The 71710-nt window shown below is 48.1% G+C and overlaps 2 protein-coding genes across 3 annotated transcripts; both read right to left on the reverse strand.

The window, feature by feature from the left end:
- Positions 1-815: 815 nt before the first annotated feature.
- On the reverse strand, positions 816-23116 carry KAT14 (lysine acetyltransferase 14). 2 transcript variants are annotated; one of them, XM_074989310.1, is made up of 10 exons: positions 22855-23116; positions 21400-21518; positions 18558-18679; positions 15080-15261; positions 14094-14510; positions 12023-12594; positions 11328-11464; positions 10919-11094; positions 6106-6296; positions 816-2217 (listed from the first exon to the last, which is right to left on the reverse strand). In XM_074989310.1, exons 1-10 carry the CDS (start codon positions 23108-23110, stop codon positions 2044-2046), a joined length of 2346 nt encoding a protein of 781 aa, XP_074845411.1. In that variant the 5' UTR covers positions 23111-23116; the 3' UTR covers positions 816-2043. The 2 variants fall into 2 exon arrangements, with proteins under 2 accessions (XP_074845411.1, XP_074845410.1); XM_074989309.1 differs by having other exon boundaries at positions 14094-14513.
- A 283-nt stretch (positions 23117-23399) lies between these two features.
- Positions 23400-38387, reverse strand: PET117 (PET117 cytochrome c oxidase chaperone). The gene is given in 3 exon segments (XM_074989312.1): positions 23400-23564; positions 38231-38365; positions 38367-38387. Coding segments are annotated over 3 exon segments (306 nt in total). The 3' UTR covers positions 23400-23414.
- Between the last annotated feature and the right edge of the window lie 33323 nt (positions 38388-71710).

Consider the following 71710-nt stretch of genomic DNA (forward strand, 5'->3'; position numbering starts at 1 on the left):
TTCAGAAGTACTTCCAAAATAATGCATTTTGTGTATAGATGCGCCGCAGGATCTTTCGAAAGGGCCCCTCCTTTCTAAAAACGTTTCAAAAGAGCATGCTAGTGTAGAGACAGCCTACCCATTTGAGCTATGGGGATACCATTTTCCCAGTATTACAGATGGGGAACTAAAGCCCCCAGAGAGGTGACTTGCCCACAGTCACACTGGGAATCTGTGACAGAGCAGAAATTTGAAGCTGGATCTTCAAGTCTAAGGGTCATGCCCTAACCAGTGGACCATCTTTCCTCTGTAGTATGGAGTGCAGTTTTCCAAGTACAAAGTCAGGAGCCTCTTGAAAATCATAATGCATATTTTGTCTTAAAAATCCAAAGATCAGTTCCATATCCATGGATTATTTAAGATAGTAATTGATTTCATCATAATCCCTACCTCTATTGTTTTCTGAAGAGCCTGGAGAGGGCCTGTTAAGGCAAGATCCAGTATGGCCTTATGCAGGTGCACAATGGTGGAGTGTAAGAAGCTCTCTCCCCACGCTACACACACCCTACTTGGCTTGTTGCTCTGTTCCTGCTCTCCTGGGGATACATCATGTTCTCGAGGGAGTGAGGAGTGAGAGAGCCAAAGAATACCCCATGTACAGACAGCGAATAACATGCTGTTCTATGAATGAAAGGCTTTGGCAGGGTGTGTGTTTTCCCTGTACACAAGGCCATAATGAGCCATTCTGGAATAGCAGAAAACACTGCTGGGCATGTTTGATTTTGCATGATATCAAAGAAAGAACACAAGTGAATGGTGGAAAAATAAATGAACATGCGATCTGCCTGCAGATGGGCTTGTCCAAGAGGTCTTTAATGTCACTCAAAGACGGTCCTTTCCAGAAATAACCAACTTGTCACATCAAAGATTTTTACACACAGTTAAAAATACTTTGGAAATGAGCACAGCGAGCAGGGCAGATAATTCTTGAAGGGCTTCAAAAGTTTTTTTTTTTCCTAGTACCAGTACATGTATGTTCTGGGGCGGCTTACGCTGGTATACAGAAACAGATGTGGAGTCTCTTAAGGCAACAATGACCATAGTTAGGCACCTGAAATATATAAGGTGGATTTAGAAACACCTCTATTTCTGCAGCTAAGCGACCTTGACATTGAGACTATCTATGCCAAAGGTGTGGTTCATGTTCTAGATACACAGACTGCTGTATCTACAACCTGCTAAACTGTAAAATGATCTGTCAAGCTACTGTTCACCTGCAGTAACAGAGGAGAAGGAGCTGCTAAACTGTGTGGGGAAAGCACTAGTCCTCAGAGAGAGGCAAACTCGGCCTCTGGGTCTTTTGTTGCGTTAAAACTTTTCTTGGCATATCTGATAACATTTAGAGCCCTTCACCTGCACTCACAGACTGGGTTCTTCTAAGAAAAGTTACTGCCTTGTCTTTGCCCCCTGTTCCCGCTAATTTACAATAGGTAAATATGATAAAGCAAGGATCAAATTTCAAATCTCAACTGACTCTCTTTCCTGTGCTGGGATTCCTGGAGCCAACAAGGCTGGGCCTGGGACTGGAGGTAAGCCTGGAGGGTAGCTTTTATAGCTTCCACAACGGAGGGGTGGATTTAAAGATTTCAAAGAGCTGACAAAGCAGCTCTTGTATCTAACCTCACTTAGCTATAAGCACACCTGGCTGGCACACTGTTCCTGACACAGAACACTGCACACTGCAAGAACGCTGTGCTAAACACACAGCTACTGCAACACAGTGAGCAGCTGGGGAAATTTAATGTCCTCCAAGCCCTTTGAAGTCTCAGACTGTTCATCAAAATGGGTCTCCAAAAAGAGGGCAGGAAATTCCCCTTCCACTGTGGCCCAGTTCATACCCAGACCTCTTGCTCGACATCCCCATGGAGGTCATAAATCAATCATTTCAGGTTGCACATTACACATACAATACTTCACCGCTGCTGTTCACAATAAAGGCGTCACTGCACGTGAGCAGCCCACAGCCTGAGTTTTCCCACAGAGATCCATGTATTCCATGGCACATTATCGTCGCAATCTCAGAAAGAAGGCATGCTTGCATTCCTTGCTATCTAAGGGGTAATATTTGTCATAAAAATCCAAAATGTATTCTTCAGTTTTAAATCCAAACTTTTGGTACAGCAGCATAGCAGAGTTGCTTGCAGAGACGTGAAGAGTAACATCTTTGCCCATGCAGGTCTGCCAAAGGAAAAAAAAAAAAAGCCAGAAAATGAGAGTGCCTCCAGGGAAAAGGAGGTGGGGAAGAGACTCAAATTCTGGAATTTAACTAGCTAGAGAAACATGAGAAAAGCCGAGGCCTTCAAACAGAAATTAGAACACATAGCAACAGCTGAAATCTAATGGGAACCATTGTTTATCAAAAACCTTTGTGACTGAGTAATCAGCAATTTGAGGGCAGAGGCAGAAGCTAGATAGGAAAACTGACAAACTGCAATCTCCTTTTCAGTGTAGCTGCTAATTAAAAATAATGTTAAAACACTTAACAACAACCTAAAGAAATAACAACAGAAAACAGCAGCCAAAAAAAGGAGCATTTTGCTTCTGAGACTGGACATGTCCCAGCCAGCAAATAAACGTAGACTTGCTATAATCACACTGGCACCGAAAGACCATCTCTGGGTGTGTCACACTGGAATTCCAGTAGACCCCAGTCTGATCCACTCCCATCTTGCAGCCCCCAGGGCTAACAGGCTGAGAAGCTCAGCTGAATATCTAATGTTCAGATAGTAAATGGCAATTCTGACATTAACTGGTAGAGTCTTCATTATTTAGCAACCAGACTATTCATAAAAAATTCTCCAATAATGTTAATATAACATTTCTTCAGACTTTTAGAGCTACTTTCATGATGTGCTCTGAAAGCATTTTGCATCCATTACCTCCAAACTGCAAGTAGAAGGAACCAGCAGGGTACAGCCATTTAAGGGGACTGGACTAGATGACCTCCTAAGATCCCTTCCAGCCCTCAGATTCTATGATTCTAAGAAATTTAATGACAAAGCATTTTATCTTGGCTTGGAGGAAAACATAAATCTTGTTTTCAGAGGCTAGTAATAAGCTTCCCACCTGAATGAGGTCAGAATAAAGTAATCAACATTAGGGTCATTTTTAGAAAAGTTGGATGCATTAATGTGTAACTTGAAAATGCATTCACACGATTGCATTATATTACTGCCAGCAGTTCAGTCAGAACTTACTATAACCTGCCTTCCACCACAGACACAAATACACAGCACATCAATGGTAGTCAAACAGAAGTCTAATGTGAAATGGCAATCTTATCATCACTGGAATCAGTTTGTGGGATACCAGTGCAAACCCTCATTAGCACTATTAAACTTGTTTCACTGTAACTGCGTTAGTCTGCATCAGCAAAAACAAGTTTGATAAAGTGGATGTTTGCCCACAAAAGTTTATGCTCCAAAATGTTAGTTTATAAGGCGCCACAGGACTTCTTGCTGTTTTTGAAGATACAGACTAACTCAGCTACCGCTCTGATACTTGTCAGCAAAAACAAAGGTCCTGTGACACTTGGAAGACTAACAAATTTATCTGTGCATGAGCTTTTGTGAGCCGGAGCCCACATCATGCCTCCGATCAAATAGATTCCAGCCCACGAAAGCTTATGCCCAAATAAATGTACTAGTCCTTAAAGTGCCACAAGACTCCGTGTTTTGTTTTTGTTTTTCCATTAAACCTGATGGCATTAAATGACAATAGAATCAAATCATCTGTTTATTAATGATCCTGCAAACAGTCATGTCATTTTCCACAATGACCCACCCATGGGCCTAAGTTCTGCCTTAAAGGAGATCTAATTTGGTTTTCGATGCCCATTTGAATTTTGGCCCCTCTTCTGAGGATGTGTCCGCCCTAGAATTTTGTACCTGCAGTTCACGCATGCCAGTGAACTCAAAGCAGTTAACATGTTTGTAAAAAGTAGTGTGGTCACTCCTCACTCGTGTGAACCAGGCCTCAAACAATTTTTCTTTATCTAAACTGAGCTGGATTTGCACAAACAACCTATAGATAGAATCACAGAACACTAGAATTAGAAGGGCCCTCAAGGGGTCATCAAGTTCCATCCCTTGCTCTCACAGCAAGGCCAAGCACCATCTGTATCATCCCCATTAGACATCTGTCTAAACTGCTCTTACATATATCCAACGATGGACATTTTACAACCACCCTGGACAATTTATTCCAGTGCTTAACCACCCTGACAGTGAGGAAACTTCTCTGAATGTCCAACCTAAGACACGTCCACGTGAAAGTCTACTGCATTTAGCTCTGCTTGTGATCTAACAATTGGTGGACAGTGACTGGTGTAGCTAACAGGTAGAGGTACGGAAAGCTATAACTGGTACTAGCTGAATTTTCCTCTGCCTGCAACTGGCATTCGCTCAGCCAGTGCAGATCACACCTTCTTCTCTACACCTTAGTTATACAATGTTGCTGCAGCACAGTTACTGACTGTTGATGGATGAATCAGAGCCAAACCCAAATACAGATAAAGCCTATATGACTCTGCTGATCTCCCAGGCCAGTGGTGTCCAACCTTATTTCATTGGGGCCAGACAGCAATTTTTTACATGTTTTGGGGGCTGAACACAAAACAGCCCCAAAGCCCCCCAGACTTAGACCCTCTCCCAGCTCCAAACTGCCCCCCGAACATCACAGCAGGGGCACCTCCATGCCACGCTGAATGAATAGGACTCAATTTAATCGGTTTAATGGCTAGATCCATCCTGCTGGCCGTTAAACCAATTAAATGGAGTTCTACTCCCGTGTTTATCAACTTTTTTTTTAATAAAGCACCCCTTTTTCAAAAACAAAAACAAAAACAAAATTGTAAGTACCCCAGTACCCACAATTTTCAGACATACAAAATCCCCAATCCTCCACTCCCCTCTCCAGAGCCAGGCAACCCCAGCCCTACTCTTTAACCCAAACCCACCCTCCTATCCTATCCTCCAGAGCCAGGCACTTCCAGCTCCCTGCTTTAACCCAATCCTCCCATCTCCCAGAGCCAGACACCTCGAGCTCCCCACTTTAAACCAACTCCCCCTCCTATTCCCTTAAGCCAGACACCCTCAGCCCCTGTCTTTAAACCAACCAACCCCCGCCCCCACGAGCGAAGAGCCCCAGCCTCCTGCTTTAAACCAATCCCAAGGAAACAGGCACCTTTAGCTCCCCTCTTTAACTCAATCCCCCCTCCCCCAGAGCCAGGTACCCCCAAACCCCTGCTTTAAACCAATTCCCCCGAGCCAGGCACCCCCTGCTCCCCATTTTAAACAAATGTCCCCTCCCATTCCCCAGAGCCAGGCACCCCCAAACCCCCTGCTTTAACCCAATTCCTCCCTCCTTCAGAGCCAGGCACTGCCCCTTCCATCCCCCTCCACTATAATCCAATACCAGTGACTCGCTGGAGCCACCGCCACCACATTCTTCTCCCTCCAAGTGCTGGGGAGGGATGTGTGCGCAGAGCAGTCAACAGTGCTCCCACAGCTCCGAGCATTTTATTGCTCAAAGAGCCACTGGGCAGGGGTAGCACTTAGCACCCTGCAGTGCTGAAACAATAGGGCTTAATTTAATTGAACAGCTGTTAAACCAATTAAATCAAGTGTTACATTTTCAGCATGGCAGGCAGGAGGAATCAGGTGGCAGCAGTGAGAGCCACAAATGGCTTCTTAAAAAGCCACATGCGGCTCGGAGCCACCCAGCTGCCTTTTAAAAATGGCAGCACTGCCAGTGTCGCAGGCCAGATAAAAAGGCTCCATGGGCCAGATTCTGGCCCGCAGGCCAGGGGTTGGACACCCCAGTCCTAGGCCATTCAATCCCCCAAAGCCTACGTTATTTGAAAATGTCTTTTAAAATCCATTAAAAATGTTATTTCAGTGTAATGATTTTCACAATATAAATTCACACATGACAACAGATCAGCCATGGGATGGTGGGGGGAAGGAGAAAACTAGCACTATTGAACCAACGCTGTTACCATTTGTACAAAAAAAGATGAGGACAATGCTGGCTGTTTATCAAGGCAAAGGATCTTTTTCCAGCTACCTGGATAAGATGGTAGATCATAAAGGTTGCAATCCCTGCCCTTCTCCACTCAGGGTGAACAAACAGAAAAGAGATGTAAGCTTCATTGTATTTCACATCTGGCACCATGAAGCCAAAGGCAATGATGACTTTTTTGTAGAGGACGACCACACTGAAGTCTGGATACTGCAGGCATTCTGACAAATCAATTCCTAAGGGGTGCGAGAAGAGCACAGCTATAAAGCACTATAAACCAAAGGGAAACGTTAATTCCAAAACAATACAAGATCAGCTAGTCAGGGCATGATGGAATTTGAGGAAAATTAACAGCTAAAAGAGTGATAAAAAGCATGTGTATCAGGAGACCATGCTCAAGTACTTCTTTTAGTTATCATTTTCAGACTCCTATGCATAGACAGAAGCCATCAGGTCCAGTGTCGACAAAGCCAAAATAGGAATTTTACTGGTGGTGGTAATGGAAGCCACGTTTAGTCCATGGACAGGGAAAAAACCAAACCAAACAAACCCAAAAACAGACTCTGCAGCAGTCAGTGCTAAGAAATTAGCACCAATGATTCACACGCAAATGGTATGAAAAAAATCTGACTGAAAATGTGGTTCTGCTCTAAAAAGTAATGGTAAAACCGGCATCTTGTAACCCAATTTATCACCTTCCCGTGTGTATTCAGAGCCACATCTGCTCAATTTATAAAGGGCCTGATTCCAAGCACACATGAGTAAAATTGCATGTGCACATGACAGCTGGATTGGGTCCTAAATGTGTTTATTCTGCTCTTTACTTCTGGTAGTACTTTTACCCTGCAGAGCCATTAAAGCTATGGGACAGTGTAATAGATTCTGTTATGGCTTATTCATTAACAGGATTGTATTGCTGGCAATTAGTGACTCCAAAGACTGCTGCCAGCTCTCAGGTTGAAATTGCAGGGCTGCAGAATGAAAAAAAAACATATTTGTTTGAGCACTGGTGAGATGCAGTCTAGAGCCAGGAAGGTACAATCATTGGAGAACCCCAGGAAGCCGTGTATGAGGAAGACACCTCCTCTCTTCTGCTGCTGAAATCTCTTTCCAGGAAGACGGTGCAACAATGAGCTTTCTGCAGCTGTGATAAAGGGTTCATAGATTTTGAAAAAAAGAACAGAAATTAAAAAGATCCTGCCCAGATTTCAATCTGATTAACTGGGCTTAGAGTCACTAGAGATATTTTGCAATCAGTTACATTGAGGAAGTGAGTCTACATTGTTTATATCTCTTGGCAAATAAAAGTAGCGGTTTGAATTTATGGAAAGATAACTATGGCTTGTCAAGCTTTTTAAGGCTCTCCTGCAGATACAGCAAAAGCTGCTCATTGGGAGGGGTTTAATTATGCCAGTAGGATAGCTCATTCGCGCCAGCAGCTACACAGAAGACCGTACTGCTACAGCTGTGCCGCTGTCAGGTCCGAAGTATAAACTGAGACTAATTGAGTTAGTTCTCCTGATGCACAATCCTACTGGAAACAAGTCATTGTAGTTTTTAATCTTAACGTAGCCAGTCAAGATCAGCTCTACAATACCCACCTGGAGTTTACTTCAACTAGTTACCTCAAGGGAAAAACTAAATTGCTTTATCTTGTGTAGGATTTTATTATCTCAATATAAAAACCAGCAAACTAGTTTTTCTTTGCAGTGACTACATAGCCTAGTTTGGACACTCCTGACGTGTCTGTGGTGTACCCTGTACTGATCCCTCCTAGCCTTTAAAAAAAGTTGTACATGGAATCATAGAATACTACCACTGGAAGGGACCTCAAGAGGTCACCAAGTCCAGTCCCCTCAGGGCCAATCATCTATGTCATCGCTGTTAGACATTTATCTAACCTGTTCTTAAATATCTCCAGCGATGGAGATTCTACAACCTCCCTCAGCAAGTTATTCCAGTAATTAACCAACCTGATAGGAAATTTTTCCTAATGTCCAATCTAAATCTTCCTTGCTGCAACTTAAGCCCATTGCTTCTTGTCCCATCTTCAGAGGCCGAGGAGAATATTTTTTCTCCCTCCTCCTGCACATTTGAGCCTTTACAAAGGTCCTAACTACCTCGAGTTAAGTGGCAACAGACATATGCATTGAGCTACTTTTCAAAGTAGAACAGTGCACGTGATCTGTCTCTGTACAGTCTCTAGTGCAATGAGGTGCTGGTCCTTCCTGGTGATCCTGATCACTATGGTAATATAAATAATTAAGAATAAATGTAAGGGCTGGATTCTACACTACTCTGTGCAAAGTTAGTGCCCAGTACATGTGAGCTACCATTCTAATTTGGTAGTATTTTAAACTCATTTTTCACAGACAGCAGTCCCTAAGCATCATATACACAGGAAAGAATCAGACCTTTCATGTTCTGTCAAATGCTCATTAAAATCATATCAAAAATGCCAACAACAGATATATTTGCAAAGGTGGAGTAACAGAGTGAGAGCATATGATTTTTCCATTCCATTACTCCTGAGATTCAAAATATCATGGAACACTGGAGCGGAACAGTGGAATTAATCAGTGTCTTGCTTGAGAAAGAACTGGGTGGAGCACGCTTTGGACAGGAATCAATCGATACGGAGAAGTGTTAATTATCTCAGGGCTTAAGTCTACTGTGGAATGACTCAGAGCTTGTTTGTATACAAAGCCGTGTGGCTTTAAGATACTGTCAGTCTATAAGGTGCCACAGGACCCTTGGTTGCTGTTACAGATCCAGACTAATACGGCTACCGCTCCGATACTTGGTATAAAGCAGTACAACTCCAACTGGCTTGTAGGTTGGGTTTATACGAGTTATAATATGATCTACATGGGAAGTATTCCCCTTCTATAAGTATAATTATCCTGTTATGACTGCAGCACTGTAAGTTATATTGTACTGGTGTAACTCACCTGGACAGATACACTTACTCCAGAATGAATGGCGCTCTTAGGCTGTTTAAGCCACTTCCAAAGCACATAATCTAAACCCAAAAAAATCACTCTTATGCCGTACCTACAACTCTGTATGGGGCATCAGACTGTAATCATTAGAGCACTTTAAATTCACACCTTTCCTTATAGATATAATTTCCCCATGTAGAAAAGCCTCACTCTAAAAAGTGCTTGTATCAGGCATCTCGATACGAGTATAATTGCATTCCTATTAGATAGACGCTGTACTGTTGTATCTATTTCAACAGAAAAAAAGTCAGGCCTTTAACAGCCATAGGGTGTCTATGCTGTAATCGCAGGGCAGAATGGCAGTTCGACTACACATACACAAGTTATCTTTAATTTCATTAGTCCAGGTACTAGATAAGGAAGCCTGGGCAGCTGACCAAACCCTGAGTAAACTGACAGGGCTTGCCCACTCCATCACAGCTTCATTGCTCAGGTACCTGGGCGAGCTAGATTAATTTCCTTTACAGCCTGAATACCTTTGTGGATGTGGGCCTGTGCACTTACCACAGATTCCTGTCAGTGTCACAAGGATAAGCACTGAGTGCATGGGAAATTGAGGGATTTGGAGAGGTGGGGTGAGAGCTGTGATAAAGGTGCTCAGCTTTTGTTAGCGCAGCGGTTCCCAGCTTTTTCGAGACGGGAACCCATTTTAACAACTCAGGAACACTTTGTGACCCAAGGCAATTCAAAATGGTGGGGGGAGGTTCTCCCCTGGGAAAAAAGCACCTTCCCCATCCCCCAAACTTAAACCCCTCTTAGCCTCAAGCCACCCCACCCACCCACCTCTCTTGAGCTCCTCACACTGCTGCTGCTCCTTTCTCCAGGCCACTGCCACCTCCTCCACATGGTTCCCACCAGCCTTCCTACTCCCTTCCCCCACCTACAGTGCAGGCAATTCCTTACCCTGCTGCACTGAAATAGGACTCAACTTAATTGGTTTAACAGCCAGATCCCTCTTGCCAGCCATTAAACCAATTAAATTGAGTTCTATTTCAGCATGGTAGGGCAGGGGCTGGGAGCCAGAGGAGTGAGGGCAGCAGCGGCGGGAGCCACAAAGATCCTTAAAGAGCCACATGCAGCTCAGAGCTGCCCAACAGGCGACCGTTAGAAAATCTAATGGTGTCCATGTTTGGGTCCCAACCCACAGGCTGGGAATCCCTGTGTTAGAGGGTGTCTCATGCTTTCCAAAGGGGAATGTGTAAAGAAAGCCATGCCAGCTTATCTACTACTGACCTGGGGCTTGACAGTAACTAGCATAATGGATCTTCTGTGAGGGGCTTAAGGGTGCTACTGTAATAAAAATTATATCTAATAATAATCTGCCAACCAACGCGTAGTGCAAATATTTATCTTAAACTACAGGTGTGTACACCTTGTGTATTATTGCAAGTTTGGTTTGCAGCATTGAGAACCTGAACCACACAGCAGATAATTACTAATTCCGTGCTGCCTAGAAACCACACCCAAGACCAGGGCTGCATAGGTACATGCACAAAGTCACAGACAGCCCTTACCCCAAGGAGCGTGGTATAACAAAAAACACTGCAGACAAATCGATACTATGTCCTTATTTTCCCAAAGGGAAACTGGGGCCCAGAGATCTTAAGGACCTTGCCCATGGTCACAGAAGAAGCATATGGCAGAGACAGGAATCCTATGCATAGAATTCTGTCAGATGATCTGTTCTGGAAAGATATGTCAGCCTTTACATTTCTGAGCTCAAATAGTACTGGGCAACTGGGGCCTGACTCAGCAAAGCACTTTAGCAAGTACAGTGCTTTGAGCATGTGAGTCCAAAAGTAATTTCTGAAACAAAACTCTCTTTCCTAGTAAACCGGGTACTGAGGGACTCCTACCCGGCCAGAAGAATTCATGGCACATGGAGTTGATAGTGGGGATGTGGTTTGGGCGAACGTAGCAGTAATCAATGGGTGCTTCTGGCTCAGCCTTCCAGTCAGGATTGTTCTTGTGTGGACGAGCACAGATTTCTGCCAGTAGCTGGAGTTTAGGAGGCTTGGTTTCATGGTCACGCCTGCCAGTGTCACAAAAACAATCAACAATACAGAAAGACAAGTTAGTAACAATCATTACCATTGCTGCTAAATGTTTGCTGCAAAGGAAGTATTCCTCCGATACACTACAAGTGCTCCATTTGTTCACGTGGAAACTTGCAACCAACCAGGCAAAAATATAAGCTTTTGCAATCCCAAGCACTCTGGAACAGTCTGTCTCCTGGAATGGAATGCTCTATGTAGGGGTCTGTACCTGATGTAAGGTTTCAGGACACGGGACGTGTAGGGACTGACGATGCTTTGGTCTGTTAACAAGTCTTCCGAGCCTACCAGTCGGTACAGAAATTTTGTTGTCTGATGCCTATATCCCTTCATAGCAGGCAGCGCAGTCTACATGGAAAGACAAAAGAAACCGTAATGTCAAGGGAGTCACCCAACAGCCTAATGGTGGGAACTCCATACTACAGAGAGGAAAAGAGAGCTCAGAGTCAGGGCTTCCTCCTGGCCAACCACAGGGTCTGGCAATTACAGTCCAGTGCTCCTGCCCATAGTGACTCTACAGTTCCACCCCGTTTCAGAGCCTGATCCTGGAAAGTGCTGAGTGCACTCATCACCCACTGATACCTTGAGAGTGCCCAGCTTTCTCGATGGCAAGAAAGCAATGCAGCTTGTCAAGGTACTTACACAGGCTCCAACACCAGAGTGTTTGCATGTAGAACGAGCATGAGCAACTGGAACGTCACAATGGTGTTTACACATTACAAAATATTACCCAACTGCAGAATGGGGCAGGGGAGCGTGTTAGATGGATACAAGCCCTTTGAAAAATGAAGCTTTTTCAAGTAATCCTAACATTTGGAGTCAGCCTTCCTCAGTACATTTACTGCTTACCACAGAAACCCTGATCCAGCTGGCCCCAGGAGTTAGCTTGGAATTGAACACACTCACCTGATACCGGTCCAGGATCCTGAAGTCCTGGCTAGTTGTTCTGTACGTTGCATGTCCTGCTGGCAGCCGGGAAATGCCTCTTTCTTTGGCTCCATAGATCCCATCAACCAAGAGCAGTGCAGCATTCACAACTTGGTCCAAGTCAAAGACAGGCAGCCCCCTTTCCCTCTTGGCCTGCCGGACTATGAGCTTGCGCCTCAACCTCCGGGCTTCTGGAGTCATGCTCACAGCATTGGGACAGGCCTCCAGCCTCTTCAGAAGTAGCTTTTCCTCATAGATGCTAATAGATGTGTGCTTAGGAGCTTTGGGTTTACTGTCCTTCTCCACCTGTGGCTTTCTCTTGTCACGCCCCCTGGCCTGTGGGGGTCCATTTGAATCTTCGGGGTCTTCGCTGTCACCTTCCATCCTCTCTGCTTTCTCTTCTTCACTCTCCACCTCTTGCTTGATCTGCTCTGGGGTTTTCACTTTCTTTCGGCTCACTATCATGGGCCCAGCACCCCCTGGCCCACTAGGAGGGGGAATATACTCTATTCCTGGATCTATGACTCCATCTCCTTCCATCTCTTCATCATCTGCACAGAAAACCAAAATAACTCAGCAGAGATGCACAAATGCAAAACCAGCATAGCAAGAGCATGAGCCCATGGGGTTTGTGGCTTAAGTGGGAAGAAGATATCATCTGGCACTTACCTGTAATACCCAGCCTCTCATACACTCATGAGCCTACAATATCAAAAGTGATCACTGATTTTTGATACCCACCTTTGAGAAATCTTAAAGGAGAGTGATTATAGGAAGTGTTAGTTCAGTTTCTCTCAATTTAATTTAGCCCCTTCACATTAGGGCAACCAATATCAATAGTCCCTTGAAAATTGAGACTCATTCTTTGTGTTTTAAAGGAAAACTTTTTAAACTGTTCTTTACTTAATGGCCTCCATGAAAATTCATTAAAAGCATGAAAACAGGTGCAATGACACACCCGAGCAGAGCTGAACCCTTACAGATTACTAGCCAGATGTTCAGCTGGTGTAAACTGGACAACTTCCACTTAAGGGGGCAATACTGATGTGATGCCCTAACGTACAGTGAGTCAATCTTATTCCATGTGTTCCTCTCCATAGAGCTCACTGAACTAAGCACGGTGTAAAATACTGTTCAGCTTGGCTGGGTCTACACAGCGCTCTGCCCAGTGCTGCTGCCAGCAGAGCCATGCAAGATGAGCTTCTCAGGATTCCCAGCAGCATGCCATTTGCATACTCCCAAAGCTCATTACCATGGCCCCGCGAGAGTTCGGTGTCGGCAGAAGAGGGTGCCCACGCTGCAGAGGCCGTATGGACATGCCGCTGCCAGCTATGCCTCAAACGTTTGAGGGGGCTTAAGGGACTGGTGAGAGGGAGGCTTGGCTGGCAGAGGCACATCCATACGGCCTCTGCAGTTCTGGCACTCTCTTCCGCCGCTGCCGAGCTCTTGCGGGACTGTGGTAATGAGCATAGGGAGTTTGCAAATGGCACGCTATTTGCAATCCCAAGAAGCTCATTTTGCATAGCTCTGCTGGCAGTGACGCTGGGTGGAGTGCCGTGTACACATAGCCCTTGAGTAAGTGTCTCGCAAACTGACCCAGAATTCATTTCTTTCAACAGGGAATAATACATTCTTGCACTCAAATGCAAGCACTAGAAAACTAAAGCCTCAAAATTTTCCTGATTTCAAAGACTCTTTCTGAGAATTCTGATTTTGCCTTGACTGAATGCTACCTGACACTGCAAACCTCGTATCTGTCATATTGATTTATGCACAAATCACTGGGTGAAATTCTCTGCCCTGTGTTTTCAAAGATGTCACACTAGATAACCACAGTGTTTCTCCCTGCCTTAGAATTTACAACTATACCTGTCTGTGAAATCTAATTTAGATGACATGTAACTAAGAAGAAAACTGCACTTTGCCAGTTATTTCCCATCATGCCTTGAAGTAATGCAAACTTTATTCTTTTGTCAAGGTAACTATGTCAACTCTATTGTTAGAAACTGCTTGTCATTTCCTATGAAACAAAACACACGCTATCTCTTACCATGAAACAAGGCCTGGGGTGGCATTACATCTGGGATTAGATCTGCTTCGGAGAGCAGGCTGGGAGTAGCTGAATGGGAAGCTGGAGTCCCAGGAGCAGAGAAGTCCAGAGATGGGGAAGGAGACGGGCTTGTCAGAGGAGTTCGATCTGAAGAGCTCAAAGAGGAGAAGTCAATCACCTCTCCCTTCTCAAGGACCATGTCAGGACGACGACCTCGGCTGGAGAATTTGACAGGAGTGGAGGAGGTGCTTCGGTCCAGGAAGCCAGCTGCTTCCTTTTGGGCTCTCCTGATGTCCTTGGCCTCTTGCGTACGAGACCTCTTCTCCTTCAGCTCCATGGCTGACTCTACAGGATTGCGGCTCACCCGCTTCCTCAGCCCTTCAACTGTAATGATGGGATCCAGAGGAGGCTTTGAAGCTGCTAGAGAATAAACAGCTGGGTTATTCTAAAAGACACTGAGCTTTTGATGCATCTTTATTTGTCATTTATATCCACATAAGCAAATTTTGATGGTAGTCTTTTAAGAAGGGCCTTCACACCAGGGTGGAAATTCTCACCTATGCACCACCTATGTTAGGCACCCAGGAATACAATACTGGCCCTGCACAAGAGTGACTTTCACTCTGTGACTTGCCAAAAAAAGTTGCTTTAAAAAGAGAGTATGGAGGTAGCAGGGAGTAGAGAAACTGGGCTAATTATAGGGGACAGCAATGCGAAATACCAAAGCTCTTGGATCATTTCAATGACAACATGTACATGTGCATTACAATGAGGGTGTAAATACTACAGGCCTCTTCTCAAACTGGTATAAATCTGGAGAAGCTCCTTTGAAGTCAGTGGATTTACACCAGCATAAAAGTCGTGCAACTGAAAGCAGAATCAGATCCTGTAACCCCACAGCTGAGTCACTTAGCATAAGTGCCATCTCATACCTTTAACCACTGTCCATTCTGGTCTGACTAGCACCTTGCAGGTAGAAAAGTTACCTTTTGCTTTCAGTGCAGATGCAGAGAGCTTCTCTGCTTCAGGTTTCATCGTAGGAGGCTTATTGTGAACAAGTTTCCACCATCCTGGTTCTCCAAATTCCTGTGCTCCTGAGCGGAAAAACAAGGGGCTTCCCACAGACAGGCAGCCAGCAACTGTGCTCCACCAAGTTGATGTCTTCTTCCTAAATCAAAAGAGGGAAAAAATGAGGGACACCAAGAACCTTCAGTTGAATTTTGCTCTTCTTTATCAAAGAATTTAGGGAGAATGCTTGTGCCATTTACTCTGATGTAATAATTTGCTCAGCCTTCAGACTTGAAGCATTTAAGCATTGCAACTCTTTCTGACTTCCATTGGGCCACTTCAGGTTGTGACCTGGGGCACCATGTTCCAAGACCTAGCTATGAATTAACTGGATTCTGCTCTGGAAAGTGACTTCTTGGGGGCACACATTATCAAATATGTTGAGTTTTACAAGCAAAGGAATGGTTCTCCTAGCTGCTTGGTGCTTTGTTCAGGCTTTCACATTACCAACCATCAAGATTTTGCAGTTTGGTCAAAATAAACAGTTCTTCAGATGATATAAGAGCTAGAACAGAAGCCCTGCTCACTTCCAGTAGCTGTGCCAACTCAACAGTGCTAAAACAAATTAAAACTTATTCTGTTGTTAAAGTCAGTAGAGAGGACTCAGGTTAAATGGGAGGAGGGGGCCTGGAAGGCGGAGAGAGAGAAAAGATCTGAGCAAGAAGGTGTCATTTTACATCTTTCAACTAATTTACACTCTGATAAAACCACTCTGAGTGCTTTGATTTCAGTGTATGTAGCAGAAGTTTTCTATAGCCGCAGCACAGGTCACCTCATCTGTTTATGCACTTGGAAAAGACAGCAGGGAGCGTGGGCTTGTGGGCACAGTGAGGGACCATGGCTGGTTCTGGCTGGAGGAGGCATGTGGTACATGAGAGGTGACTGCATAATGATGCTGCCCACACCCCTCCCCGCCTCTGGTGAACGTACCACTGCAAGATGAAATGGCAGCCAACTCTGCAGTATTTTGAAGCAATGCTCCTCTGTGAGCCAGGGAAGGAGGAAGCAAGGAGATGTGGTGGAGACAGAACAAGGAGGAAGAGAAGCACAACTCTTCCTTCCTTTGCTTTTTCCATTGGGTATTAGTGCTACTGGGACAGTGGGTTTTTGTTTGTTTTCTTTTTGTTTTTAAACGGCTTTTGTTTCTTCACTTGTGAAGAGTGTGCCTGCGCAGCAGGCCTCTCTGCTTGCAGAGCGGGGCTTACCCATTCAGGCTTCTGGCACTGGCACTTCCTCGGTCTCCCCTTCTTCACCCTGTGAGCGTTTTCTCACTGACTCCCTTTTTGATAGGAAGGGGCATGATAAACACAAAGGTCACAACACCACCAAGCTTCTACCCAAGCTTCCCAGCTGGCTCTCACCTTTCATACAGGGTACTTAGCCCAGTGATTGCCACAGCACCTCTCCTCAGGCTCACAGTCTTTTACAGCCCTCCAAGCTGTGGCTCCTCCCCAGCAGACGCCTACTCCTGTGCACCCCGAGCTAAGATTTATTCCTCAGTAGGCTCTTGCTCCCCACAGGTCTCTCTCACTCAGGCATTCTGCATGGGAGCACTGAAGAGTTGTTAGCAACCTGCTCTCTTTCTAAAGACTCCTCGATTTCTCTCTGGCTGCCTTTGCATTTCCCAACAGGCCTGGTTTTGAGTCACGCATTCCCATCACGTGATCCAGTGGACTGAGGGGTCACCAAGTCATCTGTGAGGCTGAACCCAGGACTCCCTCTAAATAGCCACTTCCCTCTGTGACAGCAAGTCTGAAGAACATAAGAACGTAAGAATGGCCATACTGGGTCAGACCAAAGGTCCATCAAGCCCAGCATCCCATCTGCCGACGGTGGCCAATGCCAGGTGCCCCAGAGAAGGAGAACAGAAGACAATGATCAAGTGATTTATCTCCTGCCATCCATCTCCTGCCCTTGTTATGAAGTCAGAGGGTGCTGTGGATTTGCGCAGGCTGTCACAGGGCAGGGCAGCCATTTAAGGGACTTTAGAGTTCAGCTTCACCTGTGATTAGATTGAAATGAAGCAGCTACACCACCAAGCTCTGGGACAACATGCAGGGCAGAATGCATTTTGCAGGAGGCTGTTCTGGTTTCTCTCCTCCAAGCAAGTGGAACTACCCTCCATTTTCTCACAAGGGAACATGTAGGGAGGACAAGCAGCACTTCAGCTGGAAGGAGGGCATGGAACTTGGGCCAGAAGGAGTAGCACACACAGGAATGGATCTCCTCTATCATGACCCTGCTGTCTCCAAAGGAGTCTGTGCTAAAACCCTGAGAAGCAGAGGCTGGCGGGACAGCTGCCTCTGCTGAATCCTGTTTCACTGGTACCATCAAAGGTGGTGGTCAGGGTAGCATAGCAATCAGGTCCCTATGTTGTGAACAGAACCAACAAAGCAAAGAAACATGTTCCGATTGTTACTTATCCATGCTGTCAATGCAAACTAGCAACTGTTTTTTTTTTCCCTCTCTGTCCTATAGGCATGTGTGTGCCCCTTTCCATCAGTCAGAATGGATTCAGTGCAGTGCAGGGAACACTTACAAAATCACCTCCATGAGCTAAGTGCCTAACAGTGACAAACTACTGTTCCGACAGAGAAAAGGGTTATCGGCTTTGAACGGGACCTTTTATTTTAGCTCCTGACACCATTACATTAATTAGAATTAGAATGATTCCTGCTGCTGAAGGAAAATCTTATATTGAGTCTTTACTTATAACAGACCTCCGAAGGTCACGCATGGCATAAGCAACCTGTGGTGTCTATCCCTGTAATTTCTTAGGTCAGCCCAGAGCAGTGAAAAATGTAGTGAGTCACTTTTATTTAACTCCCTGAATTAACAGCTAAAATATACACTGTGAAAAACACCACAGCAGCAAAATGTTTTGTGGTGGATAGTAAATAAGAGATTTCATTAAGATCTAAAACAAGATGATATAGGAAAGATGTTGCTTTCTCTGTGAGTTCAGAGCTTACATCTATTTTGTGTCAGTTTATTTTTTTTCATGGCATTCTCCCTTATTTACATCTGCATAAACCAAATGAGAATCAGGCCATATGTGTTCAGAAACAATTAACTGAGATTTTACGATTATGGTTTTGGAGGCTTAATCTGAAAGGAAGCTGGGAAATTCCCTGAAAAGTACAATGCTCTGTGCCCAGTTCTCTAAAACACTAACTCTCCTTCACTGAATAACAATTTTTTTCCCTAAGAAATCCCTCCATATCTCCTCTTTCAGTGCGGAAGGTCAAACCCTCTACTTTCCTCCTCCTTGTCAACCCTGAGTTGAATAAAGAGAGAAATCTTTGAATAATCTGGGATGCCGATTTATCAAGATGAACAACACAGCCTCCTCCTCTCTGATCTGTATTTTGAGTTTTGGGGAAATATCAGTTTTACCTGTTCCCTAATAGGAAAGTCCAGTGTTTCTCAATAAAAGCACAAATATCTTCTTTCCATCTGAAGTATCCTTGACGGCCAGTTCCTTCCAGAGACAGGTTGTACATCGCCAGCATGACAACCTGGAACACAAAAGGGAACGCATTCAAATGGTCCATTACCATTTTGCCTGGTGGGAAAACATCCTTTTCGCTCTTTTACTTATTGATAGTTTCCAATCGATCTGCAACTGCACAGCCAATCTACATAACCCATTATCTTGTTATTTGCACTCATCCTTTCTCCCTTCCTATTGTTTGTCATGCTCACCTGCTTTACTCACCCAGGGACTACCTCATGCCAGGGGAATCCTCAGCTGTTTGGTGATGGCTGCCTTACGGCCCCTTTGCACAGCCTGAGTGGCAGAATGGGTCTATATCAGGGTTGAGGATCCAGACGTATGTATTTAGGGACAGGAAGTCTTTTCTCCCCAGAAATGATGGGTGACAAATGCTCCAGTTTGCTAATCTTGTAGAAATGTGTGCAAAAAGACAGCTCATTGGGTGTTTTTATTTGCTTGATACCTGCTTTCTACCTAGAAGCCAGTAAAAGCAGACAATCTGTAACAATATGTGGTATCCCATGAATCAGTCTCCTTTTGCTTTGTCTTTATGGAACAGTCCATTTAGAGCACATTTACGTACTTCACAAACAAACTCATTAAAATACTGTTTTAGAAATCAGTCTTGTCTGAGACTAAATCTAAGAGGACAAACTGTCAGTTACACTGACCCATTTAAATACCAACGATGCAGATGGGTTTGGAGCTCCAGCTGTCAAACTCTCAACTCCCTTGGAGGCTGCCTTCTATAGAGACTTATTTTCTTCTTTTGTAGGGTGCTCGACTCTACTTTGGCAAGAGATACACTCCTATCCAAGTACGATGGGATTCTATGCTCTGCTCCCAAGATTGTTAATGAGAGAACACATATGCACTTCAGGCTTTTGCTACTCTAGAAGTTTAACACATGGGCCGCATCTACACTAGCCCCTCCTTACAGAAGGGGCATGGTAATGAGTAGTTGGGAAGATGCTTATGAGGCGCTGCCATGAATATGCAGCACCTCATTAGCATAATGGTGGCCACACACGATTTGAAAGCATCACTTTCGAATCATGCACCACCGGGGTAGATGGGGGCCTTTCGAAAGGACCCCCCAGACTTTGAAAGCCCCTTCTTCCTAAAACCAAATAGGAAGAAGGGGCTTTCGAAGTCTGATGGGTCCTTTCAAAAGGTCCTGTCTACATGGGCAGCACACGATTCGAAAGTCGTGCTTTTGAATCACGCATGGCCATCATTATGCTAATGAGGCACTGAATATTCATGGCAGCACCTCATTAGCATCTTCCCAACTCGCTCATTACCATGCCCCTTCTGAAAGGAAGGGGCTAGTGTAGACATAGCTATGGAGCCCAGGGTCATTGCAGAAACAGCTAGGTGGGACAGTGTTCCATCAATGACAACAAACAGGTCCAAATCTTAAAAATACTGCTCTTTTCAACAGGTGAGATCAGATAGTCACAACAGTCCTGTCTCACCTTCAGATCGAGGAATCTGTGTCTCTGGGGCTTTTTTCATGAGGCAGATAAGGTGAATCTGCCACTACCCAGCCCCAGACTTTGCTGTCCAAGAGGCACTCCTTCTTGTCTCAAATGCCTCTAAGAAGGTGCATTTTGTCTTCTCTGGTCTGTCTTTCTTATCTCCTTATTCCTTCCCTCTGAATTCCTTTTTCTCCTAGAACTTTCTTCCCACAAGAAGAGAACTACATCTCTCAATTTGCTAAAGTCTGAGGGCGGGAGGGGAATTAATCCATTCCCCTTGTCTTACTTTCCTTAGAATCACCAATACTACCATTTTATGATCACTTTCACTCAAACTGTCTTTCAAAAGCAGATTTGAAATTAACTCCACCGTTAGTCAGAATCAAATTTAAAATGGTTTCTCCAGGCTACTTCCTTCACTACAGTAGACCCCCTGACTTATGCGAGAGTTGTGTTCTCACAACCCCTACACAAGTCAAATTTTGTGCGCAACTCAGGGGTGCCTGCAAACTGATGAGGGCAGCAGCCCTGGTCAGTTTCTTGGCTCCAGGAGTAGAGGGGAGCCAGGACCAGTCAGCAGCCTGGCTCCTGGCTCCCCTCTGCTTACAGAGCTGGGAAACTGACCAGGGCTGTTGTCAGTTTCCCTGCTCCTGTCAGTGGTGGCAGCTGAGAGCCTGACTCTTGGCTGCAGAGTGGGAAACCTTTTCTGACAGTAGCAGCACCCCAGTTGGCTGCAGCCCCACAGGCACCAGGAAACCAACTAGCACAGCAGCGCTGATCAGTTTCCCCATTTCTCTGAGTGGCATTAACCCGAGACACATGCAACTCGAGTGTGCGTATCTTGGGGGTCAAATGCATTTGAAACAAGCAGTTGTTCCCTAAACATTCCGAGAATTCACTGGACATGTGGTATTTTGCTATATTACTTTTTCCAACAATGCCCATATGCCAAAACGTTGTTAAATACACAGCAGTGAAATCATAATCTCTTTGGTCTTCTAAACGTGCGTTCAGCTGTACTGAGCAATTCAGAGCATTGATGATAAATGGAAAATTTGGATTTTTACAACACCTTCAGACAATCTACTCACAAAAGTCCCTCTTCCTGATAAGCAGGTAAGTAACAATTCACCAAAAATCTCATTGATAAATTTCTACACCACCTGTGATGGACTCTAAGTTTCTAGGTTTATATACATTGTACGCACAGCAACTTTTGAAGTCTTGTTGGTGTGATGCCTCAGTGAATGTTCTTACTTACTTGCTGCCAAGTTAGTCTTAGCCGTTCAAACTGTTCCTTCCCATCTTCTGAGCAATCAAAGCAAGTAAACCTGAAAAAGTTATCTCCCTTGAGGTAGCTGGGTTGTTCTCTCAGCTGACCTAAAAACAAACAAGCAAGAGGGATATGTCTCAGTCCTTTTATAGGAAAAAAGTAAATTTGGATTTAGAACAGCATTCACCCACTGAACAAGAGATCAGCAAGTCTGATAATTCCATAACAGGAAGCATTGAAAATTGGTGTGATGCTTAACTTGTAGTTGCAGACGTCAACGAGGCATCAGTAGAAAACCCCACTATGCTTTTAAGATGGGCTTTTCTAAATAAAACATGTAAGAAGACAAAATTTCAATACATGGAGTGTTACTGGAACCATGTCAGTCCCAAAATACTAGAGACACAAGGTGGGTAAGATATTTACTTTTATTGGACCAACATCTGTTACAGAAAAAGACCATTGGCCACTCATGTGGCCCACTCACTAGCCTAGATTGCCCATCACTGGCTTAGTCACTTTCATTGATCAATTTCCCATGTCTGGGTCTTTCAAACAGCTGCAGATGAAAGATAAAATAGTTTTTAAACATTAAAATAAAAAAGATTATCAAGCCACAAACACCAGCAAAAGGACTCAGGATCAAGTGCAGTACCTAAACAGACTAGACTTCAAGCTGATTATGTCCCTTTAACTTCTTTCTACTGAACATCAAGTGCAAAATCCTCTCTCCAGTAAAGCCAATGACAAAACTCCCAATTACTTCACTGGAAAAAGGATTTCATGCTACAGCTTTTGGCAAACTGGGCAGCTGAACCAACTGACAGGCATGGACCAAGCCAGAAAAGTTTGGTATTTCCTACTATAAAATGAGCAGTGCTCTGCTACATCTTGATGCTGGAAAGGAAAAAACACTGTACTTAAATACGAAAAATGCTAAAAGAGTTCATATAATGTTAAATGGAGATAATGGAAAAATAACTTTAACGTTTATAACAGAGCTACATCTACTGGGTTTATATTGTTCTGTGAATGCTAATCTAAGTTCAAGATACCATGGAACCACTCTTGTATACAGAAAGCTGAAACCTATCTATACATTCCACTTAAACGACAAAGCAATTAGGAAAATAATACTAGATCTTATGTAGTACTTTTCATTAGTAGATCTTGATAAAGGAGTTGTCAGTATAGCTGTTTTACAGATTAGGAAACAGGCAATCAGAGGGGAACTGCTCTTGCCCAAGGTCATATAGCAGGCTAGTGACAGAGGTGGGATTACAACCTAGGTCTCATGAGTCCCAGTCTGGTGCTCTAGTCACTAGGCATCACTGCCTCCCATGTGTTCATGGGAACAATATGCATTTTTTCCTGAGGTTAAAAGAACACGTAAACCCATAAAATGAAAGTGGCAAAGATAACAGAAGAAATCTTCACTCTTACTTGCTGGTATCCACTTCTGACACTTCTCACAGTAATACGACATTTCCTCCACCCAGGACGCATCCCCTTCATCGCTATTCAAGGAGTCCCCACTCTGATCATGGGATAAATCCACCGAGGCCTGATCCTCAGACTCGACAATCAGGAGAGTCTCCCCTTCCACCTCACCCTCCTCTAGCCCTTCTGAAGTTGATGTCCTTGTAGCTTCATCATCATGTCGACTCATCAGCCCACTCATGTGAACGTTATTATCCATCTCTTCTTTGCAAGCAGAGGAAGATCTACATGAGGCTTTCCCTCCCAGCTTTTAAAATACTATTCATATAAGGTGAGCCAGCCAGGTATGAAACTATATTTCTGCCCGCAGGAAAATACTCAAGCTAGAGAAAACACTCTGTGCTTACACTTCTAAATGTATAGAATTTCCAGGACTTGATTAATATGTATCTAAAGGAGATGAATTTTCAGAAACTACTTTTGTTCACTGAAACACGGGCAACAGTCAAATACAAATCCTTGGCGTATCCTTCAGTCCCAACTCAAATATTTCAGTTCCAGGTCTAGGGTTGTTGGGATCCTTCTTCTATTAACATCTTCTCTCTCTCTGCTTCCAGCTGCTTGGTCAGAGCAATCTGTTCTTGTAAAAGGCGAATGTTTTCCAATTTACGGCTTTGTCTCTCGAGATCTCTGATTACTCCTTCGTGCAGCCTCTGAAAATAAAAGAGAGACATGGGTCGTTACAGTGTGTCGTGGGTTGTAAGGGACTAACACCCATTTACATTCCAGCCTCTGTCACAGAACTGCCAAGTGCAATCTATTACAAACTTTTAATTCTCTGTTAAGAGACCTGAGCTACTTTTTGAGTCTAAAAATACAAGAGCTGACATCTGATGTGTGGAAGTGGATAACAGCTTGCGGCATACCACAAACCTTGTATTTGTTGGCTTACCTACATGAACTTAATATAGTGATAAAGTGTTGGACAACTGTAAATATTGTATATTGATAAGCTCTACAGTATTATGGAGAGACAGCAATCTCTCCTTTCAAAGATAATGACTTCACCCCCAGCTTTACCTGAACTCTACTAACCTGCCCCAAATTTCTGAACTTGTGATCTTCTGCTTGAGAAGAACATGCACGTGACCTGAAGTGCAGACTAACACGGCTATCTCTCTGTTTCCTGAAAAGAATGTTAAACTACCTTTTTTTGCTTCTTTAAGAAGTATAAAAGTTAATCTGCAAAACTTTTTCAGCCTTTTTTTTTTTTTAACTTAAAAATATCTGGTATGTAAAGTCTTTCCTGGGATTGCTGGAGAGCCACTGGAGATTTCCACAACACTTCATAATTGTAGCCTCTTGAAAAATTAAGGTGTTGATTCCACAACTAACTTTAAAGTACATTTTAAAGAAAGGATATAAATAGCCATCAACATACACAACATGGAGGCTAATTTTTTACAATGAAAAATTCAGAGGATCACTATAACTAAAAGAGAAACAGTTTTTCCGCTTGGTTTGTTTTGTGCACTCAACAACACTTTGGTCCTAATCCCACAGACAAACCTCTGCACCTCTGCAGAGCCCCAGGACTTCAATACAGTTTCCAATGCCCACATAGGGATCCACCCATACAGAACTCACTGTGTTATATACAGGTCAATTTAACTGTCTTTCCTGAAGAAACATACCTTGTTCCTGAAACTGGATTCCCTCAAGCGGATCCAACTGTTGAATTTGGGCCTTTGTCAATTTCCTTTTTTTGTTTTTGGGTATTTTGTATGGGTAATTTGTACAACAATAGAGAAAAGAAAGGCATATTGAAAATAAGAAAATGCATCTGCAAAACCACCAAAATTGGCAAAGCAACTACAGGGCACCGGTAACACCTGAAGTTGCTTCTAAATCCTTTGAAATTGACTAGATTTCCACCCGAAGGTGGCCCATTTAACAGAAGATATTAAAATATTACTTTTGATTAGGGAAACATTTGACTGATTGCATGAATGTCAATGCTGTTAGAAGTACAGGATTCCGTACACATGGATCCAACTGCAGGATCAGGGCCATGTTTTGTCACTACCTATGGTCTTGATCCCTGAAATGATTACATGCCTGTCTAATTTACTAACTGATATATGTAAAAGTAAGCTTGGGCGTAAGTCTTTGTATGATCAGCACACAAACGTATTCAGAGATACTACAAAACTGAGTGGATGAATGTTGGTAAAAAATAATGTATGAATAATTTAATAACCAAATGACAAAAACGTGAATAATTTATTTGATGAATATTGTCTGATATTATGCAGAGCTGGCTGAATAGAGCTAAAATGCATCTGCAAATCATTTATTTGAAAAATTGACCCCAAAATTATCAAGTAAACTATCTGTGACTATTATTTGACCAATTCTAAAGGAAACAGGCATTATTTCTCACTCAGAAACCAAAAATGTAATATACTTCAAGGGAAATAATTTATTCCATCAAAATCATCAAGAAAAATATTTTGTAAAAGAAACATTTAAATATTATTTTCAAAAAACATAGAGGCAGACAAACATATTTCACCCAAAAATGTTATACTGTAATCGCTATGGAAAAAAATTTGATAGGAAAGGTGCAAGTTTAAATCCACTTGGCTTACTTTATATTAGTTCATTAAAGCCAAAAGTTTCTTAAATTAAATCAACATAAGCCAGACGAGCTGATTTAAGTGTATCTACATTAGGGGTCTGCATTCATTGAACTAAATTAATTTTAAAAACAATTCAGATAAACTGTTGCACTTCAGCACAGACAAAGCATCAGTAAATGCTGATTATCAGGGCCTGGGTTAGAGGCTCTTGTTGCTCACACAGCTCATGAGAGCTTAGGAAAAGAAAATCCCGATGTACAAGATTTGGATCACATCTACACTATGGGCACTATAATGGCACACGTATGGTGCCGTAACAATATGCTGTAGTATCATGGTGTAGATACTTTCTTTAGCAATGGAAGGTGTATTTCTGCTGCTGTGGGATACTGCGTCCCAAACAACCGGAGCTAAGTTGATAGAAGCATTCATCAGTCTTGAACGAATATGTTAGTCTATAAGGTGCCACAGGACTTCTTGTTGCTCTTGAATGCCATAGCTAAACTTTGAAGAACACACTAGGCCTTGGTTATAACTAAGTAACGAGGGGATCTGTATGAACCTTTGAAGTCTGGGTGGCGGGTAACATAGTCAAGGAAAGGCACTGCCTTCCCGAAACTGCACAGTCTGGACGGCTGAGGCTGCAGCTCAGCTGGCCACCCCAAAGGGCTGGGGCCATGCCACCCGTTGAGAGCAGAGAGGCAATGGGGTCTGGGGGTGTTCAGGGGCTGGAGGCAGTTACCTGGGGGGCCAGATCCTGCCATGGGGGACAGGCTTGGCTCAGCTCCACAGGGTGGGAGGAGTGAGGCTGCAGAAGTGGCAGAGCAGGACTAGAGTTTGCTCATGCTTTGAAAGCTGTATCCATCCACAACCTCCATTCACCAGCTCCTTCATCTCTACTCCCCCTCACAGCCCTAACCACGGACTCTGTTCTCCATGTAATTATTAGGCCTCCATAAAGCCTGTGGCTACCAGCCCCTAGATTTGGGGTAACAAGAAATGTGATGAAGAATCTCAGCATTCATTAAAGGATAAGTTTGTCTCTATTGCTTGTGAATAGAGCCTTGAAACTGAACTAATTTCAACAGACCCCTAAGGTTGCAAGGATCAAGCAGCTGACGCTCATTTCTGCTGTGGGGAATGATAAATATCACCCAGTGCAGACAATCATTTCATGTAACATGCACTTCAGTTTGGAGCGCACCCCAAAGAATAGTCTCACCAACCTGGTGACGAAGCAGTGAGAGGACACAACAAAAGATAGTTTCCCTGTTCTCAAGTCTGGCATCCAGACGCATCCCAGCCCAAAGATGTGGGGAGCAGCAGTTACAGTGAAAGTTCTGCTCAGCTAATCAACAGCCCCAAGATGAAGTGCACTCAGCACAGATTCCATCTTCAAGAAGTTAGCTACTAAACTCTACCACGGCTCTACTAAACATATGTGAAATGGGATATTTCAAAGCCTTATAATTTGGCCAGTTTTTTGCAGAACAGCAGAAAGGCAGATCCCTGACACGAAAATCAAATGCCAAGCCGTTGCACCAAACAAAGGAGGCATTAGTACTTCTCAATAAACTGTCTGAAAGAATTCATGGACAACACAATGCATTTCCCCCAGTGTTGTCCTTGAAAATGGCTGAACTATTTTAGCTGGGGAACAAAACTCATCCCTAGACACATAACCTGCACTGGAAATTTCAATCCAAACAGCTACATTTTGGCAAAGCTATAAGGAACTGGAAACAGGATCCTATAATTGGAAATGTTGGACAACTGTAGTTACAGGTGGTGCTGCCAGCCCCATCTACAATATAGTATTTCATTCAGAACTCTTTTAGCTGGGTTCCTAAATGCAAGAACTCAGAATCCTGTCAAGTGATACTTCAGGGTGGGGTTCACCAGTTGTTATCAGATGTGTATAAAGGCAAGAACCTTAACAAGTTTAATGTGCACACAAAATCTTTATCAGCTTTCAGATTAGGCTGCCAGTCTGCATACCCACCAGTGTAAACCCTAAAATGCAAAGGAATAAGCAGTAAGTCAGTTAATGCCCTCCTTTGCCTAATGCCTCCTTTGTTTGGTGCAAAGGCTTGGCCCACAAAAATCAAATGCCAAGCCTTTGCACCAAACAAAGGAGGCAGTAGTACTTCTCAATGAACTGTCTGAAAGACTTCATGGACAAAACAATGCATTTTAATGCCAGTTCTTCTATGGGACCTGTATGGCTGACAGTAGGGAAAACCGTGAGGATGCTACTGCCATGATGACAGACACCAAGACAAAGACCCGAACTGGATTCTGGAATGTATGACCCTTGTACGACACTGGCAAACTAGCATAAACAGTCGCTGAAATGAGACAATACAACCTACTGTCCTTGGTGTTAGCGAGAGCAGATGGACAGGACTGGGAAGACTGAAGACTTCTCCAGGAGAAACAGTGCTCTATTCTGGAAGAGATGATAACCAGCATCATGAGGGAGTGGCCAACATCCTTAAGAAGGGGATTGAGAAATGCTTGCTAGAGTGGAAACCTGTCAACAGCAGACTGAGGAGGGTCAGATCGAAAGGAAGACAAGTGAGCATCACCTTGATTCAGATTTATGCCCCAACCAATGACAGTGGTGAAGAAATTAAAGACACCTTCTACAAGCTGCTTCAGGCAGAAATGGAGTCTACATCACACCACGATCTTACTATCGTTATGGGTGATCTGAATGCCAAAGTGGGAAATGACAACACACACTCTGACAGCTCCATGGGCAGACATGTATCACCATGAATGACAACGGTGAGAGACTTGTAGGGTTCTGTTCCGTCAACAATTTGGTCATTGGAGAGGCTCTCTTCCCACACTGCGACATTCACAAGCTGACTTGTTGTTCACCAAACGGCAGAGATAAGAACTAGATCGACCAGCAGATGATCAATGACACATGGAGTTGCTGCTTGCAAGATGTGAAAGGGAGGAGAGGAGTGGACATTGGTAGTGATCACCATCTAGTGATGGCATTTGTGAAACTCAAGCTGCGAAGAACAGGCATTAACACACCCATACAAAGATACTTCAATGTTGAAATCTATGAATTTCACCAAGACAAATGCTTTCACCATTTAACTGAGGAAAAGATTCCAAGGTTTGCAAGATTTAAGGGATGATGTATCTATCAGTATCACAGATAAAATCAACATGGTATGGAACAGATTACATCAGTCTACACAAAGAGCAGCGAGGCTTGTCTGCGTTTCAAGTATAGGAAGAAGAGGAAGGAGTGGATCAAACCTGATACATGGAAAGCCATCAACGAGAGATGGGATATAAAGAAGAGACTGGTAGACGCTAAATCAGCCAGAATTCAAGAAAGATACAAGCAGAATTACAGAGAGGCAAGCTGAAAAGTGAAAAAGCTACTGAGGGCAGACAAATGAGCTTTTACTGAGGACCCGGCAACAAAAGCTGAATATGCAGCTAATCCAGGGGAGCAAGGAAATGTACAGAATCACCAAGCCTGTTTGTGGCAAGTATCGTGGCAGGACAACTGCCCCCATCAAGGACAAACAAGGGCAGTTATTGACAACAGAGAAAGAGTAAGAAGCATGCTGGACAGAACATTTCAGAGAAATTCTGAATAGATCATGACATGAAGAAGCAGCAGACATCCAGGAAGCTGAGGAGGACCTTGATACTAACATTGATCCACCATAGAAAGAAGAAAACAGTGCAGCCATCAATTCCTGAAAAACAGCAAAGCTCCAGGACTTGACAACCTGAACGTGGAGCTGTTTAAAGCAGACCCAGAACTTGTAACCACTATTCTCCAACCACTATTTACAGCAATTTAGAAAGGACAACCGATACGTAAGGACTGGACCAAAGAAGTCATTGTCACAATTCCCAAGAAAGGCGCACTCAGCAACTGCAACAACTGGTGTGGGATCACAGTTCTATCTGTATCCAGCAAGGTCCTAGCCAAGGTCATCATCTAGTGGATCTCAGATGCTATCTACAAGTCTCTGAGGAATGAACAAGCCAGACTTCACAAGGGAAGGGGACGTATAGACCAGATTTTCAGCCCATGAAACATCATAGAGCAGTGCACAGTGTGACAGAAACAGTCGTATGTATACTTTGTTGATTTCGACAAGGCTTTTGACAGCATACACAGGGAAAGGCTTTTGCACATTCTGGCTACGTCTACACGTGCACGCTACATCGAAGTAGCTAATTTCGAAGTAGCGACATCGAAATAGCCTATTTCGATGAATAGCGTCTACACATCCTCCAGGGCTGGCAACGTCGATGTTCAACTTCGACGTTGCTCAGCCCAACATCGAAATAGGCGCAGCGAGGGAACGTCTACACGCTCAAGTAGCACACATCGAAATAGGGATGCCAGGCACAGCTGCAGACAGGGTCATCGGGCGGACTAGCGCTTCCGGGGCAACAGCTAGCCGCTCCCTTAAAGGGCCCCTCCCAGACACACACAGCCTGCACAGCACGCGGTCTGAGGAGCCATAGGCACACAGGCCCCGGGCGCCGCAGTTATGGACCCCCAGCAGCAGCAGCAGCAGCAGCAGCAGCAGCAGCAGCTAGAGGTCCACCCAGCCCTCCTGGCAGGAGCAGGGCTTGCCCTGATCTGTGCCATGCGGGAGGCAGCTGAGCACCTCCTTGCCCAGCAGGGCTCAACCCCTACCCCTGCAGCACCCCGCCCCCTGCCCCCCCCCCCCAGCCTCACACGCCGGCGGCTGTGGAGCTACCCCACCAGCACCAACTGGTGGGAGCGGGTGGTGCTTGGGGAGTGGGACGACGACCGCTGGCTCAGGAACTTCAGGATGAGCCGGCAGACATTTCTGGAGCTGTGCCAGTGGCTCACCCCCGCACTCAGGCACCAGGACACCGCCATGCGGCGTGCCCTCACAGTGCAGAAACGGGTCGGCATCGCTGTCTGGAAGCTGGCCACTCCAGACAGCTACCGATCCGTGGGCCAGCAGTTTGGTGTCGGCAAGGGCACTGTCGGGGCTGTCCTCATGGAGGTAAGAGAACCCACGGGGGGAGGGCAGGGCAGGGCAGGGGAGGGGGGCCAGGGCAGGGCCACGCACACCCTGCTCACCCCTCATTGGTGCTGTCCCGTGTGCTTTCTCTGCAGGTTGTGCATGCCATCAACGCCATGCTCCTGCACAGGCTCGTGAGGCTGGGGGACCCAGATGCCACCATCGCTGCCTTTGCCACCCTGGGCTTCCCCAACTGCTTCGGGGCTCTGGATGGGACTCACATCCCCATCCGCGCCCCGCATCACAGTGGAGGACGATACCTCAATCACAAGGGCTACCATTCTGTCGTCCTGCAGGCCTTGGTGGACAGCCGGGGACGTTTCCAGGACATTTATGTGGGCTGGCCTGGCAGCACCCACGACGCCCGGGTTTTCCGGAACTTGGGCCTGTGCCGCCGGCTGGAGGCGGGGACCTACATCCCCCAGCAGGAGATCCATCTGGGGGACACCACCATGCCCTTCTGCGTCATCGCAGATGCGGCCTACCCCCTCCGGCCGTGGCTCATGCACCCCTACACGGGCCATCTCTCCGCTAGCCAGGAGCGCTTCAACCAGCGTCTGAACCATGCGCGCCAGGTGGTAGAGCGCTCATTTGGCTGCCTGAAGGGACGCTGGAGATGTCTCCTGACCCGCCTGGATGCAGGCCCCAACAACATCCCCCAGATTGTGGGTGCCTGCTGCGCCCTGCACAATTTGGTGGAGAGCAAGGGGGACACCTTTTTCCAGGGCTGGGCTGCGGAGGCCGGCAGGGCAGACGTCCAGCCACCTGCTGCCCCCAGTCGGCAGGTGGACCCCGAGGGGACCCGGGTCCGGGAGGCCCTGCGGGCCCACTTTGATGAACAGGCCCCAGGGTGAACTCTGCCCAGGCCCCCTACTGCCCGCCCCTTCCTCCACCACACTCCTGCCCCAACGCCTACACCATGGAGCACCCAACAGCACCCCCCTCCCACTTGTCCTGGACAAATGACAGCACGCACTTGTGGCTGAACTTAAACTTTTTTTTTTCTTTCCGAACCTTTTTTTGGGAACTGTAAATAAATATTTGAACCAAAAACTATGTACAAACATGTTGAACAAAAGCAATATGTACAAAAATAAAACAATACAAAGAAACAACAGTCCTCAATAATCAAAAGAAAACCAGGGAGGATAAAGGGGAGAACTATTTACATGGGGGGGACGGGGCAAACCGGGGGCAGAAAACAACAGGGTCCAACTATATACAAGGGGGGGGGCCACGTCCCGGGCCCCTCGCCCCTATAGCCCGGCACCGGGCGTTGGCGGCCGGGAACCCCGCCGCGGTCGCAGCCTGGTCCGTGGTTGGGTGGGAGCGGGCTGGACCGGAAGGTACGGTGGCCGGCGAGTGTCAGGTGGCTCCAGGGGTCCCTCGGCGCTCCGGCCCTCGCCGGTGGGTGGCGGGGCGACAGCGGACGGGACGGCGACGGGCGGAGCAGCTGGTGGTGGGGCTGCGGGAGCAGGCAGGGCGGGCGATGTGGCGGCGGGCGCGGCATGGGGGGCCAGGTAGTCCACCAAGCGGTTAAATGTCTCCATGTAGGCCCCCCATGCCTCCTGGCGCCAGGCCAGCGCCCGCTCCTGCAGCTGGAGGTGCTGCTCCACGACCTCCAGCTGCCGACGGTGGATGGCCAGCAGCTGGGGGTCCGTCGCCGTCGGCAGTTGGTGGCGCGGGGTCTGCCGTCTAGCCCGCCGTGGGGCCGGTTGGTCCTCGGCCGAGGGGCTGGCCTGGAGCGATGGTCCCGGAGGGCTCTCCGGGACGACTGACGCCTCGCCGGCGCTCTCTTCCGGTCCTTCTGATGGTGCAGGTGCAGGACACAGGAGAGGAGTGGGGAAGAAGAATGGAGACAGGCGTTAGTGTGGGCCCCGAGCCGTGGCCTTTGTCCCCCCAGCCCTGTGCTGCAGGTTCCCCATCCCCGTCCCCGGGAGATGATGCTGTGATGGATGGGGTTCAGGGGTCCCCCTGCCCTGCACCCCGTCCCCTGGTGGGAGCGACTCTCACTTCACCCCGCAGGGTCTGACAGCAGGAGAGGTTTCTTAGGCCACAGATGCCCAGTTTCTCCCAGGAGTGACAGCACCAGCTGTCGGAAGAGACAGTCCTTCCAACCTGTCGTAGGGAGAAGACCCCAAGGGGTGCCCCTCTGCGATGCAGCTTTCCCCCTCCTCAGGCTGGCTGCCTTCCAGCTCTCCCTTCCCCTAGCCTCTACCTGTAGGCCCCGCCCTCGCCCCCCAAGTCCAAGCCAGCTCGGCTCCTCCCTCCTGTTTGTTCAGGGCAGAGGTGTCACCTGCCAGCTGTAGCCCCAGGATCCTCCTTTGCCCCTGGGAGCTATTCGGCTCTTGTTGCTCATATGTAGCCTGAGTCTCCCTTTGGCACTCCCCCCACTCCATCACATGCTGCTGCTGCGGAGTGTCCCACCCCCTCCTCCCGGGGGCCCCTCGAGGTTCCGCTCCCCCCTGGCCCGGGGATGGGGCATGGCACTGTCATGCGGGGTGGGGGGGGGGCAGGGGCTGATGGATGCAGTGCTGTGAGGGCCATGGCCCTGGTGTCCTTGGGGCCATGGCCATGTGAGCGTGTGGGGGGCCCTGGACACATATCTCTTACCCCCGCCCCTCAAGCCCAGGGGTGTCCACCAGAGGGGGGTACCTACCTGTTGGTCTGCTCCCACGGTCCAGTGATCCCCGGGGGGTGGAGGCCCTGCTGCTGCTCTGGGATGGCAGGAGGAGGATCTGCAGCCCGGATTCTGCGGAGGAGGAGCCCCCCTCTTCCTCCTCCACCTCCTGCCGCGATGTCCCGGGGGTGGCCTCCGGGGGGGGCTCGTCGGCCGAGGTGTCAAGGGTGGCCGGAGGGGAGGAGGTGTGCCGGGAGCCCTGGATGTCCCTGAGCTCCCTGTAAAAGGGGCAAGTGACGGGGGCGGCCCCAGATCGGCTGGCCGCATCCCAGGCCCGGGAGTAACCCTGTCGCAGCTCCTTGACCTTACTCCTGACATGGTCAGGAGTGCGGGCAGGGTGACCCCGGGCAGCCAGGCCGTCGGCCAGCCGAGTGAACACATCCGCGTTCCGCCTCTTGCTCCCCATTACCTGGAGCACCTCCTCCTCGCTCCAGAGCCCCAGCAGGTCCTGCAGCTCGGCCTCCGTCCAGGAGGGGCCCCGCTGCCGCTTGCCAGCCTGGCTGCCCTGGCTCCCCTTGGGGGGGGTCCCCTGGGGGGGCTGGGGGGGCTGCCGGCCAGCTATCGCAGCTGTGTGGGGCTGAGGGTGGTGCAGGCTGGCTGCGTGTGCAGGCTGCAGCCTGCACGTTCCCTCAGCTTCCTGCAGAGGAAGGGAGGGGGAGGAGACCTTTAAGGGGCCGCTCCACGCGGCCACCAGTGAGCTGAGGGGCTGGAGAGAGTGTCTCTCAACCCCCCAGCTGATGGCCGCCATGGAGGACCCAGCAATTTCGATGTTGTGGGATGCAGATCGTCTACACGGTCCCTACTTCGACGTTCAACATCGAAGTAGGGCGCTATTCCGATCCCCTCATGAGGTTAGCAACTTCGACGTCTCGCCGCCTAACGTCGAAGTTAACTTCGAAATAGCGCCCGACGCGTGTAGCCGCAACGGGCGCTATTTCGAAGTTAGTGCCGCTACTTCGAAGTAGCGTGCACGTCTAGACGCGGCTTCTGAGAGCCTATGGAGTCCCTTTACGAGTGGTCCAGCTCATCCAGAGTTTTTACACCAACTTCACATGCAGTGTGGGATACTGCAATCTGTCTTTCAAAGTCAAGACTGGGGTCAGACAGGGATGCATAATGTCTGCACTACTCTTCAACATGGTAATCTGTTGGGTGACAGAAAGAACAACAGCAGATGCTTCAAGGGGCATCAGATGGACACCTTTTTCCACATTAGAAGACCGTGACTTTGCAGGTGACCTTGCATTGCTTCCCCACACCCATCAACACATGCAGGAAAAGACACAACGCCTATGCACCTTTGGACACCAGGTTGGACTAAGAACCAAAACACCCCAGAGATTATGACTCTCAACATAGATTCACCAGCACCAATCAAGACAGAGGATGCTGACTTACCCAGCACAGATAGCTTTACTTACTTAGGCAGCATCATCCACCATGATGGAGGCACCAGGAATGACATTCAGAGCAGACTAAGCAAGGCCAGAAATATCCTCAGAAGTATGAACAATGTATGGAGATCTACACAGTACAGTGTCCACATCAAGCTTCAGCTGTACCAGAGCTGTGTCATATCAACACTACTATACAACTCAGAGTGTTGCAGATGACCGAGTGCGACCTTGCCAAGGTAGGCAACACTAGCCTTCGCAAGATACTTTGCATCTTTGGCCAAAGACAATCTCGTACCATCACCTGCTCCTGCCATGCCAGCAGGAGGACATGACCACTATCATCATGAGAAGACACTGGAGATGGGTAGGGCAAGTGATGAAAAGGGAGGCAGATGCCACTGTAAAAATGGCACTTCACTGGACGCCTGAAGGACACGAGAAACGTGGGATGCCCAAGACAACATGGCGGCATACTGTTGAGGCAGACATGAAGAGAATGAACTACAACTGGAACACACTGGAGAAAATGGCCAAAGACGGACAGAAGTGGAGGACTTTCGTTGCTGTCCTACAAGCCAGCGGGCATAACAGGCTTTAACTAACTAACAGGTAATGCCCAATGTCCCACCAACTCCCTTCCTCGACCACTTCCTATAACTCTACCCAGAGTTGCAACCAACGCGCAGCCACAAGCAACACAGAAGTACACCTCCGTATCAATTTAACACTGCTCAGCAGAACTCTGAAAAGAGACATCATCAAACAGGAAACAGAAACAGGCTCCACAACCACAGAGCACTCCAGTTTCCAGCTTCCTTCTCCTGGAGTGATGGACGACCATTTTCACCATTGTCAGGAGGAGGTTGACGAGGAGGTCCCATGTACAGAATCTCTCAGCACATCCCAGAGGAGGGGAATGACTTGAAGCAAGAGTGGGTACAGACACGCGGGGAGGCAGATTTGTATTATTCTCTGTTGGTGTCCAGAACAGATCCAAGTCACACACCCCTGCTTTGTAAGGGTTGGTGGGCAGACGGCTCTAGCTTTGGCTGGGGATGAGGGGTTTCCAGTTTGGGAGGGGCACCAGGGCAGAGGGTTAGGATGCAGGCTCTGGGGTGATGATGAGGAGCTCATGGCGAGGGCAGAGGGTTGGGATGTGGGAGGGGGATGAGGGCTCTGAGGTGGGGCTGGGGAAGAGAACCTTAAACTCAGGGGTTCGGTAAGCAGGCTGGGGCCAGACAGGAGAACTCTCCCCAGCCCTCTCCTTCCTGGCACTCACCCAAGTCCCAGAAGGAGTCCACACAGAGTTGCCCCCCTGCTAGGGTGAGGGGGCTACGATGCACGTCCTCACATCTTCCCCCCACGAGGGGGGCCAACAGACTTATCACGACCCCAAAAGATGGGGGGCTCCATGTTTTAATAATATGTGGAAGACAGACCTATCTCATAGAACTGGAAGGGACCTTGAGAGGTCACTGAGTGCAGTCTCCTGCACTCACAGCAGGACCTATCACCATCCCTGACAGATTTTTTTTTTTAAATTGTCCCAGAACCCTAAATAGCCCCCTCAGGGGCTCAGCTCATGTCGCTGGGCCACAAGGCCAATGCTCCAACCACTGAGCTATCTCACCCTTCCTTCCCCTGCATACTGCCCCGGGAGGGGCAGGGTGTCCAGCAGAAGGGCCTCCACGCTACCACCGGTCACAGACCTTAGAACCATCTGGAACATGCCACGCAGCTCTCCAGTGATGATTTAAAAGGCCTGGGGCTCTGGCCATGCCACTGCTGTAGCGGCAGTTGGAAACCCCAGGCCCTCTGGAACTGCCAAGCCCTGGGGCAGTTGCCCCCTTTGCCCTCCCCCTCAGACACAGCAGTCAGCCTGACACTGGCACCACTCCCTCACAACCAAGCAGCAGCAGTCAGCAAGGGAGTGCAGAGGGTCCAGGGCAGTTGCCTGCCGCCCACAGCACAGATCAGGTGAGGATACGAGAGGAACATGGAGGCTGGCAGGCAGGGCCAGGGAACACTCTCAGGGAGGCACACAGGAGCCAGAGGCAGGGCCAGGGAACCCAGCTCTGACATTGGTGGAGCCCAGGCACCATCGGCCCAAACAGACGCTTGCAGCTTGGAGGGAGTGAAATAGCGGGAAGCATCAGTGTGTACAGATGCTCTCGGCATAGTCTGGAAGAAGGCAGTGGCATGTAACACAAGCACATACAAATGTTCTCAGGAACAACTCTGAAGGAGGGGATAGCAAAAAGCACAAGCGGGTACAGACACTCTTGGCCTGGCTAAGAGGGAAGGGAATGGCATGAAGCATGAGTGTGTAGAGATGGTCTCAGCACAGCTGAAGATGCGCCATGGAGTACAAGTGCACCAGTGAAGGAAGACAGACTGCTACCCAGGCCCTCACAGAATTTAAGCTTGTGGCCCCCCCTGCATTCCAAGACCACTGCTCTAAGCTCCCTGAGCTACAGAGCCAGGGTTGGGTCCCCTCAGCAGAGGAAGGACAGAGGTTAACAGTGGGGGAGAGACAAGCCACCAGAGTCCAAGACCAGTACCCAGGTCCCTGTGCCAGTCGAACCTGAGACCCCTGCATTCCAGGCTCCCTCAGGGAGCAGACCAGCTGGATGTCACAGAGAAGGGGTGGGGCTGCTCACAGCACAGGCACCAGGCAACACCTTTGGAGGGAGCTGGGTGGCGCCTGGACAATGAGGAGACAGGACTCAGTGATAGACAGGACACAAAGCTCAAATCCTGAACCATGTGTGGGAGGAGCCAAATGTGATGGGGGCATGGCTATGAGCTGGGGTGGGGGGCACCAGACACCAGCAGCAGTGCTCTGACAGGACGAGGGATAGCAGACTACTCCAAGTGAGGGGCGGGGCCAGGCATGAGGAGTGAGAGACAATGGCAGGGGGCGTGGCTCCGACTGCGTGAACGAGTCAGAGCTGGGGTGAAGCTGAGAAGGGGCGGGGCCAGGCATGAGGAGTGAGAGACAATGGCAGGGGGCGTGGCTGAGTGCGTGAACGAGTCAGAGCTGGGGTGAAGCTGGGAAGGGGCGGGGCCAGGCATGAAGAGCGGTGTTAGGGGCGGGGCTAAGGAGCAATGCCTGATGTGAGGGGCAATGCCAGAGGCAGAGGCTGACTGAGTGACAGAATAAGAAAAAAAGGTGGGGCTAAAAGGGGCGGGGACAGGCATGGGGGGCAACGTCAGCAGCAGGGCAGTAAAGGGGCGGGGCTCTAACTGAGTGACAGTGTCTGCGGCGGGGCGGGGCTAAGTGTGAGGGGCGGTGTAAGAGGCAGGGGCGGGGCAGTGTCAGAGGCACGGCAGAAAAGGGGCGGGGCTCTGACTAAGTGACACTGTCTCAGGCGGGGCGGAGCTAGGTGTGAGGGCAGTGTCAGAGGCAGGGAGGTCAGAAAGGGGCGGGGCCAGGCGTGAGGGTCGGTGTCGGAGACTGCGGGGCGGGGCTCTGAGGGAGGGACAATGTCGGGGCTGGGGTGAGCGGGTGGTGACTCGCTCTGCCCTGCGTGAGGGCGAAGCAGCTCTCCCCGCACCCCGTCCCGGGCCCCTCAAGCGGGCGCGCGGCGGCAGGTGCCGCTCACTCACCTCCCTGACGCGCCTCTGCTGCACGTGCACGGCGACCACCGTCCCGGCCGACAGCAGCACAGACAGGCCCAGCGCCACCTTGGAAACCGTCGACATCCCCCTCCCCCAGCGGCCCGCTGCGGAGCGCGAGCCGCACCAGCTCCAGCGGCCCGTGCATGCGCGCGCGTGCCGGCCCGCTGCTGCCGGCCGGGGGCGGGGCAGGCTATGCAGGGGCCGCGCGCACGCGCGCGCCGACTCGCCCAATCAGTGGAACGCGGAGAGGCTCGATCAGGCCGCTCTCCCACCGCCCAGTCCGAAGTAATCGAAACCCGAGCCGCCCAGCAGGGCGGTGGGGAGGCTGGCTGCAGCCCTGCAGAGCCATTGCCCCGGCATGGGGGGGAAGAGGCGGTGCTGTTACTGGGCGGGGGCTCCTTCCTCTGGTTCATTCAGAGCAGCTTCCCCCCACCCCCGCGAGCACGCACACCCGGGGTCCGGGATATGTGTGAGCTGCCACGGGGCACAGACCCCCCCCAGGCTGCTCTGGCTCCCTTGCCTTGGGGGCGGGGGCTGCTGCCACCTTCTCTCCTGCCCCCCTTTGACCTTTCTGTCACCCCCGACTCCTTCCCGCTGCCTCCCCCTGCAGGCGGCACCTGCCGCCTCTGCTGTTCCCGCACCAGCTCCCTAACCCATGGCGGGAGCTCGGTGCTGGGACCACGCCAGCCTCTCCCAGGAGCGCTGCAGCTGTCTGGAGGAAGCGGACAAGGTGGGGAGGCGAGGGGTGTAAGTCATCAGGCTGCCTCCAACAACACCAAGGCCAAGTGCATCTCATCAGCCCCTTCACTGTGCCTTGTCTCAGCCAGCAACCATGCTGTGCCACCTGCTCCTCTAATAGCGCCACGTATACGTGAGAGAGAAATGACTGTAAGAGAGGTTTGTTATTCGTGCTGCTGTTTATGCAAAACACACAAACCACATCTGAAGATTCAATTCTGATTTCATGCATCTGATGAAGTGGGTCTTTGCCCACAAAAGCTTATGCTCCAAAATATCAGTTAGTCTATACAGTGCCACAGGACTTCTTCTTGTTCTCAATTCTGGTTGGGATGCCTCCTTTTTAAATTCCCACCCCCCATGCCTTCTACATCCACCATCTCACTCCCACACCCTTTTTACACCCCTCTTCTGCTCCCTTCACAAGATTCTGGGCCATTTCTTATATGGCCCCCTTGCCTCAACCCCTCCCCTTCTCTTGGGAATTGCACTTTACTCTCCTTCCTATCTTTTATAGTCCATTTTTTTAGGCCCTGTTTGCACGGGTGGAACAATATTACTTGAAACTGAGTACAAAGATGTGCTGAACTGGTTCAAAACAGGGCTTTCGCTAGTATGAGTTAGCCCTGTATGATCCCCCTCTTCTTTAGGGGATTGCATGGCTTCACTTGCTTCCTCCTCATAGGACTATATATAAACTTAGGTCACTCCAGAGCAGAAACTGACACAATTTATTGAGTAAAGATCCATTTGCCGCTGTTAAAATCAACAATAAAAGAGGTTTGGTTTCCTTGTTATGTGCAGTTCAAGGAAGAAAGGGCATTAAAAGCTGGCCAACAACTCCTGTCTTGTGTGGTTTTGACAGAACTTGCGCCAGAATTCCTTGTTTAATTTACCATATTAGAAATGTGAAGTTAAAAGTGCTGGAAAAATAAATATCTTTCAAGATCCATGGGTCTTACACATGCCTATCTCAACATGTAGTGTACCTCATCCGATGCACTAAATGCCCCAATAACAATTAAGTGGAAGAAACTCAGACAAACACTCTCAAATGAACTCAGACAGGAAAAATGTTAAAACTGCAGCTCACCTATGGCAAACACTTTATTTATAAAGTGATCACTTCACAGCTGACTTCTCTGTCCTCATCCTTCAAAGAACCCTGCACAATATCTTCAAAAGACAAGCCTGGGCACTAAAATTCATAACTTTGCTAAATACTAAGAATCATGGACTGTGTAGAGACACTGGATTCGAGGCTTATCACAGCAGCGTTTCTCAACCAAGAGTGCATGTTCCCTGTAAGATGTGCACTTGCATGGGCACCTAAGAGAGATTCAAATGCCACCCAGCAGAGTGCCCACAGCTAGCGCTGCATGTTTCTACTGGCGGTATGCATCTGCATATGCCCCAGTCCAGATACAATTTATTCTGCACATGGATGGAAAAAATTAGAAGGACCATTGCAGTTACCTCTGGGGGCATGCAGAGGTCTTCCCGTCGGGTACATCAGCTCATCTAGATATTTGCCTAGCTTTACAACAGGCTGCATAAAACGCATTAGCAAAGCCAGTACAAATTAAAATTACATACAATGACTTGTTTATACCACTCAATAGCCTATGCACTGAAATGTCAGTACAATATTAATATTCCAATTGATTTATAATTATACGAGAAAATGAGAAAGTAAGTGCATTTTCAGTAATAGTTAACTGTGATACTTTAGTCTTTGTCTGATTTTATAAGGAAGTATTTTTGAGGTGAAGTGAAATTTGGGGATACATAAGACAAATCAGTCTCCTGAAATGGACACAGTGGCTGGAAGGGTTGAGAATCATTGTTTCACAACAGTCTTTAAAGTATTGGAGGGGTAGCCGTGTTAGTCTGGATCTGTAACAGCAACGAAGGGTCCTGTGGCACCTTATAGACTAACAGAAAAGTTTTGACCATGAGCTTTCGTGAGCACAGACTCACTTCATCAAATTTCCAAGACCAGCATCTGATGAAGTGAGTCTGTGCTCACGAAAGCTCACGCTCAAAACTTTTCTGTTAGTCTATAAGGTGCCACAGGACCCTTCGTTGCTGTAACAGTCTGTAAGACACTAACAGTCCTTTGTCTTCCCTCCTCCCCTTTTCCCCCTTCGATTGGAGGGAGAGTTAACAGATCACTTGACCTTGAATGGTTCCTGGAAATATGCGTTAACTACTTCTGCTGAAAAAGCTGTCACACCTTGTATTTAGCTGGGAAAAAGTTGGACCAATAAAAGATATTACCTCGCCCGCCTTGTCAAACAAACAAAAAAAAAAAACCTGGCTGAATTCAAGACAGATCGCGTTCTATGCTTGTCTGCTTGCCTACAGCAACCAGAGTCTACACAGAAGGAACAGCTGGCAAACACAGCAGAGCTGGACTGGCACAGCTGCCAAGTCCTTGCCAATTCTGGGGGTGCTATCTTGTAATGTAGCAGGCTGCAGTAATGCAGCGTACACCTGAGTGGCAGCACATCAAACAGTAACTACTAATGCTCAATCTTGTGAAACCTATTTCTGCATGCAGCACTTGCTATGGGGGATCTGGCCATAAATAAGAACCGCTCCCCACAGGCAGGGGCAGAGCCTCAGCTGTAGTCAGTTATACAGACCCCTTTCCCATCCATGGTGCACATTTGCCATTACAACTGAGGACCTGCCCCATTGAGTGGATCATAAAGTGCTCTGGCAGCTTTCAGAATGAGAAGCACTAACCAGACTGCAGAGGGAATAACTTTTGCACTGAAGGCATTGCAAGCTGCTCTAGGATAACCACACCTTAATAGGGTAGAAGAGTACATTTTAGTTCCTCCCGCCGTATTCTGTTCAGCCTGCTGCTCCTTAGCAATAAAATACAGAGAAGAAAACAGTTGCTGGAGAGAAAGAATAGAATAGAATGGAGAAAAGGAATGAAAGTGGGAGAGAGAAAGGGGAGAGTGGGAAGCAGGAAAAAAATGGAAAAAAAGAAGCTTTGAGCCACCCAAGTGGAACGTTATGAAGTTGTGTTTTCCTGTGATTTCTTCCTGTTCACTCTAGCTAGTGTTTTAGCTGGGACTCAAGACTCTGGTAAACACGGAAGGCAGGAGATGGGCACTCTGCCCATGGTGTGATGTGACCTTGAGCAAGTTACTTCCCCATCAGCCTTGAGCATTGGATCTTGAAAGCAGGGACTCTGACAGCACCAAAGGAATGCTCATCTCCATGGGTGTTTCCAGGTGCTATTGCAAAGAATACATTCTTTCATGCCTTTCTACGTGTTTAATTGCCTAAGGTGTTTTTTTTGTTTTTTTGCTTTTTAAAAAGCAAACTGAAAAATCAGACATGCCATTTCATGGCAACATATTGCCTCCCATGAGAATTGGCAGCAGGCTTGGAACCTTAGTTAGATCCATTGCACAGGCCTCTTGGGCTAACGAAGTAATTGATAGCTACAGTAGGTTGTCATCCTCTATGTGGACCAGCACCAAAGGGATGACGTGTTCCAGGGAGTTTCACAGATGTTTGCTGATAGCAGACCAATGTTCAATCCCAGGAACACTGGGTTCCATTCTAGGCTCTAGAGAAGTGTGTTCCCTCCTTGGCAGACTCTTCTGCTCATTTCCTACCACATGATGTCTTCTGTCCCATCCCCTCCAACCTACCTGTAATAGTTCCATCTCCTCCACCCGACACCTAGTCTCTTCGCCTAGCCTGACCTGGTTTCCCCCTCTAGTTTCTCAGACGCCAATTCCAAGTTCTCCCCACTTTCCAGTTCTTTCTCCAGCCTGTCAGTTTCTCCCCCAGCATCCAGTCTATCTCCCACCAACATTCTCCACCCCATCATCTCCCTGTCCCAGTCTCCTTCCTCAGAGTCCTTGTTTAGCCTTAGGGTAGATGAATAACTAAACCACTACAGCAGCACAGCTGTAGAGCTCAGGCATACTTAGGGTATTTCTACAATCAAATTTGTTAAAGTTGATTTTGTAGCACCCAGTTTTGTAAAGTCGAGGGTGCACGTTCCCACTGGCACATGAAGCTGATGGAGAGTCTCTCCGTTAGGGTGGGCAGTTTTGTCTTCATCAGCAATGCACTGTGGGTATGTATCCCACAGTTCCTATTGCCCCTCACCAGTGGCTAATGGGACAAAAAAGTGTTGCAGGTGTTCTGAGTGTGTGTTCTTGGCCTCTCATAGTGCACTTCTCTCCTCCCTGTCCCTTTGGAAAGCAACAGCAAACATTTTCTTTGTGCCCTCTTTTCATATCCGTGCAGATGCCATTGCAAGGCTAGCATGGGGCCTGTCCAGCTTCAAAGTGTTGTGTTAACTATTATGAACACCTCATGCATTGTGCTGCGGTATGTGCAGAGCCTAGGCAGCCTTCAAAGCGAAGAAGATTCTGAGGAGGACACTGACATACACAAATGTGAAACACTGGAGAGAAAGAACAGGGAGATGCTGGCTGCACTCATTGCTTTGTTTGCAGTGGAACAGCAGTTCTGGTGCTGTGAAACAAGCTCAGCTTGGTGGGATTACACTGTTCTGCAAGTATGGGATGATCACCAACGGCTACAAAACTTCCACATGAGTAAGGCCACTTTCATGGAACTTTGTGAATTTTCATAATGGTGTTCCTTATCTGGGGTGGAGCAATAGATGGAATGCACTTCCTTATCTTGGCACCAGACCACCTTGTCACAGAGTACATAAACCGCAAGGCTTACTTCTTGAAGGTGTTGCGGGTGCTGGTGGATCACAAAGATCATTTCACTGACATCAGTGTGGGATGATCAGGAAAGAGCATGATGCACACATCTTTAGGAACTCTGGTATGTTCAGAAAACTGCAGAATGGAACTTTCTTCCCAGATCAGAAAATCACCTTTGGAGGCAAGGAGATGTCAATAATCATCCTGGAAAATCCAGCTTACCCCTTGCTCGTATGGCTCATGAAGCCATACATGGGCAGTCTGGACCACAGTGGGGACCTCTTAAAGTACAGGGTGAGCAAGTGCAGAATGGTGGTAATGTAAACTCTTTGATATCCAGCATCTACAGGACTGGGAGGTTGCCTGATAATCAAATATTCTGGATAATAGAGAGGTATACCTAGCAATGCATAACAATAAAGAAAAACAAGATTAGATATTAAGAAAAAACAAAAACAAAAAATGTAGGCAGAATATTTTCCCTAGTCTTTTTCTACAACCATCCACATACATTAGAATACTGTTACCTCCTGCCAGCAGGACACAACATCAGAGTAGCTCTGGGCAGTGTGAGTAGCTCACGTTGGATGGGAGAGCAGAGGAGCCTGCTGGCTGTGCTCAGACAAGATCTTCGAGAACAAGAAGTCTTGTGGCACCTTATAGACTAACAGATATTTTGGAGCATAAGCTTTCGTGGGCAAAGACCCACTTCATCAGATGCATAAGTGGGGGGGTGGTTTCAGAGGGGTATTTAAAGAGTGGGGTTCCAGTAAAAGGGAGGGCCAGAGCTGACAAGGTCTATTCAGCAAGGTGGAAATGGCCCAGTATCAATAGTACTTATCAAAGGAGGAAAAAAACAAGTTAGATCAGACAGGGGGATGTGAGCCTTTGTCAGAGTCTAATGGGGAGATATTAATGCCCAGGGCAGAGAAGCTGGTTTTCTGAGCTGCGAGCCACTCCCAGTCTCTGTTTAATCCTTGGTTAATGAAGTCAAATTTGCAAATAAATTCCAGCTCAGAGATTTCTCTCTCCATTTGATTTTTGAAACTTCTTTGTTTCAGAACCGTCACCCTTAAATCTGCCACTGAGTGTCCAGGGAGATTGAAGTGTTCATCCACCGGCTTCTGCACATTACCATTCCTGGTGTCTGATTTATGTCCATTTATTCTTTTACGTAGAGACTGTCCAGTTTGGCCAATGTAAATTGCAGTGGGGCATTGCTGGCACATGATGGCATATATTATATTAGTAGATGTGCAGGTAAAGGAGCCCCGGATGGTATGGTTGATGTTAGGTCCTGTGATGATGTCACTGGTGTAGATATGTGAGCAGAGTTGGCAGTGAGGACTGTTGCAGGGGCTGGTTCCAGGCCTAGAGTCACTGGTTTATGATTTGTAGTGGTTGGTGAGGATTTGTTAAGGTTGGCAGGCTGTCCGTAGGTGAGGACAGGCCTGCCTACCAAGGTCTGTGAGAATGAAAGATCATTGTTCATGATGGGTTGCAGATCACTGATGATGCACGGGAGAGGCCTTAGGTGGGGGCTGTATGTGATGGTCAATGGTGTTCTCTTGTTTTCCTTGTGAGGCCTGTCTTGTAGACAATATCTGTGTCCCAAAAGGGAGAGATTGGATAGTTCAGCAGTCGATAAAAGTGGCTGCCTGATGGCTACTTGGGAGATCTTCTGTCTAGATCTTTTTGAAGAAATATCTACATTGAAATTGGCATTAATTATCTCTTAATAGGCAGTTTCCTTAGACCGTTAGCCCTGCATCCGTCAGTGCTGTGTCTGAATGGAGGCTCCTGTGCTCTCTCCAGGCTCCTGTGCTCTCTCCAGGCTCCTGCTTGGCGTCCACTCAACGGAGCTGCTCGGCTGTAAGTTATGCTGGTTATTTGAGTGTGCCAGTTGATCAAATAGTAGTTAAACAAGAGTTTACTGTAGAATGTGCATTTGTTCTATTAAAAGTCGGGTTTGGGAGCCTCCTGATTCAGTCAGACATCAGCAAAAGCAACATCCTTCATGGTGGCAGATTGCTGTGCGCTCCATAAGTTATGTGACAGTGGCTACGTCTACACATGAAGCCTACATCGAAATAGCTTATTTCGATGTAGCAACATCGACATAGGCTATTTCGATGAGTAACATCTACACGTCCTCCAGGGCTGGCAACGTCGATGTTCAACTTCGACGTTGCGCGGCACCACATCGAAATAGGCGCTGCGAGGGAACGTCTACATGCCAAAGTAGCACACATCGAAATAAGGGTGCCAGGCACAGCTGCAGACAGGGTCACAGGGCGGACTCAACAGCAAGCCGCTCCCTTAAAGGGCCCCTCCCAGACACAGTTGCACTAAACAACACAAAATACACAGAGCTGACAACTGGTTGCAGACCCTGTGCATGCAGCATGGATCCCCAGCTGCCGCAGCAGCAGCCAGAAGCCCTGGGCTAAGGGCTGCTGCCCACGGTGACCATAGAGCCCCGCAGGGGCTGGAGAGAGAGCGTCTCTCAACCCCTCAGCTGATGGTCGCCATGGCGGACCCCGCTATTTCGAAGTTGTGGGACGCGCAACGACTACACGGTCCCTACTTCGACGTTGAACGTCGAAGTAGGGCGCTATTCCTATCCCCTCATGGGGTTAGCGACTTCGACGTCTCGCCGCCTAACGTCGAAGTTAGTGCTGCTACTTCGAAGTAGCGTGCACGTGTAGACACGGCTAGTGAGGGGGAAATTTTCTTGCCAGCTGGGAGGGCTGAGGCAGATCACCTGGCCACTAATTATGAGCAGCCAACCACTATAGCAGTAAGGAGAGCACAGTGAGGAGCAATGCTAACCAGGGAGGCTTTGAAAATACAGCTCCATGAATGATCAGACAGGGACCGGATAGTCATGTCTTTTACTTTTAAGGAGTGCCACCTGTATGACATGTGCTGGCCCACAAACCCTATAAGCTCCCCCAACCCCATGCAACACAAGCAATAAAGACACTGTTTTTCTAAGCTTAGTCCTTTTTATTTAGGGGACAGTAAAGGAGCTCATGGCAGGGGCTTCAGGGGTGGGTAAGCAAGGGCAAGAGGCATTTTGCCATCACAAGTAGGGGAAAGTCAGCCTTCTGCTCTGAGAAGCGTCCCTGCGAGTGGAAAGCAAGACTGCCCTTGACTTCCCCCACCCATGCATTCTGGGGTGCTGATGGTGGGAGGTTAGGGAACATGGTGGGGGCCGATATGGTTCATCATGGTTTTCAGTGGGGCTCTGTGCTCCTGTACAAGGCATCTCAAGGGCTCTGTTTCTTGCCTCATTAGCTACAACATCTGGGTCTGGACTTCATGTTCTCTGAGCAGTCTCCCCTCCTCCTGATCTTCTGTGGTTTGAATCATTTGGTTCATTCCAAAAAATAATCTTGGGAGCTATCATTCTAAAAGGAAATTTTTTTTAAAATTATGTTTAGGAAGCTGTGAGCCTGTGAAAGAGTAGGGTTATACTGTGAACCATTTGCAGCATCAGTTGTAGTGTTTTGCCACCAGTTGAATGCTGCATATGGTGTAACTGAAACCCAGCCATGACCTGAATGGGAAACCAAACACCATAAAATGTACGAAAGCAATTTCTGTTCTCAGTTACAGTCGACTCATATTTGTATATTGAGCAAACATGATTAAACCAGTGTGCACAATTGGTTTGGCCGATAAGATTTGAATTTGGCATCATTTTACCCACATTGGTATGTTTACTAATAGAAGTATGGATAATCGTCTTTCTGGTACCATGAAATGATACTACACGGGATTACAATTCCAAGATCATGAGAGGGCTCCAGGCCAGATCCTTAGCTAGCATTAGCCACCACAGCTCCATTGACATCTGGGGAGCTCCACGGATTTACGCTAGTCAAGGCTCTGATATTACCAATGCAAAGAGCTAAACTCCAAATCAGGACGGTTTAGTGAGAATGCAAAAATATAGGAGCAAATGGGTCTTGCAGGGTAGTGCATGACCCATTTAAATCTGATGTTTCCCAGGATCTAACATGTGCAGTGAAGAAAATTGGGTGTCCATGTGGTCGGATTAAGGCTGTTTATTTCAGGAAATCACAGGGCAATAATGGGATCTGCTCAACCCTTAAGATTAGATGGCCCTAGTGACATGGTTTGGGGCAGTCAAAAATGTCCCATTGTCTGCAGCGTAGTTAGATTGACCTCACCCTCAGTGTAGACATAGCTAGGTCTTCTCATGGAAGTAGGTTAACTACTCTGACAGAGAACCCCCTTCTGCTGATGTAGGAAGCAGCTACACTGTAGCATTACAGCCTCACAGCTGCAGTGGCTGTAGTGTAGACATACTCTGGGTCTCCCACATAATGAAGAGAGGGGTATGGGAGAAAGGATGGCATTGTTGAAGCAGTGGATTGTGGCGCAGGAGAATTGGATTTAGTTTCTGTCCCTGCTACAGAATCTCTTTGTGACCTTTGCCATATCACTTGGTTTTTCCATAGTTCAATTCCTCCTGTGTACAAAGGGGATAAAAGCATTGCAAGGCTGTTGTGAGTGATTTATTTACGCTGGGCATGGGAGTCACATAAGCAGCTAGACAGACAGGACGGCAGATCCTATTCCCTCAATACAGACAGGCCTGACGCATGCACAGTTGCTCTCTGTAGTATGTCTGAAGTTGATGTTGAGGAGAAAGCTTTTTTGAACCAATTCACAAGCAGGAGGATGCTTAGACAAGCCTATTTTTTATGGGATTTTTGAAGGTTCTTGCTGAGGTCAGAACAAGATGAGCCCAGAATCTTACCTGACATTGAAGGTTTGTATCTCTTGCAGACTGATAGCAAATTACTAACTCTATTTGCTCCTTTGGAGCGGCATAGGCACCGCAGTTAAGTATTGTCCAATCCACCAAAGGTGGGTCGATGAGAAGAGACCTTAAAAATATGTGCGGCTCTTTCTGTGAGGGCACTTTTTTTAAGAGAGCAAATTTGCCCTGGAGTCCATAGCCAACTTCCCCTGCCTCCCAAATTGTTGTACTGTATGTTAGGGGCTGGCCTGTGTCACTCTTCATTCCAGACCTGCTATAGGCCAGCAGTGTTACTCACCTATGCACAATCTGTAAGGTGTTTTACAATGTGAGGCCTTACAGAAAGATTTATTATTAATTATTTCTTATTCTTGCAAACAGAAAGATGGATACTTAAATTTGCATTTTCCATCCCAAAAATGTCTGCTTTGAACCTCCAGAAAATGAGTTCTTGCTTTTTTCCCTGGCAGATGCTGCGCACACCTGGGGAACAGACGGCATATCACAGCAGAAACACCATACCAGTAAAATCTGATGAACTGGAGCAGGGCAGGTTTCTTCAAGACTTTGTCGCTTGTGTTTTTTTTCGGTTATTTTTGTGAGTATCTTGTTAACTGAAGAACGACTTAGAAGAGCAGATTCTTTTCTACAGATTCATTACCTCACCTCTCCAGTTCAGAGCTGTATATTTCACTGTCCCTGAGGCATCCGATGACAAAACAAGGCAGAGAAATACACTCTTCTTATGGATGCGAATAATCATATTTCCTGTTATACAGCACTTTTTGCTCAGTAGGCACTTCACAAAGGCAGTTAGTATCATTAGTTCCATTTTACAGTTAGGGAACTTGAAGCCTACACAGGCAAAAGGAATTGCCTAAGGTCATCCAGCGGTAGAGGAGCAGAGACGAGGCTAGAACCCAGGTTTTTTGGTTGAGAGCACAAGGCCATGCTTTTATTTTCCTTTGCAGTTCACCTTGTAAAAAAGTTCCTTTTTAATTTGCCTTTGCCCTTCCTGGTTCAGGCCAGAAGCAGGAAACACTGGAAAGCCAGTAAGGCGCTTTGTTCTTGTCAGGTCCCCCAGCTCAGATTTGTAGACCCATGGGGATATACATCATGAACAAAGATATACATTTTTGGGGCAACTTGCAGAATCTAACCAACTCAGTATTAAGTATTGTGCAATCCACCAAAAGTGGGTCTGCTAGAAGAGGCCATAAAAATATGTGTGGCTCTTTCTGTGAAGGCACTTTTTTAAGAGTGCATTTTATTTCACAGAGCCTTTTCCATAGGTAGAAAGAGAAAGGCAGATACAGCAGCTGTAATGCTGGCAGTTTACTCTGGGTGATATCTTTAGAGGCTCATTGTGCATCTGTAAACACTGTAAAACACAATAGTGATAAAGGCCTCTGTGCCAAAACTGTGTGAAGTAATCCAGACAGGACTAGGGAGCAGCTTGCATGACAAAGCTAACTCTCCCTGTGGTTTGCATTCTGAGCTGGGATTCCCCCCGCACAGAATTCTGGGCACCAAATTGGGGCCCCTGTGCATAGGTGCATGGGGATGGGTGTGCGTGTGTGAAAAACACAGGAATCCCTTTCCCACAATATACACACAGCAAGAGCCAGCCAGGAGGCATGCTGGTATGGCTGGCAGCAGAGGGAGCATTTCTGGGAGGGAGATTAGACCCAGGATTTCACTCTTCTGGGCCACAGCAGAATGCCTGTACCCAAAGGAGATTTAAGCGTTGTTGGTGAGTGAATGAACTCTCCTCCGTGGAGATCCTCAGAAGCATTTATGCACCTGACTCGTGGGGATTTCAGTGGGAATTAGGCACCTAACAGTTACCTTGGAGGGTGGGGGCTGCTATGCCTGGTTCTCTGTTGTGCAAGCAGTGTAACCCCTAGGCACCATTTCTTCTTGCAGTGCACTTCTGCCCAACCCAGCTTGGTTTCATGTCTTGGACCTAACTAGGCCATTTCATTTTCAGGGGACTTGTCTCCCCAACACCTTCTGCCCTCAGCAATCAGTGGGATGGTGTTCATCTGAAAACAGGGGCCAGGCCAACACAAACAAGCCCATAAGAGTGCAGAATAATTTTGTAACTGACCGGTGCCCTTCTGAAAGGTCTGTTAGCTAGAATAGGGCCTGTCTCATGTCAGCATTACAGCCCAGCAGGAAGCGCCGGTACTGTGCTATGACATCTGAGTTCAATTCCTGGGCCTGCCACTGGCCCTCCCTGGTGGTTGGACTGTCTTCCCTCCCCTCCCTTGTATGTTTCAACTGCAAGCTGCTGGGGGCATCAAGTGTCTGTCCCAGTACAGCTCCTAGTGCCCCTGGGTCCAGAGCTCAGCTGAGGCTTCCAAGGGCTAGTGAAATGATTTGCCATTGTGAGTGTCCAAGTGACACTGTCCCATATCACCCAAGGCAAAGAGGGACTTGCCCAGCATTATGAGAAGCAGGGGCTGTCAGTTGCTTTCATTAAAATGAACTATGCGCTTGGGTGGTCCACTGGTTTTTATGGTAAAATAAATTTGTCCAACCAATACAAGCAAATTCCGTGGTCCATTTCCCCTCTTTTCCTGTTATGCTCCTCTAAGGGCAAGGCTGCACGTAGCAGATAAAAGGGTGATGCTAGGTCATTGTGGTATAAGGACCTAGTGTCGGCTGAAATCTGATAGCTTTATGCATGTCCCATAGAACTACTTGCCTGGCAAGTCTCATTAAATCAATACAGTGAGGAGCAAGGGGCTTACCACCAGGTACAGTTGACTTGTAAAACCCTAGTCTAAAGCCATCGCCTGGGAAAGAGCTGCTGTTATTCTGTTCTGCTGCTGGAGCAAGTCTGATGGCTTTTCTCTGGCCTGTTCACAGCATAGCCATGTTTAAAAGCTTATAGGCCAGTTCCAGTTATGCTCTCATCTGGTATCAATGACTTCTTTCTTCTTTAAACCCTTATGCTCTGTGTGGAGCATAGACCTACCAGTCTCGTCCACTTCCCTCTGTCTCGGGACAGAACTTCCAGCTGACTCCAGGAGCACCCCTGTTGTTTTCATTCAGTCTCAGTAGATCTCCTCCACGTTGTCCAAGGTCTTCCTCTTTTGCGTTTGCCTTATGGGTGCCATTTGAGAGCTTGATGGACTATAGGCTGGATGATAGTAACAGAGGTAGCTGTGTTAGTCTGTACTCCAACAAAACAAAGCAGCAGAAATGTAGCACTTTAAAGACTAACAAAATGTTTTATTCGGTGATGAGCTTTCGTGGGACAGACCCACTTCTTCAGTCTGTCCCACAGAAGCTCATCACTGAATAATCATTTTGTTAGTCTTTAAAGTGCTACATTTCTCCTGCTTTGTTTTGCTGGATGATGGTTTTCTGAGAATATGGCCTAGCCACCCCCCTACTCCCTTCTTTTGATTTGAACATCAAGTGGTTCTTCTCCTGCTCTGTTCCAAAGCTCCTCATTTGTGACCAAGTCTTGCCAAATTAATGACCCAGTAGTCGTCTTCCTGCAACCAGAAGGGGCGGGAAAAACAAGTAGTTCAAATGCTTAATACGCTTTCCGCTCCCTGAGACCTACTGTTGCATTGTGTTGTGCCACTGCTCAAAGGCCACAGTAGGATTGGTGGGGCACAGAGACACTGCACCAGGCACAACCGTACAAACCCAGGGTCCTCAGCTCATGTATGCCAGGGCTGTTCCACTCCATCCATATACTGTAAAGGTCTGATGTGGATGTGGCTGGAGACCCTGGTCCCTTGTGTAGGAGTTTATCCCTGTGTAGACTGAATGCAGCTTGTTACAAGGCACTCCCAAAGGGCAAGGCAGGGAAGAACTGGCTCATTCAAAGGAATGGGCAATTAGCAAGTAAAAGCCTTGTCCTTCACAGATGCTCCTGCCAAACAGCTCCAAATGGAGGTCTTAAGTACCCCACTTGGCACTTGCATTTCTTTAGGTATTTGCATACCAGACCTGTAACCAGATCTTTTCTCAGGAGTCAAGGATGACAGTCTGTCACAGGGAGGGTGACTCCTCAGTCAGAGCCATTTCCTGGCAGTCTGGAGCATCAGCCTTAGCTTTTCTGCCTTAATTTCCCTTCGTTACTACCATCACTAGAGCAAGTCTTCTGATGGGACTACCAATGTTCTAGCCACTCTGTCAGCTAATGCTTCGAGCTGATTTAGGTGACCAGGCATTTAATACACCAGAACCTGCCAGCAGAGTCCTTTCCACGCTCATGCCCCTCCTCCAGTACCAACTGGGGAAATGGACCAGTAGCAGCAACGATAGGACAGTTCAGGGAAAGAAGTCCAGAGCAGACCACATCCATGCACTTCTCGGTATGAATGCTAACGAGAGAAAATGACCCACAGGTCCTGATCAGTTACTGAACACCAAGCACAGCCTGGAAGACAGTCTGGATGTAAATAGAACTATGTTCATCTTAAACTATAAGGAGATGCAATTTTCATGTTTGCATACAACAGATTTTATTACAACCATTTATATGACATGCATGAGGAAGTCCCAGCACAACACAAGAGATGCTATTTGTACTCCCAGTATGGTACAGAAAATGTCTATAATGTAAGGTTATGATTAAAAGGGAATGCTAACACAGATATTGTTCCCAGGGATTGTAGCTGGCCTAAAATACAGTCTGTCCCCCATGTCTGGTACAGGTTAATAGATATATTTGAACTGCAGAAAGTTTTAATTATTTTAGGTATACATTGGATCAGATCTGCAGGGAACCCTGCACTAGGTAGTTCTAGGGTAATCTGCTGTTAAATAAAATATCTTCCTGACCCTTATTAGATATAAGTTGAATTATGCCTTGAAGCATGAATATTTGTATCCCTGCCACACTCTTGTTATTGTCACAATGTTTCCTGATATAACCCTGGATGTTCTCGTTATCCTTATCAATGTCTGCTCTTACTCTAAATCCCGTTAAGTTGTTGGTTTCAATTGTCCATGGAGCTCCACAGGCAAAGCATGCATTTTGTGAGAGAGTCTTTTCTTTCATCCATGTTAAACTGGTGTCCTTTAAATTGCACTGAATGACCCCTGGTAACAGGCATCACGAGGAAAACAAAAGCAAATGGAACAGAAATACTTTGGTGTGTGTTTGTGTGGCAGCGGTGAGGTGGGGTATTATAACCAGCTTTAAGGAAGATATGTATATGCACAGTAAAGTCAGCCAGGGCACCAGGGTTACTATGTGGTGGCTGAAAGTGTTACACTTACAGAAGGAGGTCAGTATGAGCTCTGTCATCCCACTGCCCTTTGCGAACAATTTATCCAATGAGATTGCTACCAAGAGCAGCCATATTGATGACAGGTGGCCTGGCAGGACCCTCTCCACCCCGACCTTTGCCTTTATGGAGGCTGTAGCTCTGGACATTTGTCTTCCAGCAGGGGTGGATTAAGAACAGGTGGGGCCCTGGGACAACACAGTCACAAGGCCCCCCCGCCCCAATATATTAAAATATGACTGATACGTCATTGTTTATGCTTTAAAATCTATTCTGCCTTATTATCACACATGATGCATAATAAAATTACATGTAAATTAATTTTAAAATAAGAGTGACATGGCACATTTCTTTTGTTCCATTAAAATGAATTGTTTAAACAAAATGGAATTATGAGGCCCCTCACACCTGGAGGCCTCAGGGCAACCAACTGTCCCTTTTACTCTTATGTTAATCCACCTCTGGCCTCCAGCAGTCCCTGTGGCTCCATGAGCCATGGAAGGGAGGAATCCCTCCACCACCTCCTTGGGGAGCAGCTGGAACACAAAGACATACACCTCACAGAGCTGGAAAGGACCTCAGGAGGTTATCAAGTCCAGTCCCCTGCCCTCTTGGCAGGACCAAGCACCATCCCCCACTTTTTTTTTTTTAATCTGTTTGCCCCAGATCCTTAAATGGCCCCCTCAAGGATTGAGCTCACAACCCTGGGTTTAGCAGGCCACTGCTCAAACCCCTGAGGAGCAGTGAGCGTTCCCTGTGCTGTGGCAGGAGCAATGGGAGAGGGCCCAGTGGGCAGAACCCTTGTTCCAGCCCACACCTCAGCACTCAGCGGGGAGATGTACAGGTGCCATTAAGGCCTGGAGAGCCACTCTGGACTATGAAAGCCTGGACTGAACCTCAGCCACCATCTCCCAGGACTGGAGCCAGAACTCCAGAAGGGAGCAGTGGCACATGTGGGAGACAGCATGTCTGTGTGAGCGCACTTGTTTTGGGGTGTGTGAGCCTGAGCACGTGTGTGTGAGCAAGTCTGGGGATGAGTGAGTGTGAGCACACAGTAGCTGTGTCTACACGTGCACGCTACTTCGAAGTAGCAGCACTAACTTCGAAATAGCGCCCGTCGCGGCTACATGCGTCGGGCGCTATTTCGAAGTTAACTTCGACGTTAGGCGGCGAGACGTCGAAGTCGCTAACCTCATGAGGGGATCGGAATAGTGCCCTACTTCGACGTTCAACGTCGAAGTAGGGACCGTGTAGACGATCCGCGTCCCGCAACGTCGAAATTGCCGGGTCCTCCATGGCGGCCATCAGCTGGGGGGTTGAGAGATGCTCTCTCTCCAGCCCCTGTGGGGCTCTATGGTCACCGTGGGCAGCAGCCCTTAGCCCAGGGCTTCTGGCTGCTGCTGCGGCAGCTGGGGATCCATGCTGCAGGCACAGGGTCTGCAACCAGTTGTCGGCTCTGTGGATCTTGTGTTGTTTAGTGCAACTGTGTCTGGGAGGGGCCCTTTAAGGGAGCGGCTTGCTGTTGAGTCCGCCCTGTGACCCTGTCTGCAGCTGTGTCTGGCACCCTTATTTCGATGTGTGCTACTTTGGCGTGTAGACGTTCCCTCGCTGCGCCTATTTCGATGTGGTGCTGCCCAACGTCGAAGTTGAACATCGACGTTGCCAGCCCTGGAGGACATGTAGACGTTATTCATCGAAATAGCCTATTTCGATGTTGCTACATCGAAATAAGCTATTTCGATGTTGGCTTCACGTGTAGACGTAGCCAGTGTGAGGGAATGTGCTTGTGCTCACGAGTGAGCAAGTCTGGGGTTGGCTGAGTGAGCACCGGCAGACGAGAGAGAGTGCGGGTGTAAGCAAGTCTGGGTGTGAGTGTGAACACGTGTGAGAGATTATGGGTGTGAGTAAGTGAGCCCGTCATAGGTGAGCAAGTCTAGCGTAGGTGAGATGAATACAGGTGGCAGTGAGCATGGCACACACATCACACGAGTCTGGATGTGTGTGTTAGAATGTGTGTGAATAAATCTGTGGGGGGGATGAGCAAGGGTGCCTGTGAACCAGTGTGTATGAGCAAATCTGCAGTGGGGGTGAGCCCAGGCACGTGTGAGCCAGTGTGCATGTGAGCACAGGTCTGAAAGAGTCTGGGTGTGAGCAGATGTGTGAGAGAGTTTTGGCATGAATGAGTGCAGGCAGGTGTGGCAGTGAGTCTGGGCGTGCGTTCCAAACTCAGAGGTTCCTGTATTTATCAATCTAACCCCAACATTGTGGGGGTGTGAGCTAACAGCATCCCTCAACCTCCCAGTTAACTGCCTACACCCATGGAAACAGTACACACGCATCTGACTGACAGCCTAGGCTCCATCACTTCCAGCCTTGGCCCCACCCCTTCTTGGGGATGGAGTTGGGCCTCCCTCCCACCTTGCCCTGGGGCCCATGGTGGCTGTCAGCATCACTGAATACAAACCACGCTTTGCTTTCTGTGTCTATGTTTGGCATATGCCCAGGTTACTGGCTACTGATGGCCAAATCTGAGCTAATCTCAAGTACAGAGAAGGCCAAAATTGCGGTTGGTTGGTGCAAACACCCCCCCACTCCCCACCCCCCGCTGTTAAATTAAAAATGAAAGGCTTCAGTGAAGTATTCCAATAGCCTGGGGAGTTGAATTGTGGAAGAACAATGTGCAATTGTAATCTCTGCAGGAATACACAATAATTCATCAGGAAGAGAAAGCTACCCAAACGTGATGATACACAGCAGAGGCAAACTTGCTTTGCACCCACTCAATGGCAGCAATTTCACACTGTTTGACAAGCTAGATTGCAATTGAGAGCTTTGATGCAGCATTTAGAATAAGCCCGGCACAAAAAGAACAGGTGCAGCATGATTTCTTTCCTTTTCACTTGGTTGGTTTGTTTGCTTAACACTGGAGGGCCTGTGAAAATGAAACGTAAACTACAACGATAAAAAGGCAGCTAGGCAGAAGTGCTGCTTTTCAAAATGGAGTGAAGAGTACTTGGATTTTTGAAGGCTCTTAAGACACCTCTGCAGTGTGAAGGTCTCAAAGGATCTTTTCTCTGCCTTGTGGTAATGAATTAATGAGAATAGGCAAGAGTTTGTGCCTGGCTGTTGTGTTGGTTAGAGGTGACCAGATGTTACCAACTCCAGACTTCTAGTTTATACAAGGTCTAGCCTGCATAGCTGGCCGTGCTCTGGATCTGATCTTTGACCTACACATTAAGCCAGAGGACAACACAACCTAGCCACTCTCTGAGAGAGACTATCAAAACATTTGAGCTGAGGTCAGAGGCCTTCCCATCACTCAGGCAACAAGAAAGACCAGTGATCCTACGTCAATTATGAAGAATCAGGGGACCCCAACAAATTTCATGGGCTGCCAAATCACACCTACATGGGACAAGGAGCTGAGGGCCTAGTGACTCCAAAATAGCCTCTTTCCGTGCATTGCCCACGCAGGTCTTCCTTTTCTGACAGCCTGTGGTGGGTATAAGAGAGGGGCAGAAACTTAAGCATCGATAGTCAAGGACAAAGGCTGATTCAGACAGGACAGAACAAAATGAATGCCTGAGAGCCTGTGCTGAGCCCGTATTCCAGGCCAAGCAAGCCTTCCTACCAGCTTCTTTCAAGACTGTCCCATCCCACTGCTGTACAGGGTGGTAAATCGCTTCATCCAACCAAAGGACCTACAACCTTCCTCAGAACCAAGCACCAAGTGCTGCAAAGAACGATTGCTCTGAAACGAGGAGGTGCACTGGCAGCAGTGAATGCTAGAGTCAGTTGAAGCATGGGGCCCTGAAGGCACAGGGCCCAAAGCAACAAACCTGCTCAACTTGCCCTAAGGCGAGGCCTGGTCCTTTCCTATTACCGCTCAGTGTCCAACCCCCGGTTCCTGAGCGAGCTCATAGAGAAACTAAGCAGAAGCCAACCAGAAGCTCAGCGAACTGAAGCCAACAATCTCAGTCCAGGCCCAGCACAATGTGGCATTGGGTCAGGTCTCAGATGTGAAACCATTTTAGTGAATTGATAGACAATATCCTCCTGCCAATGGTTAAAGCTAAATATCCATCCTCATGGTGCTGAGACTTCTCTGCAGCATTTGATACTGCTGACAGTGAGGTTCTGCTGTTGGACCTGAGGGAGGTGGCAGGGGTCAAGGGTAATATGCAAAAATGTTTGCATCCTTCTTGGAACACCAAGCCAATAAGTGATTGAGGGGAAGGATATCTCAGTGGTTAGAGCATTGGCCTTCTAAGCCTAGGGTTGTGAACTCAGACCCTGAGGGGGCCTTTCAAGGGTGTGGGGCACGTTAGATTTAAAAAAAAAATAAAGCATCAGGGATGGTGGTATTTCTTGTTGTGAGTTCAGTGGATGAGACCTCTTGAGATCCCTTCTAGTTCTGTGCGATATGTGTATCTCCAGACTTTGTTTAAGTAGTGATGGAAGCTAGCACCTCCACCACAAGAGCCCCCCCGCCTGCATAATGTTCAGTCCTTTTCAACCTCTACATGCAACTACTAGGAGAATTGGACTCAAGGCCAGCAATGTGCAGATGATACACAGCTCTACCTGTTCTTCACTGCGTTCAGCCACTGCACTCTCAGGGAACAAAAAGAAGTCATGTGGCACCTTATAGACTAACAGATATTTTGGAGCATAAGCTTTCGTGGGCAAAGACTTGCATCTGACAAAGTGGGTCTCTGCCAACGAAAGCTTATGCTCCAAAATATCTGTTAGTCTATACGGTGCCACAGGACTTCTTGCAGTTCTCGAAGATACAAATTAACACAGCTACCTCTCTGATACTTGCACTCTCAGGGTGGCTCAGTGCTTACATGAGGTCAGCTCATGGATATACAGCTTCCTGCAGCTGAACCCAACAAAAACATAGGTGATGCTGATGGGCAAAGGGAAGCAGTGTAAAGAGGTTGCAGCAAAAATGAAGTCTCCATTGGTTGAAGATACACATCCTCAATTAGTTAATTCAGTCTTTAGTCTGTGAGTGATCTTGGGTTCCTTAGCTGATATTGAGTTGATATACAGTATCTGGGCTTTTTTTCTGGTGGTATGTGCCGGTACTGCATACTGGCACCTGTGCATGAATGTTCCCCCTGGCTGGGGTTCCCATGTCTGAGGCTGTTGGCAGGGCTCCAAGCCCCAGTCAGAGGGCCATGGGGTCTCCCTGCCTCTTGTCTGTGGTTCCTGCTGCTGCGGCTGCTAGCGCTCCATGCCCCAGCCAGCTCTAAGTTGCAGGGTTGCGGGGTATCCCCCATCCTGGACAGGGATGAGTACTGGCACCTTTAATTTTAGAAAAAAAAACACTGCACAGCAGTATCTGTGATTGGTGCTTTCTACCGTCTCTGCTGGGCAAGGACACTCTCTCCCATCCTTGTGAATAAAGATTTGCCCTCAGTCATTCATGGCTCCATCACCCCTTGGCTAGATCAGAGCAATATAAATATAAAGTGTCCAGCACGTAGGAATTTCCAGCTCATATGGAATCTGTCATGTGCATCACCTCAGCAACCCAGCTACCACGAATGTATCAAACATATCCTCCACACTCTGCCCCCAGAATATCAAACCACAGTCTTGGCCTCGGTACTTTTCATCCAAGATGCAAGCCCAGGGCAGCTAAAAGATTGTCTCAATGTCCAGGAGGCAAACAGTGGTCAAGAATTCTGTCCTTCCGGGGAATGGAACATTCAATACTAAGAGTGATACTCATGCATATGAGGGGTAGAACTTTTTCTGGGGACAGTTGGACACTGGGGAAAACTCCTTCAGCGACTAAGGACTATCACAAAATGGTGCGTTTCTTCGACCTTGTTTTCACTGAGCAACAGGAATATTTAAAGCAGAAAAGACACACTGTGACCAGACATTCTGTTGCACATGCTTCTCCCTCAGGGAAAGAGGATGAGAGAACAAACTGCACATGACAGATGCGTCATCATGTGGCTGGAAGGCTCTGAGTGGGGTTTACAAACCCACGTAGAACAGAAAAGAAGATATCAGGACTGGAGACAGATGTTGGTGTTTCGCCACAGAAGATGCACAGTGATAACAATATCCTCCCTGCCAATGTTTTTCAAAACTACGTAGAGGGGTCAAGTATCGGAGAGGTAGCCAAGTTAATCTGTATCTTCAAAAACAACAAGACAACCTGTGGCACCTTATAGACAAATGGCTGTTTTGGAGGATAAGCTTTCACAGGCGAAGACCCGCTTTGTCAATCACTTTCCTTGCTGATTCTGCTCCTGCCCTTTCTTCTGGGGCAACCAAGAAAGATGTTAGTTCCAACACAGGATCCTAGGGCTGGAGGGGAACACATGAAGTCATCTAGTTCAGTCCCCATCACTCAGAGTAGGACATAGGCACGTACGTAACACAAACAAGCAACTCCTATCATGCAGACCACCCAAAAGCCATTCTTACACTAACATCAGCCATGGATTAGAACCAGTGTTCTAGAACGGATCTCATCCCCATAGCAATCTAGATCCCCTAATGAGTTCTCCTAAGCAGCCAGCATTTTGTACAGATAATTTGCTCATCACTGTACAGCGTCAGAATAGTGAGTTGGGAAACTTTAGGGTTTTCTTCTGTCGTTTTAGCTTTCCAAATTCCCCACAAGCACAACCTGGGCCACAACCTAGCAACACAATTTGCAGTCACCGACAACTTGGCTGTCCTCAGGCCTACCACTTCTGACCCCATAAGCAATACGTGGGGGTGCACAGGGGGCACATGCACCTCCCAGCATCCCCTCCCTGCCTCACTGTCGGTGCTGCACCACTTCTGATGTGCGCAGGCTCCCCTGCACTGGTGCAGCCCAAGAGCAATGCCATCTTCCTAGCTCACACTACTCTCAGGCCATGCCACTATGGGGTGTGGGGAGAGACAGCCACTGCACCAACTGGAAGCGACTTGGTGGTTCTGCAGGAAGAGGGGGTGGGGGGGCAGAGCAGCAGCTGGAGGCGGAGGGGCAGGGGTGGAGAAGCGGTGGGGCATGGGCAGAGCAGAAGTGGGTGGAGGAGAGGCATGGATGGGAAGGGAGCAGGGCAGAGGAACATGGCCTATGCCCCTACTGGGACCCCTGCACTAGCCGCCTCTGCCTGACGCTGAGGTCTCATATTTGGTGTGTGACCTCAGCTCTGACCCTCAGCTGCACTTCATGGTTCTCACTCTGGCTTGACCGCTGGCAGTCAACCCTCAGCTTCATTCTTCCTCTCCTCTGTGACTGCTCTGCCTGCTAGATCCTGCTGTGACCACTAGCACAGTCTGCCCACATCTCCGTCCACAGCAAGGGATTGGCTTGGAAGTCAGCACTTCACATAGGTATTATGGGGTGCCATACCTCTACTGTCAGGCTCCCTGCACACTCAGGCAGATAGCTCTGTTACTGGCTGTTTGCACTCTGAAGGTTTTCTTCCACAACACAGGAGGGCATGTGCCCTAATTTGCATAGCTCCTCCCAGTTCAAACACTGCGGGCAACCTCTGCTATGGTTCTATGTCAGTTCTCTGAGCCATCCAACTCCTGCCAGCAGTCAGTTTCAGTCTGTCTAAACTCAATGGAACTATAAGAGCAGGAGAACCTCAGATTGATTGAATGGACTTCGCAAAAGCCGTAAAATACCTGCTGGGGACATGCTGACATTTTGCTGCAGAGATTCCCTCCCTGGTTTCAGGTTATTAACCTTAGGGTGGATTCAGATTGTCATATCATTGCATAGCAGTGCCCACAAGTTGCAGGGTGATGTGTCTTCCCCAGGCTTCACCATTTGAGTCATTTTTCTCTCTCTCTCTTTATCCTAGAGTCCCTGAGCAGAATGAAACACATTATAGCAGTAAAGTAGTTAAGGGTGTGTCCCATTGTTTTCAGACACTGGAGGACATATGGTACATTTATTTGACTTGTTACACCCACAAGTTACTTTAACACAGTGGTTACTTTACCCTGCCCAGCTGCGGCTGAAATTCAAAATAGGTTCTATAAAAAGCTTTGCATGTTATTATCCCATTAGCATTGTTATTTATTAAATCATTGTAGTTTTCACCCTGTATACACCCCATGAACCACTTACGTTCAACAGCTGGGGAGAAAAGGATACTGTCAACTAGCATTTTTTTAGAATTGTCTCTCTCTTTCTCAGTCTCTCTCTCTTTTTTTTAAATCCACTTTGCCCGAGGCCTCGAAAATCTTATATATTGTTTAAGGAGTGCTTTTTTTTCCTCCTCCCCGGATATTTTCAGCAAGGAAGAACACAGGGAACAACTTGGGGAGCTTCAGAAGATTTGCAAGACTGGTGTGATGAACAAATTGTCAGCATTACCATCAGCTCCTCTTTGCACCACTTTGCATACCTACATTACAGTTTTTCTCCCAGGGTTACCATCTCTGTGCATTTGCATGCAGGCAATTGACTTTATCAGGACAAAAAGCAGTCAAGTAGCACTTTAAAGACTAGCAAAATGGTTTATTAGGTGAGCTTTCGTGGGACAGACCCACTTCTTCAGACCAGATGGTCTGAAGAAGTGGGTCTGTCCCACGAAAGCTCACCTAATAAACCATTTTGCTAGTCTTTAAAGTGCTACTTGACTGCTTTTTGTTTTGATAGTGTATAGACTAGCACAGCTTCCTCTTTATGACTTTATCTGGGTTACTCTTCTTTCATGTTTAGCACATGTTCAAGGGCAATGTCTACACTGGGATCAGGACAGCCCATGGAGGCATACCTGAATTAGCCTGGATTGAACTTGCTGGCTAAAAATAGCTGTGCGGCTGCAGCAGCAGGGGCTAGCTACCCAAGTACACACCTAGCGCCCAAGGCAGGATTGTACTTGGGAACTTGCCAATGTCTCTGCCTGTGCTGCTGTGGCTACGCCGCTATTCTTATTGAGCTAGCTGGATCACTGCTCATTCAGGTTATGCCTACACATGTTGGAGTTATACCTCTCTACTGCTGTGGAGACACACTCTGTGAAAAATTATGGGGTCTGAACTCAATGGGAAATCCTAGGGCAGGCAACCCTCCTTCCCATAGTGACAGAGATAGCCGTGTTAGTCTCTATTCTAGCAAAACAAAAAAGCGGTCCAGTAGCGCTTTAAAGACTAACAAAATAATGTATTAGGTGATGAGCATTTGTGGGACAGACCCACTTCATCAGATCATAGCCATACCAGAACAGACTCCCTCCCATAGCCTGGGTCTACATTTGCCCCCAGCTTCGAAGGGGGCATGTTAATCAGGGCTACTGGAGATTGCTAATGAAGTGCTGCGGTGAATACGCAGCACTTCATTAGGCTAACTCTCCCCTGTGGCAAATTTGAAGTGTCAGACTTTGAAGTGCTGGCATGCGTGTAGCCATGGGCACTCTGAAGTGCCTGCGCTACTTTGAAGTCCCTTTACTCCATGCTGGCACTTCGAAGTTTGAAGCTTTGAAGTTGCTGTGGGGGAGAATTAGCCTAATTCATTAGTAATCTCCTGTCGCCGTAATTAACATGCCCCCTTCGAAGTTGGGGGCAAGTGTAGACAAGTCCATAGTCTTTAAATCAACCGGCTAACACCTGTTTTGTCTTCACCAGGATTGTACCCAGTGTTAGCTAGCGCGAGTTTAGCATGCATGTGAAGAAAAGTCACGAGCTTTTGCAGGATCAGTGCTTGACAGTGACATTTCTTGCAGGACAGGGTACTCTGATAGTTCTACAAACATACAGCGGAGGAAAAGGATTTAAGCACACGCCTAATTTTAAAGCATCTGATTGAAGTGAAACTTGGATTAAAGTACATTGCTAAATGAGAGCCTCTAATCAGACATTTTAAAAAGCCAAGAACATCTTAAAGACGCATATGTGACAATCAGCTGTACGTTGTTGGGTCATGAGGCTTATGATTAATGTAATTTGCCGAGCCTTTGGGCTTAAATGACAAGGAGTGGTTAAAAGAAGAAAAGCAACAAACCCTTGACTTGAAAGCACTGCAAAAATCAGTTAAATGCATCTTGACCTGAAGCAAAATCTCAAACATAACAGAAAAAGTATACCTTGGTAGTTGTTTTTTTTAAGTTATGAGTTTATTATTAAGACTCCCTGAGGGCACTCTGTGATCTCCTCTCCCCCAGCTGCACACAGTTGCACACGTTTTAACCCTGTTTCCTCTCATTTTTTCTATCCATGAACAGAATAAATTTTGTTATGTGCATCAAGACATATGCAGATGTGCATCACCAAAAGAGACACATGTGGCTCACTTTGGGTGGCTGTGGGCTCTCTGCTAACAAGCTGGGTGGCACCTGAATCTCTCGTGGGCGGCTGCCCGAGGGCTCAGCTTACAAGAAAGACAGGCTGTAATCCCCCTGGTCTGTTAGTGAGAGTTAAGCTCTATGAGTAAAACAGAATCCCACATGAGTCACTGTCCCGGTACAATACAGAAAAGAGCCTTTTCTGCTTTGATTCTATTTGGGTGGGGTTTTCAAAAGAGTTAGTATCAACTTAAATCTCCTGCCACTGAAGGCAATGTTACCATTGACAGCAGCAGCACCAGAGCTGACCTGGGTCAATGCTGACTGCTTCTGAAAAGCGCAGCCTTCGGATCCTGCGATCATCGTAAGTTAAATATCTTCACTGGTCATTGCTGGGTCATGGTTTGTGTGCACCGTGGGGACTGATGTGGTTCCCTGCCAAGATGGCTCCATCTCTAGATGGACAAAGCGATTCTTTCATATTGTGTTGTTTGTATTTCAGTTTAAGGCCCAGACTGTGAGTTCCTTATTCACCCAGGTGGCCAAGGATGCCCATTGATGACACTGCTTGTAGGTAGGTAGGCATCCTTCAGTCTGCATAGACTATGGATCGCGCCCTTTAAAGTTTCAACTGAGGATTTCATTTACAGAGTCTATTGTGACTATGAAGACCCACACGAGAGTGACAGTCCTTGCTGCATCTCTTGCAGATGTAGTGGGTGGCTGGCAAGTCCTTATTGTGCTTTCTGTGCGCTCACTTCTCCTCTGCTAGCTGTCTGATCCTCATCTTGCCCTTCTCAAGGCCCTTGTGTAACCCCTGCTTCCATCTGCTGCGGTCATCTGCTAATTCTTCCCAGTTGTCCAGCTCGATGTCTACCTCTCTGAGGTCTCTCTTGCAGACATCTTTGTAGAGCAACTGGGGGTGTCCAGGAGGTCTTTTGCCAGAGGCTAGCTCACCATACAGGATGTCTTTTGGAATCCTTCCATCATTCATCCTGCGGATGTGGCCAAGCCAGCGGAGTTGATGCTGCCTGAGGAGGGTGTGCATGGTTGGGATTCCAGCTTGCTCAAGGATGGCGGTGTTGGTCACTCTGTCCTTCCATAATATTCCAAGGATGCGCCTGAGGCAGTGCAAGTGGAAGACGTTCAGCCTCTTTTCCTGGCGGGCATACAGGGTCCAAGTCTCGCTGCCATAAAGGAGGGTGCTGAGGATGCAGGCTCTGCAGACTTGCATTTTGGTGTGAGTGTACAGCTTGTTGTTATTCCACACTCTCTTGCTGAGTCTGGACAGAGTTGTGGCCGCTTTTCCGATCCTCTTATTTAGCTCAGTGTCCAACAACAGGGTGTCAGTGATGGTGGACCCGAGGTAAACGAACTCGTGGACGACCTCTAACGTATAGTTGTCAGTGCTGATTGATGGGGATTCAGCAACATCCTGACCGAGTACATTTGTCTTCTTTAGGCTGATGGTAAGTCCAAAGTCCTTGCATGCTTTGGAGAACTGATCCAGCAGTTTTTGAAGCTGGTCTTCTGTGTGAGACACTACAGCAGCATCGTCTGCGAACAGCATGTCTCTGATGAGGACTTCTCCCAGCAGCCCTCGATGCTGTCGAGCTCCTACCAGTAATGGATGAACTGGATCAAGAACCGACTGTGGATGAACTGAAGAGAGCCATCGACAGCATTGCAGCAGGAAAGGCCCCTGGTCAGGATGGTCTACCACCAGAGGTTATCAAATGTGCCGCGGACACACTCCTGGAACCCCTACATGAGCTACTGTGCCTGTGCTGGAAAGAGGGCGAGGTTCCACAGCATATGCGCGACGCTAACATTGTAACCTTGTATAAGAACAAAGGAGACAAAAGTGACTTCAACAACTATCGTGGAATCTCCCTCCTAAGCGTCACTGGTAAACTGTTCGCTCGCGCCATCCTTGGCAGACTCCAGAAGATTGCTGAGAGGGTGTACCCCGAATCGCAGTGCGGATTCTGCGCAGAGAGGTCTACTGTTGACATGGTCTTCTCTCTAAGGCAGCTGCAGGAGAAGTGCAGGGAGCAGAGGAAGCCACTCTACATAGCCTTCATCGACCTGACCAAGGCCTTTGACTTGGTCAGCAGGGATGGTCTGTTCAAACTGCTCCACAAGATAGGCTGTCCTCCACGGTTAGTCAAGATGATCCAGTCGTTCCACGAAGACATGAGAGGAACCACCCAATATGACGGCACATTATCGGATGCTTTCAGAATCAGGAGCGGCGTCAAACAAGGATGTGTGCTTGCTCCGACATTGTTCGGGATCTTCTTCGCACTCCTCCTGAAGCATGCCTTTGGATTTTCAACAGAGGGCATCTTGCTGCACACAAGATCTGATGGGAAACTGATCTGATGACACTGCTTGTGTGAGTCAGGTTACGTCATCCCCAGCGGTGGCACGGTAGTGCCCTCATATAGCTGCTTACTGCATGCATAGAAGGGGATTTCCTGCTGATGTTGTTAATCCACCCTTCCAAGTTCCATGGAAAACGTCTTCTGTTGAGCTAGCTTGATACACACCTGTGATTAGGTTGACCCAAACTATAGTACACAGGGTACAACATTTCCCAGACCCTGAGCAATATTTCCTGTAAGACACATGCTCGGGCAGCTACCTAGGAGAGATTCAGTCGCTCACATCCAGCCACAGCTAGCAGCATGTGTTTCTACTGGTGGTGCGTATCCACTCATGCTTTGAGAACAACAAGAAGTCTTGTGGCACCGTATAGACTAACAGATATTTTGGAGCATAAGCTTTCGTGGGCAAAGACCTGCTTCGTCAGATGCATGAGTGGGAGGGGTGGTGGTTTCAGAGGGGTATTTAAATAGTGCGGTCCCAGTAAGAGGGAGGGCCAGAACTGACAAGGTCTATTCAGCAAGGTGGAAATGGCCCAGTATCAACAGCACTTATCAAGAGAGGAAAAAACAAGTCAGATCAGACAGGGGGATGTGAGCCTTTGTCAGAGTCTAATGGGGAGCTATGAGCACCCAGAGCAGAGAAACTGCCTTTGTAAACTGCGAGCCACTCCCAGTCTCTGTTTAATCCATGGCTAATGGAGTCAAATTTGCAAATAAATTGCAGCTCAGAGATTTCTCTCTCCATTTGATTTTTGAAATATTTTTGTTCCAGAACTGTCACCCTAAAATCTGCCACTGAGTGTCCAGGGAGATTGAAGTATCAGAGGGGTAGCCGTGTTAGTCTGGATCTGTAACAGCAACGAAGGGTCCTGTGGCACCTTATAGACTAACAGAAAAGTTCTGAGCATGAGCTTTCGTGAGCACAGACTCACTTCATCAGATGCTGGTCTTGGAAAAGTGTTCCCCCACAGGCTTCTGTACATTACCGTTCCTGATGTCTGATTTATGTCCATTTATTCTTTTTTGGAGAGACTGTCCAGTTTGGCCAATGCAAATTGCAGTGGGGCATTGCTGGCACATGATGGCATATATTAATATTAATGTTAGTCTATAAGGTGCCACAAGACTTCTTGTTGTTCTCGAAGCTACAGACTAACACAGCCACCTCTCTGATACTCATGCACTACGTCTACACATGAATGCTGCATCGAAATAAGCTATTTCAATGAATAGTGTCTACACGTCCTCCAGAGCTGGTGCTGTCGACGTTCAACGTCGACGTTCGGCAGCACCACATCGAAGTAGGCGCTGCAGGGGAGTGTCTACACGCCAAAGCGGCACACATCGAAATAAGGGTGCCAGGAACAGCTGCAGACAGGGTCACAGGGCAGACTAGCACTTCCGGGGCAACAGCTAGCCTCTCCCTTAAAGGGCCCCTCCCAGACACACTCAGCCTGCACAGCATGTGGTCTGCAGAGCCATAGGCACGCACACCTCGGCGAAGCAGTTATGGACCCCCAGCAGCAGCAGCAGCAGCAGCAGCAGCAGCAGCAGCAGCAGCCAGAGGTCCACCCAGCCGCCCCTGCAGGAGCAGTGCTCGCCCTGCTCAATGCCATGCAGGAGGCAGCTGATCACCTTTTATTTGTGGAAAAGGAGCTGCCCCCAGGGGAGGAGGAAGCAACCCCAGACCCTGCTGTCCTCTGCCCGCGCCCCCCCCGCCGCACACGCCGCCAGCTGTGGAGCTACCCCACGAGCACCGACTGGTGGGAGCAGCTGGTGCTCGGCGAGTGGGACGACGACCACTGGCTCCAGAACTTTCGTATGAGCCGGCAGACATTTCTGGAGCTCTGCCAGTGGCTCACCCCCACATTGAGGCACCAGGACACCACCATGCGGCGTGCCCTCACAGTGGAGAAATGGGTCGGCATCGCTGTCTGGAATCTGGCCACTCCAGACAGCTACTGATCCATGGGGCAGCAGTTTGGCATGGGCAAGGCCACCGTCGGGGCTGTCCTCATGGAGGTAAGAGGACCCATGGGGGGGGGGGGAGCCCTGGGGTGGAGGGGAGCCCTGTGGGGGGGAGGGCCAGACACATCCTGCACACCCCTCATTGGTGCTCTCCCATGTCCTTCCCCTGCAGGTCGTCCGTGCCATCAATGCCGTGCTCCTCCACAGGCTCGTGCGGCTTGGGGACCTGGATGCCGCCATCGCGGGGTTTGCCACCCTGGGCTTCCCAAATTGCTTCAGGGCTCTGGATGGGACTCACATCCCCATCCGAGCTTCGGAGCACAGTGGATGACGCTTCCTGAACAGGAAGGGCTACCATTCGGTGGTCCTTCAGGCCTTGGTGGACAGTCGGGGCCGCTTCCTGGACATTTATGTTGGCTGGCCTGGCAACACCCACGATGCCCGGGTGTTCAGGAATTTGGGCCTGTGCCACCAGCTGGAGGCGGGGACCTACATCTCCCAGCGGGAGATCCCTATGGGGGACACCATGATGCCCCTCTGCGTCGTCACAGATGCGGCGTACTCCCTCCGGCCCTGGCTCATGCACCCTTACACGGGCCATCTCACAGCCAGCCAGGAGCGCTTCAACACGCACCTGAACCATGCGCGCCAGGTGGTTGAGCACACATTTGGCCACCTCAAAGGGCGCTGGAGGTGTCTCCTCACCCGCCTTGATGCAGGCCCCACCAACATCCCCCAGATAGTGGGTGTGTGCAGCGCACTCCACAACCTGGTGGAGAGCAAGGGGGACGCATTCTTTCAGGGCTGGGCTGTCACCCACTGCCCCCAGTCACCAGGTGGACCCCGAGGGGACCCGGGTCCGGGAGGCCCTGCGGGCCCATTTTGACCAGGCCATGGGGTGAATGCTGGCAGGCACCCCACTGCACACCCCCCATCCTCCACAACACAACACTCCCTGCCCCTATGCCCACACCACAGAGCACACAAGAGCACCCCCCCAACTTTTCTTGCAAATAAAAATAGACCTGTTGTTCTTGAAACCATAAAATGGTGAATTCGCTTATTATTACTACAAATATATATATATTATATGATAAATAGTGGAACACAAGGAAGGGGAGAACTATTTACATGGGGGGGCAGGTATCATAAAATAACAGGGGTCTAATACAAACTATATACAAAATAATGGGGATATGTACAAAGAGGGGGGCCACATCCTGGGCCCCGCATCCCCTACTGTCCAGCACTTGGGGTTGGCGGGTGCGACCCTCGCCTCGGCCTCAGCCCTGGCCGAGGCTGGCTGGGAGCCGGGCGAACCGGCAGATACGACCGGTGGGTGTCAGCAGGCCCCAGGTCCCTCTCGGCGGAAGGCCCCTTGGTGGCGGATGGTGGTGGGACAGTGGGTGGAGCGGCGGGTGGAGTAGGCAGGGCGGGCAGAGCGGTGGCTGGCGCGGCATGGGGGGCCAGGTAGTCTGCAATGCACTCAAAAGTGCGCATAAAGGCCTCCCATGCCTTCTGGCGCCAGGCCAGTGCCCGCTCCTGCAGTTGCAGGCGCCGCTTGTCCACCCGCAGGCACTGCTCTGATACCTCCAGCTGCCGCCGGAGGGTCGCCAGCAGCTGGGGGTCCATCGCTGTCCGGTGGTGGTGCTGGGTCCGCCGTCGGGTCTCCGCGTGTTACTGCTGCCACCTGCATGCTCTCTCAGCTTCCTGCACAGGAAGGCAGGGGGCGGGGAGCTTTAAGGGGCTGCTGCACGCGGCAACCATAGAGCTCAGGGGCTGGAGAGAGCGTCTCTCAACCCCTCAGCTGATGGCCACCATGGCGGACCCCGCTATTTCGATGTTGCGGGACGCGGATCGGCTACACGTGCCCTACTTCGACGTTCAACGTCGAAGTAGGGCGCTATTCCCATCTCCTGATGGAGATAGCAACTTAGATGTCTCGCCGCCTTACATCGATGTCAACTTCGAAATAGCGCTTGCCACGTGTAGATGTGGCGGCCGCTATTTCGAAGTTGGCGCGGCTACTTCGAAGTGGCCGGCACATGTAGACGCGGCTATGCTTTGGTGCACATAACAAAACTTATTCCCTCCTTGGATGGAAAAGCTTAGTGGGAACCCTGCCTGCGAGTGATGTAGCCAGGTCAATATAATATTTAAGTGTAGACGAGTCTTCATTGTTCACCAAGGACAGGGCTTCACCATCTGTCTCCAAAGGCCCCAGTCCTGTGTGCAATTTTACTCATTAGAGTAATCTTTGGGATTACTCATACAAGGATGTGCATGTAGGATCATAAAGCTGTAGAGATAGAAGTATAATTACCACCTGGCTGGTATTTGACCAGCTTGGCAGGTTGATTTACAAGTTGTCAGAAAAATAATTGGATCTGCTAGATTGTTGGATGTGGGTCTAAAGATTTGCATTATTGTCACCCTACGCTGGGATGGCTAATGTTTCTGTGTCCAGGTAAAGATGCTGCAGCGCTCCCACTTCTGCCGATTAAGGGATAACAGAACAAAACTGTTGAAAATAAAGCAGCTCGTGCCCGCCCACTTGCAAGTACAACATGCAGGAGAGGGGGTTCGCGTTGCACGAGAGTGAGGAGGTGTGAGAGACACGTTAAACAATGGAAGATCTGGGCAATGGTGCAAGTGATTTTACCACACCCCCTAGCAAAAGAGGCTTGCATCAAAACCTGCACATTCAATGACAATTGGCTAAATAAAACTAACCACAAAAACTACTCCGTTTGGCATTAACTGTAGCTACACTTGTTATCTCACTAGATGCTATAAGTGGCTTTCCGGTGGTGCTAGGGGTTCATGGAATTGCTTTGTGGTTGGGGGTTGTGGTTGTGTATATGGGGAGGTGCTGATTATTTTGCATTTCATTGGGGGGGGGTAACTCAAGCTAGGAAGGACCTTAAGATGTTATCCCTTCCCCCCCGCCCCCCCCAGGCATGGGAGGTACATGCTTAAATGTTTCCTAAATGGGTGGCCTTTGTGGAGTGACAGACCACCGAGGACTAATCAATGGGTCAACTCTTGGATCGCTGTTGCCTCAAGTAGTTTCCCCGGTTGCAGTGATGGTTGACTGCAATTACATAAAGCAGACACTAAAAGCAGAGAGTTTGGCTATACCTACACTAGGCAAGTGAGTCGACCGCTGATACGCAATTCCAGCTATGGCAATTGTATTAGCTAGAATCGAGCTACCTGCGCTCGGTTTACTTTGCTGTCCCTAATGAACACCGTCAACCTCCCTTACTCCTCGCGTCTCTCAAGGAGTACAGAGGTCGACTGCGACACCCGCGATGTAGACACGTAAAATCGAACCCT

Source organism: Carettochelys insculpta, chromosome 3, assembly GCF_033958435.1.
Source record: "Carettochelys insculpta isolate YL-2023 chromosome 3, ASM3395843v1, whole genome shotgun sequence".
In the NCBI taxonomy this organism is placed as follows: Eukaryota; Metazoa; Chordata; order Testudines; family Carettochelyidae; genus Carettochelys; species Carettochelys insculpta.

Excerpts from the sequence above, each read along its gene's own strand:
- KAT14 (XM_074989309.1), bottom strand. The coding sequence starts at position 23,110 with ATGGATAATAACGTTCACATGAGTGGGCTGATGAGTCGACATGATGAT. Across the intron at positions 14,514-15,079 it reads ATCTGCACTGAAAGCAAAAG|CAGCTTCAAAGCCTCCTCTG; the intron begins GTAACTTTTCTA and ends TTTATTCTCTAG. Across the intron at positions 6,297-10,918 it reads CCATGAATTCTTCTGGCCGG|GAATTGATTTGTCAGAATGC; the intron begins GTAGGAGTCCCT and ends CGCACCCCTTAG.